General features: G+C 44.8%; 1 pseudogene; it reads right to left on the reverse strand.

Moving 5' to 3' along the window:
• Positions 1 to 12939: 12939 nt before the first annotated feature.
• LOC122935314 lies at positions 12940 to 41369 on the reverse strand (annotated as a pseudogene).
• Positions 41370 to 72089: the final 30720 nt, after the last annotated feature.

The following is a 72089-nucleotide window of genomic DNA, read 5'->3' on the forward strand; positions in this document are numbered from 1 at the left end:
TGCAGCAGGGCGTCATGGTCCTGGATTTAAAGGGGTTACCCAGGAATTTGTTACTGATGGCCTATCCTCAGAAAAGGCCATCATCAAATTGTCGGGGGTACCAGGAGTTGGATTAGCTGTTTGAAGAGGCTGCTGCACTCACCAGAGCTCCAGTGAGCGCCGCACCCTTCTCCCTGCTCACCAAGCACAGTGGTGTGCAAAGTATAGTGGCTGCACTTGGTACTGCAGTTCAGTTCCACTCGCTCAAATGGGGCTAGGCTCCACTTAGCCAGTGATGGCTATTGGCTAACCTCCGACACTCCAGCTGTGGTGAAACTACAACTCCCAGCATTCTCCATTCATTTATATGGAGTTCTGAGACCAGCCAAGCAAATGTGCATCTTGGGAGTTGTAGTTTTTCCACAGCTAGAGTGCCAGAGGTTAGCCATCACAGACCTAGGCCATGTGACAGATGTACGTGATTTCACTGGCCTAGGAAGAGGTCTAAGTGCTCACAAAGCCATGTGGCTTCTTCAAACAGCTGATCAGAGGGGGGCCCGGAAGTCTTGAGGATAGGGCAGTGGTCGGCAAAGTGCGGCTTGCGAGCCACAAGTGGCTCTTTAGAACCTTCAATGCGGCTATTTGGTGCGGGCTCAAGCTGCTTGCAAAATGTCCGTCATGCGCCTCCTGCCCCGTCTGTCTGCTCCTTCCACTTTATGAATGAAGCAGGCAGGTGGGGCAGGAGGCGCATGACGGAGGGTGAGATGTCACTCTGCGCACAGCAGCAGAAGGGCGGGCAGCGGCGCTCTAGTTCGGCTGCCCACTGCCGGCCATGTGAGGAGTGGTGGAGTGGTGAAGAGGCCGCCGCTCAGGAGACTTGGAGCGAAATGTCCTGCAGCAGAAAGGTAGGTGCTGCTCCCGGTGTGTGCACAGCGCCCCCGCCACAAGTGTCCCTGCCTCCTCCCTTCCCCCCACTAATACATTACTTTACTTACTAGAAGGCACTTATGGGGGATATCTGTGGAGGGCACTTATGGGGGATATCTGTGGATGACGCACTTAAGGGGGATATCTGTGGATGACGCACTTATGGGGGATATCTGTGGAGGGCACATATATAGCATCTCATGCTATATATGTGTCATCCACAGATATCCCCCATAAGTGCGTCATCCACAGATATCCCCCATAAGTGCGTCATCCACATTACATCCACATCTGCAGACAAGTTTAATAAAAGTAAAAAATGATAAAGATAAAATGAAATAATAATCAAGATCCAAATAAAAGAAAGTACATATCAAAGTATGTAAAAACACACTCTGGGCTCATGCCCACGAATGTAAGGGCACCGTGCCTGTGCTGCGGACCGCAAATAGTGGTCCACAATGCACGGACACAGACCATGGGGAAGCTGCATGAGGATCGCAGACCCATTCACTTGAATGGGGTTCGCGATCCGCATCCGACTGCCCGCACCACAAAAAAGTAGCGCATGCTGAAGTGAATGTAGTTTAACTTTGCCGTTTTACTGACGAAATGCAGGCCTTTTGTTGTACAGCAGGTGATAAACTTGTCTTTTGTTTCCTGCTTCCCGTCTGTCTTACTTACATAGTAACTCCTGTAAACATACATAACAATAAAGACACACCCATAGGAACACTTCTGCAGGCATGATAACACACCTGAGAGCACATACACCCATATTATCTTTCACCTCTGGTATTTCAAGAAACGCACTGCAAGCTGCCAGCACATTGATATAGATGGGATGACATAAAAAGTATCATGGTAATACATGTAAAGCCAATAGCTAAAGTGAATCTCCACCTCTTATCATTATGTGGTTTTTATGTCCAAAATTCTGTGCTGATTAGTAACATAAGTAACATAGTACATAAGGCCGAAAAAAGAAATCTGTCCATCCAGTTCGGCCAGTCATCCTACAAGTTGATCCAGAGGAAGGCAAAAAAAAACCTGTGAGGTAGAAACCAATTTTCCCCACGTAAGGCCTCTTGTACACAAACTTTTTTTGATCAAAGCTAGAACATGTCCTATTATTGTTCGCATAACGGACAAGGATAGTACTGTTGTTTCAGGGGCCAGCTGTTCCGTTCCGCAAGAAACTGAATGGGCACGGACGCTATCCGTATTTTTTGCGGATCTTTTTTTTTTGTGGACTGCAAAATACTGAAAAAGCCATACGATCGTGTACAAGAGGCCTAAGGGGAAACAAATTCCTTCCTGACTCCAATCAGGCAATCAGAATAACTCCCTGGATCAACGATCCCTCTCTAGTAGCTATAGCCTGTAATATTATCACACTCCAGAAATACATCCAGGCCCCTCTTGAATTCCTTTATTGTACTCACCATCACCACCTCCTCAGGCAGAGAGTTCCATAGTCTCACTGCTCTTACTATAAAGAATCCTCTTCTATGTTTTTGTACAAACCTTCTGTCCTCCAGACGCAGAGGATGTCCCCTTGTCACAATATTAATTCCGTAACATATCTTTATAGCTATCGGAGCTTTGTTTTTCACATACAGAGCTCCAAGTCAAGATGCTAGCTACCTGCTGCTAGTCCCACTAGAGGGACTATGAGAGCTTACTGCATGCTGTCTTATCATTGTGTTTAGTGTATAAAAGTATACAGATAGCAGCTTAGCTCCTCCTAGTGGTGACTGTAGGTATCCTGCGTAATATCTGTAAAACCCGTAGCACCCTCATGGTATGCTCCCAGTCTTGGCCTTTTCAGAACGTAGCTTATCACACAGGGGTGATGTAATAATCACATGGGCACGGGCCAAATATGAACTCCCAAGACTGGAAGGAAATCCTTTTTTATAATGTGTCAAACTGCACTTGTGAGGAGCGCAGCACCCTTACACCTACAGTACAGACCAAAAGTTTGGACACACCTTCTCATTCAAAGAGTTTTCTTTATTTTCATGACTATGAAATTTGTAGATTCACACTGAAGGCATCAAAACTATGAATTAACACATGTGGAATTATATACATAACAAAAAAGTGTGAAACAACTGAAAATATGTCATATTCTAGGTTCTTCAAAGTAGCCACCTTTTGCTTTGATTACTGCTTTGCACACTCTTGGCATTCTCTTGATGAGCTTCAAGAGGTAGTCACCTGAAATGGTTTTCACTTCACAAGTGTGCCCGGTCAGGTTTAATAAGAGGGATTTCTTGCCTTATAAATGGGGTTGGGACCATCAGTTGCGTTGTGGAGAAGTCAGGTGGATACACAGCTGATAGTCCTACTGAATAGACTGTTAGAATTTGTATTATGGCAAGAAAAAAGCAGCTAAGTAAAGAAAAACGAGTGGCCATCATTACTTTAAGAAATGAAGGTCAGTCAGTCCGGAAAATTGGGAAAACTTTGAAAGTGTCCCCAAGTGCAGTCACAAAAACCATCAAGCGCTACAAAGAAACTGGCTCACATGCGGACCGCCCCAGGAAAGGAAGACCAAGAGTCACCTCTGCTGCGGAGGATAAGTTCATCCGAGTCACCAGCCTCAGAAATCGCAGGTTAACAGCAGCTCAGATTAGAGACCAGGTCAATGCCACACAGAGTTCTAGCAGCAGACACATCTCTAGAACAACTGTTAGGAGGAGACTGTGTGAATCAGGCCTTCATGGTAGAATATCTGCTAGGAAACCACTGCTAAGGACAGGCAACAAGCAGAAGAGACTTGTTTGGGCTAAAGAACACAAGGAATGGACATTAGACCAGTGGAAATCTGTGCTTTGGTCTGATGAGTCCAAATCTGAGATCTTTGGTTCCAACCACCGTGTTTTTGTGCGACGCAGAAAAGATGAACGGATGGACTCTACATGCCTGGCTCCCACCGTGAAGCATGGAGGAGGAGGTGTGATGGTGTGGGGGTGCTTTGCTGGTGACACTGTTGGGGATTTATTCAAAATTGAAGGCATACTGAACCAGCATGGCTACCACAGCATCTTGCAGCGGCATGCTATTCCATCCGGTTTGCGTTTAGTTGGACCATCATTTATTTTTCAACAGGACAATGACCCCAAACACACCTCCAGGCTGTGTAAGGGCTATTTGACCATGAAGGAGAGTGATGGGGTGCTGCGCCAGATGACCTGGCCTACACAGTCACCGGACCTGAACCCAATCGAAATGGTTTGGGGTGAGCTAGACCGCAGAGTGAAGGCAAAAGGGCCAACAAGTGCTAAGCATCTCTGGGAACTCCTTCAAGACTGTTGGAAGACCATTTCAGGTGACTACCTCTTGAAGCTCATCAAGAGAATGCCAAGAGTGTGCAAAGCAGTAATCAAAGCAAAAGGTGGCTACTTTGAAGAACCTAGAATATGAAATATTTTCAGTTGTTTCACACTTTTTTGTTATGTATATAATTCCACATGTGTTAATTCATAGTTTTGATGCCTTCAGTGTGAATCTACAATTTTCATAGTCATGCAAATAAAGAAAACTCTTTGAATGAGAAGGTGTGTCCAAACTTTTGGCCTGTACTGTATATGCTGACAGACTAAGGAAGGCCACTGCTACTAGGTTGGCAGAGTACGCCCACATGGGATGTAACTTGTAGCAGAAAATCTGGGACAAATCTGCTGAAAAATCCACAAACGTTACATCTGCATCAAATTTTACATACTGCATATTTTATGTGCGGATTCATTACAGATGTTTTTTGCAGCGTGTGGATGAAATTTTTTAAAATCTCATCCACTTTGCCATTACTCTAAAATGCTGTGCATTTTCTGCTCAGAGATCAATTGTGAAAGATACACAGCATTTTAGCACCCTAAAAGGAAGAGTGCAGACAGCAATCCAGCAGCAGCTGTAACTGGTCTTTGGCTCTAGACCGGAAACAGAAGAAGAATTGCATCAGCACAATTAACATATGTGTATTACTGCATAAGCAAATACAATTAAAGGGGTTATTCAATACTTAAAGACTATGTACACCTTCAGTTGGCCTTTATTAAAAATATTGAGCCGTTCTGTCACAAAGGGTTAACTGTTTTTCTAACGGTGTGACTGGCACTTTCATTTTGTGCCAGTCATCTAATAAACCTTATCTCTAAACTACTAAGAGGTCATAAACCCTTATTTAAAGGGGTTGTCTCACTTCAGTAAGTTGCATTTATCATGTAGAGAAAGTTAATACAAGGTATTTACTAATGTATTGTTATTATTCATATTGCTTCCTTTGCTGTCTGGATTCTGTTTCCATCACATTATACACAGCTCATTTCCATGGTTACAGACCACCCTGCAATCCATCAGTGGTGCTCGTGCTTGCGCACACTATAGGAAAAAGCATCAGCCTCTCTGGTGGCCGGGACCATGGGAGCGCACATAGGCTAGTGCTTTTTCCTATATTGTGCAAGCACGAACACCACTGATGAATTGCAGGGTGGTCTGTAACCATGGAAACAAGCAGTATATAATGTGATACATACTGACGCAAGTGTGAAAGTACCCTTAGGCCAAAACTGATCCGTTTTGGACCGCTTCTAAGAGCCCTGAACGGATCTCGCAAACGGAAAGCCAAAACGCTGGTGTGAAAGTAGCCTTAGGCTACTTTCACACTTGTGGCAGGACGGATCCGACAGGCTGTTCACCATGTCGGATCCGTCCTGCGACTATTTCGCCGGACCGCTGCTCCGTCCCCATTGACTATAATGGGGACGGGGGCGGAGCTCCGGCGCAGCACGGCGTTGCACTGCAAAAGCCGCCGGACTAAAAAGCCTGACATGCAGTAATTTTAGTCCGGCGGCCTTATAGTCAATGGGGACGGAGCATCGGTCCAGCGGCACGGCGAAATAGCCGCAGGATGGATCCGACATGGTGAACAGCCTGTCGGATCCGTCCTGCCGCAAGTGTGAAAGTAGCCTTAGGCTTATTTCACAAGAGCAATACGGAAGGAGTCGGGGTCTGTTCAGGGAAAAACTGATGGTTTTGCACTTAAGTTTAATCAGTTTTGTCTGCTGTTGCATGCATTGCTTCAGTTTTTTCCATGGAAATCAGTTTTTAGGCACATGAACAAAAACTGAAGAATCAGGCCCCTTTCACACGGGCGTTGCGGGAAAATGTGCAGGTGCGTTGCGGGAACACCCGCGATTTTTCTGCGCGAGTGCAAAACATTGTAATGCGTTTTGCACTCGCGTGAAAAAAATTGCGCATGTTTGGTACCCAAACCCGAACTTCTTGTCACGACCATGTTTATGGCCGTGACTCCTTGGGAGCCGCATACAGTTGCCCGCGGTTTGGGTTGTAGTGTCAACCGCAACTGGAGGCATAATGTTGTTGGCCTCAAGTGCGGTTGCCGCGGACAACAGCTATGTGTGCGGTTCCCTTGCAGTTGTGTGCGCGTTGCGCCTGCGGCAACAGCCACAGTGTGTTCGTTGTTTGAACACTTCCCCTTTAAGTTGTGTTTTCCCTTACCTGGTGCTGGAAGGGTTAACTCCCTTCCCAGTGTGTGTGTGTCACTGGGTGTGTCCGACTGTGGGGTGTGGCTTCTTGGCCTATAAAGCCTCACTGTTAGCACAGGTCTGAGGGTTGCTTCAGCCATGTTTAGCTGGAGCAGCATCCTGTGTTTTCTACCTGCCAGTGAGAGCCACCCCTGTGGTCATAAAGATATTGTCACATTATGTTTATGTCATGTTGTGTGAGATGTCCATCTGATGTTTTGTTGGGACCTTCCTTTGTTGGTTTGTGCAGCTTATGGTTCTGGATTCCTGTGTGCACAGGGATCCAGTCAGCAAGGCTGTGGCAGGTTGGTGGAACTACTTAGTTCGCCTGCCTTTTCCGTAAGTCTGTTTGTGTTCCCCTTTTCCCAGCAGCTTGGCCATTGACCGGACGGAGGGTGAGTTAGGGATCCGAGGTTCCGGAGCATGGGTCCTCCTACCTTAAAGGTCGGCCAATGCAGCTAGGAGTTAGGGTCAGGTTAGGGACGCTTTAGGAGGTGACCTGCTCCCTAATCCTGTCGTCCTGGCCGAGCAGCCTAACACCTTCTGGCATCGCACGGCTGAGGGTTTTCCCCATCCTCAGCCGTGACACTTCTTCACAGAAGTTTGGGTCTGGGATCGGTGTTCTGTAGATTGTATTATTTTCTGATCTTTTGCCATGGTGATGGATCATGTGATGACCGGAGTGACATCATCACAGGTCCTATTCATGTAATTAATGCTCACCCCAGGTCCTGTTCAGCAAAGGAGACAGAAGGAGAAGCCGGGCTACGCGAACAAGTGGACTAAGGTGAGTTAAATAATTTTTTCCTTTTTTTTAACCCCTCCAGCGCTATTGTACTATGCATTCTGTATTCAGAATGCTATTATTTTCCCTTATAACCATGTTATAAGGGAAAATAATAATGATCGGGTCTCCATCCTGATCGTCTCCTAGCAACCGTGCGTGAAAATCGCACCGCATCCGCACTTGCTTGCGATTTTCACGCAACCCCATTCACTTCTATGGGGCCTGCGTTGCGTGGATTAACGCACCGCAACGCACAAAGAGGAGCATGCTGCGATTTTCACGCAACGCATAAGTGATGCGTGAAAATCACCGCTCATGTGAACAGCCCCATAGAAATTAATGGGTCGGTATTCAGTGCGGGTGCAATGCGTTCACCTCTCGCATTGCATCAGCGTGGAATACTCGCCTGTGTGAAAGAGGCCTAACACTCAACATCTCCAAGCTTCCATCAGTGAAAGATGCATTGCATTCAGATGCCTCCCGTTTTTCATGCAGCCACATTCATTTCTATGGGCCAGGGCTGCGTGCAAAATGCACAATATAGAACATGCTGCGATTTTTCCTGAATGCAAAGATGATCAGTGAAAAACAATCCTCAAGTGCACAAACCCATTGAAATTAATGGGTCAGGATTCCGTCCGGCTGCTATCCGCACACGACCGTACGGCTTTTTCAGTGTTTTGCGGTCCGTTTTTCACGGATCCGTTGTTCTGTTTTTTGTTTCCGTTGTGTTTCCTTTTCTGTTCCGTTTTTTCATATGGCATATACAGTATACAGTAATTACATAGATAAAATTGGGCTGGGCATAACATTTTCAATAGATGGTCCCGCAAAAAACGGAATGGAAGACATACGGATGCATTTCCGTATGTGTTCAGTTTTTTTGCGGACCCATTGACTTGAATGGAGCCATGGAACATGATTTGCGGGCAATAATAGGACATGTTCTATCTTTAAACGGAACGTAAACGGAATGCATACGGAGTACATTCAGTTTTTTTGCGGAACCGTTGAAATGAATGGTTCCGTATATGGAACGCAAAAAAACGGCCAGTAAACGGGGAAAAAAACGGTCGTGTGCAGGAGGCCTTACCTGAAGATCACTAAATTATGATTTCTGTAGGGACTCATGCACTCAACCATATATTTTTTCCGTGTCTGATTCGCACTTTTTTTGCAGTTCAGATGCGGATCCGTTCATTTTGATTGGGCTGCAAAAAGTGAACTGAGTGCTGTCTGCATCTATGTGGCCGTTCTGCAAATTATAGAAAATATATGCATTAACTTCTGTAACAGGGACTGAGCAAATTGCGTGATTCACACGGCCACAAAATATATACGGTCGTCAGCATGAGGCCTAAGGCTGTTATTATCAACTTGATAATCAGATTTGCCTCTTAAAAGAATTGTAGCAAGTTCTCAACAGGATAGGGGAGTGGTGGGGGTCAACTGCTGGGACCTTCAATGATCCCAAGAATAGGGGTCCCGTGCCACTGTGTGAATGTAGCGGCTGGTCGTGCATGCGCGCTGACAATCCATTTTTTCTCTATGGGACTGCTCAAATAGCGGAGTGCTGTACTTGACTATCTTCAGAAGTCCTATAGAGAACGTAGCTGCAGCTCAAACGCACAACCTGTTCCTCTGTTCATACAGAGACATGGGACCCCTTTCTTGGGTTCAGTAGAGTCCCAGTGGTCAGACTGCACCAGTTAATATCCCAATATCCCCAATCCTATATATAGGGGATACGTTAAAAACTTGGCACAACCACTTTAACAGTTTTTCTCTTCTTGCAGTACTGTGCTGAACCCATAAGCCAGGTTTCCAACATTTCTGGTGCTCTGTTGGATTGAAGGGATACATGCTGGAAGATACTTTGCTGCTCGCCAAGTTTCCATCTATAATTATCCAAACCGTCAATGCTGCGGGCATTCAGTAAAGGGGAAGTCTTCCCTTGAACCATGCAGACTTGTTTTCTCTACTGAAAACTATTTTTAGCTGGAAAAGAGGGTAAGGTCCCCCTACTGGAAGTGGCTGAGCATTACACCGATTACCTAGACACCAGATTAGTTGCTGCTCTTGTAACAGCATGGTCAGAAGTGCCTGCAGATGTGCCCTGGAACAGACCGCACACCTCATGGTACGTCATATAGTAATAGTAATACTGGATACCAGGCAGAGGGGTCTAAAAGAAGCAATGCTGGTGGCCGTTCACCTGTCTCTGATTGGTGGTGGTCTGACTTCTAGCACACCCGTCTTGATGAGCTGCTCGGGTCTGCAGTATCCTACATGCCATCAATATTAAAGTCTCAAATAAAAACTTTAATCCTTTAGGGTTAGTTCACACTAAGGTGGCCAGACGTCTGGTTTTAGCCCGGACAGTCCGGTTTTCTGGCTCCCTGTCCCCCGTTCGGCGCAGGGCCTGGATGGATACAGGGATGTCCACCCTTTCAGTAGCTCACGCTTAGACAGCAGCACTGCGCTGTCTGAGCGTGAGCTGCAGCAACTGACTGAGGCTTCTCTTACCCCCAGTCAGTCACTAGAGCAGCAGACATGGCTCCCTGCGGCTGACTGAGGGAGAGAGAAACATAGAATGTGTCGTTAGATAAGAACCATTTGGCCCATCTAGTCTGCCCAATAAGAAGCACCCTGGATGCCCCCAGCTCATCTTCCATTCAAGAAGTTCTTCCCTCTCCCTCCCTCTCCGGCATGGAGATGGGGTGTGGCTTCACAGAGGCGGGGGCGAGGCTTCACAGAGGGTGGGCGTGGTCCTGCTTTCTGGGGTGAAGCCAGTGGCCACCTTAGTTCACGCGTAGGTTTTACAGTTTTTTTGCGTGCACTTTTATGTTTTAGTGGGGTTTTTCTGCACCAGCAAAAACAGATGTTAGCTGTGAAATAACCGAAAGAGCACTTCTGGGTCAGGAACGGCTCCGCCATGCGGCGAATAGGGGAGCTGTTCTTTCGCTCTGAAGAGACCCAGCATATCAGAGTTGTAGTTCTTATGGAGGCCTGCAGATGGCAGAGCTCCAAAGGGTAACAACAAATGTGGCTTAGGCCTCCTGCACACGACCGTATGGCTTTTTCAGGGTTTTGCAGGCCAGATCCGTTTTTCCGTTCTTTGTTTCCGTTGCATTTCCATTTTGGTTCCGTTTTTCAGTCCTGTTTTTCCGTATGGCATATACAGTATACAGTAATGACATAGAAAATATTGGGCTGGGCATAACATTTTCAATAGATGGTTCCGCAAAAACGGAATGGATACGGAAGACATACGGATGCATTTCCATATGTGTTCCGTTTTTTGGGGCGGACCCATTGACTTGAATGGAGCCACGGAATGTGATTTGCGGGCAATAATAGGACATGTTCTATCTTTTAATGGAACAGGAATACGGAAACGGAATGCATACGGAGTACATTCCGTTTATTTGGCGGAACCATTGAAATGAATGTTTGCAGGAGGCCATAGATTGTAGTTCTATTACAGTACAGTGGACGCTAAAAGTGATCTGACGATCGAATATTCTAGCCACCTCGGTGAGTGGAACAGGGGCAAAAAAAATAAAAAATTTAAATCACCCCCCTTACCCCAGAATTAAAGGGCACCTGTCAGCAGATATGTACCTATGAAACTGGTTGACCTGTTACATGTGCGCTTGGCAGCTGAAGGCATTTGTGTTGGTCCCATGTTCATATGTGCCCGCATTGCTGAGAATGAAGTTTTAATATTTGCAAATGAGGTTCGAGGAGGTATGGGAACGTTGCCATTACACGTAGAGGCTCAGCTCTCTCTGCAACTGCCTAGCTGAAGTATTGATGACTTATCCCCAGTATAGGCCAGGGATCAGCAATCTCTGGCACTCCAGGTGTTCTGAAAATACAACTCCCAGAGTGCTCCATTCACTTCTATGGAAGTTAGAAGAACAGCCGAGCATGTTTAATAAATGACCCCTTAAATGTTTTTTTGTGGCAGGTCAGGGGATTAAGCAGGTTTAAAAGCTGTAGACACGTTCGGAACCATTTATTTTAAATATTGATTTTCATATATTTTGGGCTAAAACATTTTGGTAATTTTTTTTTTCTTTGTACTTGCGGCTTTTAGGTACATAGCAGCTGCAGAAAGCTATTCTGTGATAAATCTGTCAGACAACTTCCCTCATTTTCCTCTGTGACCTCTCCTAAATGATCTTCTAAACTGATTTATGCTTCAACTGTAATCCTGGAAGCCCCTTTCAGGCCTTGTTCACATTTCTGTCTGTTTGACATCAGTGGAAAATCCATTCATGAAGATGTTTGTGAAGAATCCGTGTTTCGTCCCTGTGTCCATTTTTGCCCTCCGTGGGTAATCCGTATTCCATGGACAATGCTCAGCTGAAAACTAATTTCCAGAGCATCTCCTACCAATGGTCTGTGAAATCCATGGACCAAACACGGATGCTATCTGTACTGTTTCAGTGCTTTTTCTTGGACCCACAGACTTCAATGGGTGTGTTTAGTCTGCATCACAAACCAAAATGGTGCATGTCTATGGTTTTTCCATTGACCCACGGTCTGTGAAAGATTATTAATGTGTCCATAAACAGATTAAAATCAATGGTTATGTGTGCTGTCTGTGGAGAACACAGACAGCATATGTCCGTAATTCACTGATGTGTCAATAAGGCCTTAAAGAGGACTTGGCGCCTCTCCTGACATATGTATAGGCCGATTCATTGGCCTGTATTTGTGGGAGGGGCTTGGCCACCTACTTCAACGGCCGGCGCCCTCCCACAAGCGTACGTAGTGCAGAGTCCTTTGGAAGCGCGCTCGTACCTGGCTGTTCCTTCGTGGATCGGGTAAGTGCAGGCGTGCGTGCAGTGGTCGGCCCTTTGGTGCGTAGGGGCCGCCATACGCTGCGCCTGATTTCATCCCTCCTGCCCGCTTCACTAGCGGCACCTTGTCATCCTCTGGAAGGGGGGGGGGATGGAGCCAACACGGCACCCCCCTCCTCCACTGCCCAGGCTCGCGCCCGGCACCGCTCTCCGGCAAGGGGGCGGAGCCAGTGGTCACATGACGGCCAAACCCCCCGCCCGCCTCCCCACCCCTCTTCTCGGCCGGCACACAGCCTGCGCCTGCCTCGCTCCCTCGCCGGGTCGGCAGCGCAACCAGCTGTGGGCCGGCAACCCTCACTCCCCAAAATTGCCAGGGGGCACATTTTCTCCCCACGCGGTGGAGGTGCCCAGCCGGCGGGGGGCGGCCCCTCGTCGAGTAGGGGGGCACCCCCGCACTGGGCACCCCATCAGGGAGTGGTGGCCCCCCACGTGGCACGTCCTACACAAGGGGGGAGGCATGCCTGATTAGGCCTCCCCCTATGCCAGGGGGCAGCTCCGTTTCCCCACGCGGTGGAGGTGCACAGCCGGCGGGAGGCGGCCCCCCGTGGAGTAGGGGGGGCACCCCCGCACTGGGCGCCCCATCAGGGACCGGTGAGGCCCCCCACGCGGCACGCTTTAGTCTCAGCAAGATGGGGCCCTCGTCGCCGGGGGCCCCCCTGGGCCGACCTCATGCCAGAGGGCTGCGCTGCTCCCCACGTGGCAGAAGTGCTCAGCCGGCGGACGGCGCCACCCAGGGACAGAGAGGGCCCCGCACTGAGCACCCTGTCAGGGACATGCGTCAGCTCTCCACGTGGCACTCGTCTCATGTTTGCGGGGATTGTCAGCCGTTGCCAATATCCATCCCCACGTGGTTCATGGTACCAGGGAACTCCGCGTTCCCCACGCGGTTACCATGGAGCACGGCGGTGCATGCAACGGCTCGCTCCTCGCCCACATTAAAGTCTGGCACGGGCCGCCGTGCCGCCTAGATAGGTAGGGGTTTCCATCATCAACGTCAGGCACTGGTCAAAAAAAAAAAAAAAAACACCCACTCCCACCAGTCACCATACCTCCCCTCACGAACACGTCCTAGTGTTGAGCCTCACGCATTGACTGGTTCTTTTGCATTTGTTCCGTTGTTATTTTCCAGGTTCTATACAGTGGTTAGTCTGAGAGAAGTTGGTGGGATCTCAATTGATTTTTCCTTGGCTACCAAGGTAGTGAGGTACACGTCGGGGGATGGGAAGTGGCTGCCTTCAGGCTGGGGTCTCATGGTTTTTTGTTAACGCACAGGTCATTTTCATTTCATTATACTTCCGTGGAAGTCAGTGCATAGGGATTCTCAGTTGGTAAGTACGTCAGGTCTCCTTGCATTGACTCCCGGGTGGCGGTTCCTGGCCATTCCTTCACGGCTCTTCTGGTTCAGTGTGCATACCTCACGGGAATTGTTCACTTTTCTGTACGTGGTTAGACAGCTGCACGGGTGCCAGCGACCATCAGGCTAGTCGGTCATGTTACGTTACTCTTTCCACAGCTTCGGACATTGTCGACGCGTCGGTGGACGAGGTCTTAGCACAGACGTCCGAGAGGGGCAGTACACCGTCCCTACGTGCTTGGACAATTCCTAGGCTGATGGCGGAGTTGACAAAGCGGGGCGTTCCCTAGGAAAGCAGAGCTATATCGGCTGTGGAGAGACTCCCTGGCACCCAGCGCCAATGATCCCCCCGCAACTACGATGCAAACATCGCTGACTCAGATACACGTCATGCTAAACAGTCTGACGTCGGCCGTCACATCCATGCAGGCGAGGTTGGAGTCCATCGAGGCTCGCAGCACAGTCGCACCAGTTCCCTCCCTCGAGGTTCCGGTCGCCTCCACCTCTGCCATAGCAGACATTCGTTCTGCCCAGTCCGTCCCTAACGTGACTCCCTCCCACTATGTCCCGCTCAACATCAGGAAGGACATCCTAGAGGGTAGGGATGTCAATCTTGCGTCTCTACTCATAGCCTCCAGGGACCTCTCTGACAACAAGGTTATAGCTTGTGGAGAAGTGTCAGTGGTACTAAGGAGCCGCGACCACCGGCTCAACCGCAAATTGTCCATCCCGGAATTCGTCATGGCATTTAGTCTTTTTAGGGATGTCATTTGCACTGCCAGGCCGGACAGGAGGGAGGAACTAGACCTTTATCTCTTCAGGGTCACAGAGTTGGGTCACAGGTATGGAGGAACCGCGTTCTACGACTACCACTGTTCATTTGCAGCTAAGGCGGCAGCGGCTCTCTCCCAGTTTCAACACGTCACTGACTGGTCCAACCTGGACACTGAGCTTTTCTGCAGACACTTTGCAGGTCTGAAGGCTCCCTCCTGTTCCGCCTGTCAATCTATCTTCCACTCGGTTGAGTGGTGCGATAAGTCCTACCCCTCCAGCTCGGCAGCTGGTCCTCTTGAGGTCTTCAGGCCCCCCAGCTCAGTAGACAAGCTGGGCCGGCCCATCATTCAGCTAGGAAGGGCACAGATATGCAACAACTTTAATTACGCCTCTTGTAATTTTGGGCAGTGCCGGTTGTTGCATATCTGTACCAATTGTTTTAGGGCCCACCCCCGAGTAGCATGCTCATTAAAATCTGTAAAAAGCTACATGAGTGTGGTCAATATCAGCCGTCTACAAGAATTCTTGCAAGGCCACCACAACCCTGGGTTTGTTCAGTTCCTGGTGACAGGATTTCACGAGGGCTTCCACACGGGACTGATCACGACTCCAGAGTCCACACACGAGTGCAAAAACCTTCAGCCGATAGAAATCCCGCCTCGGTAGACGCACTAATAGAAGCCGAGTTGAGCAAGGGGTTCCTAATCGGTCCCTTTGGTGTGCCCCCTTTTCAACGCTGGAGAGTCAGTCCCGTGGGGGTAGTCACAGGCAAGTTCAGTGGGAAGGAGAGACTCATTATCGACTTGTCGGCCCCACACGGCTCCCAGGTCCCCAGCCTCAACTCCCTCATTCCTTCGGAGGAAGTGGGCATGAGATATGCTTCGATAGACCAGGCTATCGCCATAATCATGAAAACGGGCCCAGGGTCCTGGTTATCCAAAGCCGACATATCGGATGCCTTCAAGCTGCTTCCCATCATGCCAGCCCTCTGGCAGTGGCACGGCATCAAGTGGAAAGGCCTGTACTATTTCTCCACTAAGCTCACCTTCGGTTCCAAGAGTAGCCCCTGGCTCTTCGATCAGTTGGCTCAGGCACTCCACTGGATCTTGGAACACGTAGTCCTCTGTGAGTTTGTCATCCACTACCTGGATGACTTCCTGCTGATTGAGAGGCCAGGGGCACTCCCCCTAGGGCTGGGCAAGTTACTCAGGTGCTTTTCCCAGTTAGATGTCCCGGTGTCCCCCAAGAAAGTAGAAGGCCCGGCCACAGTCATCACCTTTCTAGGCATCGAGTTAGACTCCCAGCGCATGCTAGCTAGATTGCCGGCGGACAAGTTAACAAGGATCAGAGGAGTCATTCACAGGTTCACAGTCACGACCGTGGTCACTAATGCGGACCTTCAGTCTCTACTGGGCATGTTGAACTTCGCCATGCGCATCATCCCACAGGGCAGAGCATTCATATCCCGCCTACTCGCGCTCTTGAGTTCCGCCCCAGAACAGGACAGCCCAGTGTGCTTGGACAGTCAAGCCCTAGCGGACCTCCACATGTGGGATCATTTCCTGAGCCAGTGGAACGGGGTCTCCTTATTTGTACCCGAGCTGTCGTGTCAGTCGCCTACAGTCTTTTCAGATGCAGCTGCGGGCTCAGGGTTTGCCGCCATTTTCGGCACCCACTGGGTGGCAGACGCATGGCCTGCCGAGGTGGGACAAATCCCGGGCTTCCTCCAGACCTCGGCGCTGTTCGAGCTGTGCCCCATTGTGGTGGCCGCCCACATTTGGGGCAAGTTTTGGGCACGTCAGTCTGTTCTGTTCGTGACTGACAACACAGCCGTAGTGGACATTCTCAATAGTGGGCTGTCGAAATCTAGCCAAGTCATGTGTTTTCTCAGACGGTTAGTGCAGCTCTCCCTACAACACCACTTTCATGTTTTTAGTGCGCATGTGCCAGGTGCGCAAAACGGGGCTGCTGACGCCTTGTCGAGGGCTAACTTCTCCCGTTTCTTCCAGATCATGCCAGAGGCAGATGCGACAGGCGCCACCATCCCTCCTCTCGAGTCCTTAAGGCTAGTGTAACCGACCACCTTGAGACGGCCCACGCTCTAATACGCCATTCCCTCTCGCCTAACACGACCAGGGCGTACAACACCGGGTGGAAGACGTTCTGCAGGTTTCGAGGAGAGTGTCCTCAGGAGGACTCCAGTTTTCCAGAGTACATCCTGGCGTTCATCGGGTATTGCCACTCTGTACGCAAGCTCTCCCACGCTACAGTGAGGTCATACCTGGCGGGAGTGCAACACTTCCTCTCTCTTAGCCACCCCGAGCTAGCATCAGTGTTCACCTTACACCCTGTCAAAGCCGCCCTCAAGGGTTTGAGCAAGTGCGGGCCTCAAAGCCAAGTACGCAGGCAGCCGGTCACCGGCCCTCTTTTCCGCAAACTGTCCGATGCCTTGGACGGTAATCCTTTCGGGGTTTTGGCCAGCCTGGTACTTAAATCCGCCATCTACTTAGCCTTCTACGGCTTCCTGAGACCTGGGGAGTTTACCTGTTCACCAGGCAGCAACAGTTTCCTCACGGTCAGCCAACTGGTCCAAGACTCCGACGGGTTCACATTGCTGCTCAAGACGTCTAAGACCTCCCAGTTGGGACCCCCTGTCCAGATATCCTACTTTCCCACAGCACATCAATGGTGTCCCGTCACGGTGCTTCGTCGGTTACGGTCCGCCTTGTCCGGGGCCGGACCGAACAGTCCTCTGTTACCCTTCGGGGTGGTTCCGCTCACCACCCAGCAGTTCATATCCCATGTTAGGTCACTAGTGGCCAGCACGGGCGGCGACCCTGCCACCATTTCGGGCCATTCGTTCCGCATAGGCGCGGCATCCGCGGCCTCCAAGAACCGAGTACCTGCGCATGTCATTCAGAAACTGGGGCGTTGGCACTCGTCTTGTTTCAGCCGTTACATACCACACCCCGAAACCGAGATGTCGGCAGCCTTTCAAACTTTAGCTTTGTAACGACTTTGCAATAAATTACTTCTGCCTACCCGTATGTCTTTTGCCCTCTTTCAGGCATCCCTCCACGACACGGTCACGGCACAACTCTGACCGCTTAGGGGTAGGGTAGCCCAGGTAGGACAGACACGTACTTGGTTGCCACGACCACAAGTGTAAAGGCCGATTCATTGGCCTGTATTTGTGGGAGGGGCTTGGCCACCTACTTCAACGGCCGGCGCCCTCCCACAAGCGTACGTAGTGCAGAGTCCTCCCTCCCACCCACCCCTTTCTCCTGTTACTCTCAAAGGGGGTGCCCTCTTTCAGGCGTCCCTCCACGACATGGTCACGGCACAACTCTGACCGCTTAGGGGTAGGGTAGCCCAGGTAGGACAGACACGTACTTGGTTGCCACGACCACAAGTCTTATTTAGTAACTACTTGCCTTCTCCACATAATAACAATTCTGAAGCATTCTTGTGCCATTCCTCTATTATTCCTGCTAGAAGTTTATGAATGATTTGGCAGCAGTCTGCAGTAAAAGTCCATCTGAGTAGGGATGGCACAGTCTAAGGGCTCTTTCACATGAGCGAGTTTTTCATCCGGATGCGATGCGAGTAATGAACACATAGCACCTGGACCCAATCCTGACCCATTCACTTCAATTGGTCTGTGTACATGCATTTTTCACACATCATCTTTGCGTTCAGGAAAAATTATAGCATGTTTTATATTGTAAATTTTTCACACAGTTCTGGCCCCATAGAAGTGAATAGGGCTTACATGAAAAATGGAAAGCATCCGGATGCGTTTTTCACTGGTGGATGCTAGGAGATGTAGATTGTTAGTCTTCATTTTTACTTTACACTCGTGAAAAACGCATCAAAACTGAAATACTGAACACAAAGGCCCCTTACACACAGGCGAGTTTTCCGCGCGGGTGCAATGCGTGAGTTGAACGCATTGCACCCGCACTGAATCCGGACCCATTCATTTCTATGGGGCTGTGCACATGAGCTGTGATTTTCATGCATCACTTGTGCGTTGCGTGAAAATTGCAGCAAGCTCTATTTTGTGCGTTTTTTACGGAATGCAGGCCCCATAGAAATGAATGGGATGGGGACCCGATCATTATTATTTTCCCTTATAACATGGTTATAAGGGAAAATAATAGCATACTTAATACAGAATGCATAGTACAATAGGGCTGGAGGGATTAAAAAAAAAAAAAAAAAAAAAAAAAATTTAACTCACCTTAATCCACTGCGATCATCACATGGTCTGTCACATGATCTATTACCATGGTGATGGATCATGTGATGAGCACAGTGACGTCATCAAAGGTCCTATTCCTCACAGATAAAGGCAGAAGAGATTTCGGTGGATTAAGAAGTGGATTAAGGTGAGTTAAATTATTTTAAAACATTTTTTAACCCCTCCAGCCCTATTGTACTATGCATTCTGTATTAAGAATGCTATTATTTTCCCTTATAACCATGTTATAAGGGGAAATAATACAATCTACACAACCTTGAACCCAAACCTGAACTTCTGTGAAGAAGTTCGGGTCTGGGTACCACATTCAGTTTTTTATCACGCGCGTGCAAGATGCATTGCAGCCACGCGATAAAAATTGAACAACGGAACGCAATTGCGTACCTACTTGTGCGGGTTTGCCGCAACGCATCCAGACCTTATCCGGATACGCTTATGTGAAAGAGGCCAAACACAGACAAAACTGATTGAACAGACAGGTCTTCACATGTCCGTAATGGCATCAGTGACCGGAACGTCAGAGGATTGTACGGGAAAGATCCGTTTTTTTTGGCCTCCTTGTGTCATCCATATTCCACGGACAATGCTCAGCTGAAAATAAATTTCAAGGTTACCTAGAAATGATCTGTGAAAAATGGATGCCATCCGTTTTGTCTCTGTTTTTTCACAAGCCCCTAGACTATAATGGCCCGAGGGATCCATGAACAAGGACAAAAACAGGGCATGCTTCCGTGAAGTATCCACAGCCCCACAGACCATAGGAATTCACAGATGTGTGAATAGACACATTAAAATCAATGGGTACATGTGCTGTTCATGGAGAACAAGGACAGCACATGTAATTCACGGACATGTGAATAAGGCCTTAAACTGGCAGCACTGATCGAATAGTGTCTGACTGCAAAGACACAGCCCCAACTGCAACTTTATTGCACTGTTCGCAACTTCTATCAGGAATAATAGAGGAAAGTTACAACGCACAGAATAAATACTCCAGGATTGTTATTTCTTGTGGAATACAATTATTAACAAACTTAATTAGTGGTGACAGTGACTTTTTTTTTATTGCATTGGCTGTAATACTCCGATCTGCAGGAGGTCAGAGGATTACATCCAGAATCCAGACTAGTAAATACAGGTATAATATGCTTGTGTGAATGAGAACATATATAGTGTCGTGTTTCTGGAGAGTCAGTGGAAATATACTGAATATTACACACTGAAGAGAATCTGTGGCTCATGAGATGACTCTTCACACCCCTCTGCTGCACATTTGCATTAGCGGAGTTCAATATGTTAGAAATCATTTGATACATACATTGCACATTGACATGGCCAAAATATTGAAATGTTGCTGCTTTTAAAAATACAAGTTATTTTTTTTCACAAGCCTTATCGAGTTCAACTAATATATATCAGTGTATATAACCAGTCCTTCAGTACTGACCCGTCCTCAGGATAGGTCATCAATATCAGATCAGCTGGGGTCCAACACTTGTATAGAAGCGATCTGTACCATTGAAATGAATGGGACGGCTTGGGTGTAATTACACCTGCTCACTGCTGCAGATGCAACGGTGAGCAGGTAAACAATGAAGAGGAGGCAGCTCTGGCACAGTGCGCGCCTTCTCTTTATACAGCTGATCGGCGGGGGTGCCAGGTGTCGGACCCCAGCTGATCTGATATTGATGACCTATCCTGTGGATAGGTCATCAATAAATATAACTTGGACAACCCCTTTAAATATTACTTTATTATAAATATATTCCCATGTACCTTAGGGAGCAAACATCAGGGGAAATAAAATGGCTGCTGTCCTATTAGTACACACAAAACCTGTCCTTATCACACAGGAGGACAACTTACTTCACAACACTGAGGTAAAGAGCTGCCTCATCCTCCTCTCTGCTCTGCTTGTCAGGGATTATAATCCTAAATACAGCTGATAAGATCTTCATCTGAATCTCTATAGGAATACAGCTCATGAAGAGACATGAAGTACAGAGAGGACGGACAGGACAGACTGTGGTAATGTGGGGCTGTGGTAATGGAGACTGCATACAAGTGCTGCTGCTCATTATCCACACCCTCCTCTCTGTACTTCATGTCTCCTGAGCTCCATTCCTACAGAGATTCAGCTGAAGATCATATTAAACTGTATTCAGAATCATAATCCCAGACAAGTAGGAGAGGAGGCTGAGGCAGATCTTTACCTCAATGTTGCGAAGTAACTTGTCCTCCTGTGTGGTTAGGACAGGTTCTGTGTGCACTAATAGGACAGCGGCCAATTCTTTTCTCCTAATGATTGCTCCCCAGACAAAACAAGCCATTATAACTAATGAAAGGTATTTGGAAATATATTTATAATAAAGTAATATTTAAGTATTTTTATTTTCTTAATTCCCAGAGAATCCCTTTAATTTTTTAACTATTATAATAAAAAATTGAATTTATCTATGTCTACCCAGAACACTAATATGAACACATCAGCAGCATTCAATATACTGTAAAATTTAAATTACAATACTCTGCACAAGCTTCTTCGGCACTGGATCAAAGCTCCTTATTTTACAGACTGTTTCCTGGACTTTTGGCAGTCATGCTGTACAGCGTGCAAGAATAGGTTAGCATTTTATAAGAAACAGAAATAAATCCGTAAATAAAAACCTGAATTTACTTATTTAGAAGCAATACATTTCAGCAGTGGCCCAAGGAAAAGACTGACCAACTGGATGTGTGAGGATGAGGTCCACATTGCAATTCCATAAAGTAACAGCAGAGGGTAGAAGTAGCCAGCAGAATGTCATTTGCCTTGTAAAACTGATGGACTTTAGGCCATTCCTTTGCTGTGGTTTATCGCATATATACATATGACTTGGAAAGTGCCAGGTCACCCACACCAACTAGGAAATATTGCTGCTGCTTTTGTCAAGATTCCTCTGCACCTTATAAAAGGAGCAATATCACGTAGAAACTGACATAAATTACAGTATTTGTTTACGAGAAGAAAGAATGATGATGGACAATTTTGAAGTAACGCAGGCATCAGCAACCTCTTCAGCTGTTCTGAAACTACAACTCCCAGAATCCTCCTGTCACTTCTATGGCAGTTACAAGAACAGCTGAGTAAGTGTGCATGCTGGAGGTTGTAGTTTCACAGCAGATGAAGTGCCGAAGGTTGCTGAGCCTGAAGTAACATTAGCTAATGTTTCCCTAAGTAAGGCCATGTTCACACCTGCGCCACTTACTTCAGTTGTTCTGCTCTGTTAGAGGTGCAGAACTACAAAAATAACGGCACATAACTGAGACCAACGGAGCCAAACAGACCCCGTTGAATATCACGGGCAGGGGCGGACATACCGCATGTGCAGTCGGTTCGTTGCACAGGGGCCCAGAGCAGGAGGGGGCCCCTTCTTACCGGCGGCAGGGGGAGATGAGTGCTTCCATTGTGGCTCAACTGGGGGCACTAAGAGAGTTTTTTGGGCACACAGTAGGAGGCATTGGCACACATTATGAGGGTACTATTGAGACATTGGCTCTACAGGGGGCACTAAGAGGAGGTATTTTTTATACTGCCACACAACAGGGCACTTTTATGTACTGGTGCACATTATAAGGGGGCATTTTTCTACTGTTACACAAAGAGTTATAAAGAGAATTATTACTACTGGGAGCATTATAGTAACATAGTACATAAGGCCGAAAAAAGACATTTGTCCATCCAGTTCGGCCTGTCATCCTGCAAGTTGATCCAGAGGAAGGCAAAAAAAACCCTGTGAGGTAGAAGCCAATTTTCCTCACTTTAGGGGAATAAAAATTCCTTCCCGACTCCAATCAGGCAATCAGAATAACTCCCTGGATCAACGATATCTCTCTAGTAGCTATAGCCCGTAATATTATTACGCTCCAGAAATACATCCAGGCCCCTCTTGAATTCCTTTATTGCACTCACCATCACCACCTCCTCAGGCAGAGAGTTTCATAGTCTCACTGCTCTTACCGTAAAGAATCCTCTTCTATGTTTGTGTACAAACCTTTCCTCCAGACGCAGAGGATGTCCCCTCGTCACAGTCACAGTCCTGGGGATGAATAGATGATGGGATAGATCTCTGTACTGACCCCTGATATATTTATACATATTAATTAGATCTCCTCTCAGTCGTCTTTTTTCTAAAGTGAATAACCCTAATTTTGATAATATTTCAGGGTACTGTAGTTGCCCCATTCCAGTTATTACTTTAGTTGCCCTCCTCTGGACCCTTTCCAGCTCTGCTATGTCTGCTTTGTTCACTGGAGCCCAGAACTGTACACAGTACTCCATGTGTGGTCTGACTAATGATTTGTAAAGTGGTAGGACTATGTTCTCATCACAGGCATCTATGCCCCTTCTGATGCAACCCATTATCTTATTGGCCTTGGCAGCAGCTGCCTGACACTGTTTTTTGCAGCTTAGTTTGCTGTTTATTAAAATTCCTAGATCCTTTTCCATGTCAGTGTTACCGAGTGTTTTACCATTTAATAAGTACGGGTGACTTGCATTATTCCTTCCCATGTGCATAACTTTACATTTGTCAGTGTTAAACCTCATCTGCCACTTATCTGCCCAAGATTGCAATCTATCCAGATCGCTCTGTATTATGGTGGGCTTTATTACAGTTGAGGAACTTGAATACTAGTATGAGCACTATTGGAGCATTATTACTTCTGGGAAACAGTGGGGACATTATTACTGTAGGGGCACTATTACTACTACGTGTTGTCTGGTAGATAATTATTTCTATTAGTGGGATTTTGGGGAGCAGTATTACTGTGGGGGCCACCCTGGCACGGTATCAGCTTAGCACAATTATTTTTGTGGAACATTATTTTTACACTATTAGTGTCAGGAACACTGGTTCCCGGGCGCAGTTATTTTTTAGGACACTATGTGCCAATAATTATTGAAGGGGAACTATCTGTGTGTAACTAGCAGGCACAATATTAGAGGAGTGTTGATTAGGTGGGAGGATGATGGAAAACTAGGAAACTAAGATGTCTGTCTGTCAAACCCTGCAGAGAGAAGAGATGGCTGGAAGAAATCATCATGGCGGTCTGGTCTGAAAGGAGAAGATGAGGACAGAGAACATCTACATCAAAGAAGACGTCACTGGATGTAACAGGTATGTGGACCTGTATTAGGCTACCTTCACATCTGAGTTAGTGATTCTGGCAGGCTCTTCCAGCAGAGAACAGCCTGCCGGAATGCTCCAGCACTGCTGAATGCAGACAGAATGTCCTCCGGCCCCATTAACTATAATTGGGTCTGGCAGAGATCCGGCCACAATCTGGCAAAAATGCAGAGAATCAGCGGGACTCAAACCGCTGCATGCCTGAGTTTGTGTCTGGCCAATTCCTTGCATTCTTTGCTGGATCAGGTGGCCGGAGCGTAGTGCTGCAGGTGTGAAAGTAGCCTTAACCTGTATGTTTTGTATTGCTATAAGTAATGTTAGGATGGAATTGGTTATGTTGAGAACTTGGCTTGGAGAGGAGGGGGCCCGGGCACATTCTTTGCACAGGGGTCCTCTGCTGTCTGTGTCCGCCCCTGATCACGGGGTCTGTTCGGTTTGCATTCAGGTCTCTGCTAATTTAGTGGAAAGAAGAGTCATGCATGCAGGACTTTTTCTCCACTTTTTTTGGCAGAACCTGTGACGGAGCCTCCAGCACAGATATGAACATAACCTAGGTCCTTGCCTACGGAACTGACCTGTTTGAGAATACCTAGGGACTGACAATAAGGACAAAAAACCTATGTAAAAGTTGGTTATTACTTCATAGTGTAAAGTCATCCTCTTTGTGTCTGTACTACTGGCATGCAGTTAGATTTTTTTGTTGCTATGTGAACACCTCCTTCCAGATATTTCCACAAGGATGCATTTCTCTCGACCAGTATGAAAATGGCATAGTTAGATTACGGCCCGATGCAGTTTGGATAGCCAAATTCAGAAGTAAAATTAAAAAAGAGGAGATGTCATATGTTCTTTATAGTTTCTCTCCTTTTATGATCTACTCTTGATTGTAAAGATACTTAGTTTAAAAAAAAAAAAAAAAATGAATTTTGCATCAAATTCTGGAACATCTTATCTTATAAAAGTTCTGTTCTGGTCCTGTTATTTCACTGTGAAATTTATGAATAAATTGACCATTGGGTGTTACTATTTGGAGTGTGACACTGACGCTGTCCAGTCAGTGCTGCCAGTGTTAGAATGTTTAAAGGGAACCTGTCACCAGTTTTATGGTGTCCTAACTAAGGGCAACATAAATAAGTGACTGATTCGCTTAGCAAAATGCTGGGTGACTTTCTTTAATTGACCCAGTCAATCTGCCAACATCTTGTACTGAAAAGCTCCAGCTGATAATGATGAGTCCTGAATATTCATGAGCTCCTGACTCTCCCCGCCCACCTGCTGCTGAATGACAGTTATTTTCCATATGAATCAGCAGCAGGTGGGCAGGGGATTGGCTATAGTTGTTAATTAAATATACGCTGGACTCACTGACATCACGCTGGACTCGAGTCAGCTCATTAGCATGCGGCATGTGGCATCTTTGTGTGTATATTATGAGGTAACCATCTGTCACACCAGTAAGTGAATACATCTAAGGTACTTTTTAGCAGTTAATGATTGTATATAATTAGTTAGATTATATTCAAATATCCACATGACAGGTTCCCTTTAAGGCCACACCAGTTTGAGACAGGGAACTGTAACACCCAGCTGTCAATTTATTTCTAAATATTCAGGAGGAGTAACAGAGGAACTGCATAAATTATGGTACTTTCACACTTGTGTCAAAGTTTTCCGGTATTGAGTTCCGTCCTAATGCATTCTGAATGGAAAGCAATCCGTTCGGGGCGCATCAGGATGTCTTCAGTTCAGTCCTTTTATGGTATTTGGACAGAGAAAAAAACGCAGCATGCTGAATTTTTCTCTGCAGCCAAAAATCCGGAGCACTTGCTGGAATGCCAGATCCAAGATTTATTTCAATTGGAATGTATTAGTGCCGGATACGGCATTAAAATTGCCGCATTGACGGATCCGGATGCCGCATTGAGAAAAATAAAATGTGGGACTAAAACCTGCATGTAAAAATTGCATGAATTTCATGGAGTGTCTTTCTGAAGCAAAAAACAAAACTAAAATAAAAACAAAAACAAAAAAACAAGTGTGGCAGAACCTTTGAAGTTTGTTTTGCAGATCGTTTTAAAGGGAACCTGTCACCAGGATGTTTTGTAAAGAGCTGAGGACATGGACTGCTAGATTGCCGCTAGCACATCCGTAATACCCAATCCCCATAGCTCTGTGTGCTTTTAGGGTCCATTCACACATCCGTAATTTGGGTCCGCATTCGTTCCGCAATTTGCGGACCCATTCACTTTCAATAGGGCTGGAACGGATGCGAATCCGCATTTCCAGGATCCGCATCTGTTTTTTCAGGATCTGTTATTTCAGGATCCACAATTCCGTTTCTGAAAAAAATAGAACATGTCCTATTCTTGTCTGCAATTGCGGTCCAGAAAAGGCATTTTCTATTATAGTGTCGCACATTGCAGGTGTCCGTGTTTTGCGGATCCGCAATTTGCGGATCCACAAAACACTTACGGACGCGTGAATGGACCCTAATTGTGTAAAAAAAAACGATTTGATAAATATGCAAATTAACCTGAGATGAGTCCTGTCCCTGACTCATCTCACATACAGGACTCATCTCAGGTTAATTTGCATATGTATCAAATCGTTTTTTTACACAATAAAAGCACACAGAGCTATGGGGACTGGGTATTGCGGATGTGCTAGCGGCGATCTAGCAACCCATGTCCTCAGCTCTATACCCAAAATCCAGGTGACAGGTTCCCTTTAATTTTTTTTTGTAAATGGGATTTACTTTTAGTTTGGTCCATAGTACAACCACTGAAAATTCAATCTGTGCATAACTTCTACATACCACACTATAGATGGAGCTCTTTCCTGATTACAAAATAGCACCTTCTTCATTCTGCATACATTGTTAAATGTCCATTTGACACTCTATAGTACAACAGGTCCCAGCTAGTAAACAGTACCTTATGGTCTCAAAATATTCAGAATACCTACATACCAAAAAGCTGTAATGAATGGCCCCCCTGAAGAAGCAGTCAGTTTTGGCCTTGTAATTTTTTCCGCTTTACTTTACATTTCAACAATCATACCTTTTTTTTAATATCAGGGAATGTTTTGTAGGATGACTTCAATTATTTAATAGCACCATTTGTTAGTGATTAATTTTTATACCTTTTTGTTGGTAGTAATGCAAAAAAAGTTATTCTGACATTTTGTTTTGCAATTTATTTTATGCCATTTACTGCACAGAATAAATAAATTCTACACAATGTTTATTGGTACAAAATATGTATTTTTTTTTAAATATTTTTATTTACTTCAACTTTTTTTGTCCCCCTAGACTTTTATCATGATTTTCACTTTCAAGAAATGCATTGGAACAGGTATACAACGTATGGGGCTGTGCTTCATAAGCCATGCAATGTACGGCTGCGGCACTGCTGCAAACAGTTTCTCAAACAGCTGATCGCCGGGGGTCCAAGTGTCGGACCCCCACCGATCAGATACTGATGACCTATCCCGAGAATAGGTCATCAGTATAAAAAAGCCAGAAAACACTTTTGAAACTGTTATACAGGTTATACTTCTGTTTTTTTGTGGACCCATTGAAATGAATGGTTCCGTATACGGTCCGCAAAAAAAAACAAAAAAACGGAACGGACACGGAAACAAAATACGTTTGCATGCATGAGGCCTTAGTCTGCTGCTATGTAAAGCACTGCAGACTAGGTGCTCATGAGCTGGGATTCATTGAGTAATATGACTAATTTTCACACATATGGAATAAATATGGTACCTGCACAGAATATTCTGTACAGAAACTTACAGACACTGGTATGTTACTAGGACTTCAGCGGTGCATCTGTCTAGAGCTAGAGGTGGACCAGAAGTTATGGTCCACCAGCAGGAGAGCTGAAAAAGAAAACAAGAAAAAAAACAAGATACAGAGTTCTATATATATAGTTATGGTGCTCTCACTATAGGACTATATACACTGACAAGCAAAAGGGTAACAATCTTTTGAACTTTTGACTTTCGGGCTCCATGTCTCACCATCCACTATAGCTTCGAACGTGAGACTACCATCATTTTATAGACAATCTCATACATAAATTGTACTTGCAACTACTTAGCATATGATTAGTTAAGCAGATTATTGTTGTGTAACTGCATTGTTACTGTTTTGCTCCTAAAATTCTGAATTAAAATTGTTATTATTTTGTTAGTATTTAGTAAATCCACCTTTGGCTTTTAACACTGCCTGAATCCTTCTGGGCATGCTCTTGATCAGATTCAAGCATGTCTCGACTGAAACCTTTCCCAGGTATCTTTTACACGTTCCCAATTTTGGTGCATACTGGTCGACTCACTTGGGTACGAATACATCAGCATGGTCTGCGTGCTAGATGACCTGCAAGGGTATCTGACCACACCACCAAGCACAGGTGTCTTCGTCTTGCATGGGCCAGGGAGCATCTATACTGGACAAGGGACCAGTGGAACTTAGTGCTGTTCACTGATAAATGTCGATTCACACTGAGCAAAAATTATGGCAGATGTTGGAGACATCAAGTACAACGCTATTGTCACGGCTGAGGATGGGGAAAACCCTCAGCCGTGCGATGCCAGAAGATGTTAGTCGTCACTTGGCCAGGAGCACAGGATCAGGGAGCAGGTCACCTCCTATAACGTCCCCAATCTGACCCTGACTCCTAGCTGTATGAACCGACCCTGATGGTGGGAGGGCTCATACACCGTAACCTTTAAGTCCCTACTGGCCCTCAGGGTGGCCCTTACTAGGAGCAGGGTAAGACGACCTGTTCCTCCTCGATACAGAGGAACGGGAGTCTCACTGGCCAAGCTGCAAGGAAGGGGAGACATATACAGACATATAGATATGGCAGGTGAACAACACTGGTTCCAAACTAACCTGCCACAGCCTTGCTGACTGGAACCCATGCACCAGGTATTGCTGTCCACACAAACACTAAGGGGACAGAACACACAAAACACACAGGAAACCAGGACATCTATAGCTGTAATAAACATGAAAAGAAAGGCAACATCAACTTAACATCACATAACAACATGTATGACCACAACGGTGGCCCTTACTGGCAGATGGTATACAAACCAGGAGGATGACTCCAGCAACATGCCTGGAGTACCCCTCAAACCACTGCTCTCAACTGAGGCTAAATAGCCCATGTAGCCACAGACACACCCAGTGTTCACACAAAGAGGGAGTTAACCCTTCCTACACCAGGCAAGGGATGGAAGCCACTTAAAGGGGAAAGTGCACACATAATTAAAACCCTGTGTACACCAGGCATACAAAAGACACCTAACAAAGACAGGTTGCCAGGTGCAACCGCATGCACATTGCAGCAAGCTGCCTAGCACGAGCTCAGGCTGCTATACTGCAGCACACAAAATAACAACTTGTTGCCCGCGGCAACCACAAGTGAGGCAACATACTAGCGGCCATCACCTGTGGTTGAACAACCAAACCAAACCACAGGCAACAGCCTGCGGTTCAGGAGTCATGACCATGGTCGTGACAGCTATGCATCAGCCACTGTTGTCACCAGACAAGCCTTTGGTGGTGGTGGTGTTACAGTGTGGGCAGGTATGTTTAGTCATAGATACAGAACTGCCCTACACTTTGTGAATGATACAGTGACAAGCCCATCCTATGACAAGCCCATACTACTTGAATAACATCATTAATCCAGTCATTGTGCCTCTGCATGAACAACACAGGCCTAATTTCATCTTTATGGACAACAATGCACCAGCTCATCAAGGTCGAATCATTAGGAAACGGCTGCTGGAGTACCTCAAATGAAGTGTCCTGCACTTTCTCCAGACCAGAGTACCATTGAAAACCTATGGGATCAGTTGAGTCACCATGTAGAGGCTCGTAACTCTGTACCCCAGAACCTCAATTACCTGAGGGCCGCCCTTCAAGAAGAGTGAAATGCAATGCCTCAGCAGACAATAAGTTGACTTCTGAACAACATGAGAAGTCGTTGTCAAGCTGTAATTGATGCTCAGGGCCACATGACAAGTTTTTGAGACATTGACATTTTTGTGGGTATATACACTTGTTGACTTTTGTTTCAATGAATTAAGATAAGGAAATCACCATTTGGTTATGGTGTTTAAGTGTACTACAGTTCATTGCTGGTAGATTTAAATGTGAAATGTAGGTGACAGATTCCCTTTAAAAACCATTAGGAATTTATATAGAAAGTATGTTGTACAACTTCCCATTATACAAAGATTTAAAGAAGCAGAGTGTACAAGGTTAATACTAAATGCACAATAGAATGCAGATCTCCAATATTGCAGTTTATTGTACGCGCGATCAAGCCATAGTAAAATGCTAAGAAAAGTTTATTCAAATATGTAAGCTGATAAAAAAACTAATATTAAAGAAAACCAAAACTTTTCCTAATTCAAAAGAAAAAAAAATTGTAAAATTAAACATAATTAGTATTGTCATGTAAATGTCAGAAATAGGGATGAGCAAATCGACTTCCAATGAAACATCCTCGATTCGCATAAAACTTTGTTCTAATATTGTACAGAGCAGGAGCTCTGTACAGTATTAGAATGTAGTGGCGTCGCTAGAGGGGGGCGAGGGGGGGCAATTGCCCCCCCTATGTTGTTCCTTGCCCCCCCAGGTGCCCCCCCGCTGATTCCCCCGAGTGAATACTAATGAGCGCTTCCATTAAGGAAGCGCTCATTAGTACAGAAGGACCAGGAAGTGGTGAACGCTCTGTACTCACCACTTCCTGGTCCTCGGCTGTCGGCTGTGCAGGGCTGCGCACAGCGTGAGGTCGCTCTGTGACCTCACGCTGTGCGCGCCAGTTTAGAGCACGCACAGTCGACTGAGGAGGGAGAAAATGGCAGGCGGAGTCCGTCCAGGAGCAGGAGAGGTAAGTGTTTTTTTTTTTTAATTTTATAAAAAATGTGGCTGCTGGGGGCATTATGGGGGCTAATAGGAGGCATATGGGGCTAATTGGAAGCATATTTGGGGGCTAATTGGAGGCATATTTGGGGGCTAATTGGAGATGTATGGGGGCATTTGGAGGCATATTTGGGGGCTAATTGGAGGCATATTTGGGGGCTAATAGGAGGCATATGGGGCTAATAGGAGGCATATGGGGCTAATAGGAGGCATATGGGGCTAATTGGAGGCATATGGGGGCTAATAGGCATATGGGGCTAATAGGCATATGGGGCTAATAGGCATATGGGGCTAATAGGAGGCATATGGGGGCTAATTGGAGGCATATGGGGGCTAATTGGAGGCATATGGGGTCTATGGGGCTAATTGGAGGCATATGGGGGCTAATTGGAGGCATATGGGGGCTAATTGGAGGCATATGGGGGCTAATTGGAGGCATATGGGGGCTAATTGGAGGCATATGGGGTCTATGGGGCTAATTGGAGGCATATGGGGTTAATTTGAGGCATATGGGGGCTAATTGGGGGCTAATAGGAGGCATATGGGGGCTAATTGGAGGCATATGGGGGCTAATTGGAGGCATATGGGGTCTATGGGGCTAATAGGAGGCATATGGGGCTAATAGGAGGCATATGGGGGCTAATTGGAGGCATATGGGGGCTAATTGGAGGCATATAGGGGCTAATTGGAGGCATATAGGGGCTAATTGGGGGCTAATAGGCGGCATATGGGGGCTAATTGGAGGCATATGGGGGCTAATTGGAGGCATATGGGGGCTAATTGGAGGCATATGGGGTCTATGGGGCTAATTGGAGGCATATGGGGTTAATTGGAGGCATATGGGGGCTAATTGGGGGCTAATAGGAGGCATATGGGGGCTAATAGGAGGCATATGGGGGCTAATAGGAGGCATATGGGGGCTAATTGAAGGCATATGGGGGCTAATTGGAGGCATATGGAGCTAATTGGAGGCATATGGGGGCTAATAAGAGGCATAATGGGGGCTAATTAGAGGCATAATGTGGGCTAATGAGGCATAATGGGGGCCAATGGGGCTAATAAGAAGAATAATGGGGGCTAATGAGGCATAAGGGCTTATATGGGGGCTGATATGGGAGTGATGAGAGGCATAATGAGGGCTAATGAGAGGCATAATGTGTCATCCACAGATCCCCCATAACAGTGTGTCTTCCACAGATCCACCATAACAGTGCGCCTGTGCACTGACGAGAGACAGAAAGAAGGGGAAAGAATCCGTGGAAGCAAGCAGAGGAGGCACAGCAGACGACTGAATAGCTTCTTTTGTAAGTAAATTGTTTTATTATAACTGTATCCCTGCAGACCGCAACTCTCTCGTATTTTGTAATCTTATTTTGTTTTTGCCCCCCCATTTTTGACTGTGGTATCTTTGTGCCCCCCCTATATATTGTTCCTAGAGTCGCCACTGTTAGAATGTATTGGCGTCGATGAGCCAAAGTTATTGCTTCATAAATTAATTTGTACTGTAAAACATTTCCTGAACTCGGCTACGGTTCCAAGGTACCACTTTTAACCCCACATTAAAACGAGCCTCACATAGCTCTGTCTGCAAAAAGGTTATGGGTCTCAAAATATAAAATGATAAAAAGTGGATATGCCACAGTTGTGTGTGATGGGAATAACCCTTTATATTAAATCCTTTGCAGTCAGAATCTGGATTCTTGTACCCTTATCTTGCGAGAGCAGTATATGCTGACGATGACTTTGGCTGTCACTGGGACGTATTTTCCTAATTTCATCAAAGTCTCACATCAGGTGCATGTGTCATTTACAAACTGGTGTAGACGGAGGCAGCAGATACCCCTTCTCTATAGCATAGGGGTGATTTACAGCCGCGTTCCTTCCAGCAGGGCTGGCATCGCATCTATATAAATATATACTGCACCTGTTTATGTTAATCTTGTCATCATACTCTGCACACATCTATCTTGGTTTAATCCAGACACAGTTGAAGGACATCATCAGGACTGATGATGTGATAACTTTCAGAGGACGCATCTTACAAATAGGTATTAGCACGGGCAGATTGAGTATTAAAGGGGTTATCTGACACTAACAAATGCTCCCCCATATGCCGGATCCCTCACACTGATTCTACTTACCTGGCTCCCCACGCTGCTATATACACTGTGGGGTCTCGCTCTGGTAGACAGGATTAGCGGACGCAGTATAGAGGCGACAACAAGTTCTTTGGATCAAACAGTTAAGTATTTTAGTCACACTTTATGCAAGTGACAAAGCAAACAGTCATATTCAAACAAAAAGTCACCTTGCTGTGTTGGTGGTGATCCACACCATGCGGCAATTCTGCCTCAAAGAGTCCATGCTGATAGCAGCACCAACCTGTTTTCATGCCAAACAGGTAGCAAGCCTTTATCCAGACACAAATCTCCCAGATCCCAACACAGAGACATGGCTTCTGAGCCCAGCTGCCTATTTAAGGACAGACAGGTGCTGCCAAAACCCAGACCGGCATTTAAAATCCGGTCTGGTATTTGACCTCACTTGGCTATAAATCAGCCCGGCAGCACATGCTGGGAGGAAAATACCTGTTTTCTCAGACCAAACATCTCACTGTATCACAACACACAAACACACACACACTGACAAGCAAACAATGTTTTGAACTTTTGACTTTCAGGCTCCATATCTCACCATCCACTACACCTTCAAACGTGAGACTACCATCATTTTATTAATAATCATTTTGGCTATCTCATACATAAAATAGACTTGCAGCTATTGAACATATATTTAGTTATGCAGATTCTTGTCATGTAACTGCATTCTTACTGTTTTGCTCCTGGTAGTGGAACAATCTTTTTCTCCTTGTATACTACAAATTACAACCTGTGTGTTATCAGGTTGATTCCCAAGTGAAAGGTCACTGGTTCGAATCCAGGAGCAGCCCTAAAGATTTCCCAAGAAAAGAGAAACAGCATCATCCAGCTCATCGAAGGCAAACTGCATCATGTAAGTGCATGACAGTTGGAAGAATATAAAGTCCCTCCATCCATTCCAAAGCCAAAAGGTGGACGTCCAGGCAAGCAAAATATCAGAGTCAACAAGTCAGCTTATTAAAAGGTCCATCAGTTCTGGTGCAACAAACACAGCAGTGCAGGTAGTTTGTATGCTTTGTAATAGTGAGATCACAGACATCCATGCAGGCACCCTGTGACGCACATTGCACAAGTGTGGAATGGTGGCCCGAAAAAAGGTGAAACAGCCTCGACTCAATATCGTCATAAGAAGCGTTGGCTCGAGATTGCAAAAAAGTACGAACAGTGGACAGTAGAAGATTGGAAAGGACGATTTGAAGCAATGATACGGAAGTCAATAGACTGTGCTCTGATGGGTGCAAATGGTCTAGAAGAAACAAAGGAAAAGGGGGCTAACAGATTGAGAAATTGAAGGAACTGTCATATTCAGTGGTGGACGCCTGATGATATGGGGTTGTTTCATAGCTAAAGACGTTGGATACTTGACCAGAATCGATGAGCTATATGTGAGTATCCTACAGTTACTTCATACACTCAAGTACTATGGGTATGAAAAGGACGACATAGTGTTTCAGCAGGACACGACCCAAAGTATATGTCGAGATAGGTGAAGAAATGGCTCAATGACAGTGATGGCCGCTAGTATGTTGCCTCACTTGTGGTTGCCGCGGGCAACAAGTTGTTATTTTGTGTGCTGCAGTATAGCAGCCTGAGCTCGTGCTAGGCAGCTTGCTGCAATGTGCATGCGGTTGCACCTGGCAACCTGTCTTTGTTAGGTGTCTTTTGTATGCCTGGTGTACACAGGGTTTTAATTATGTGTGCACTTTCCCCTTTAAGTGGCTTCCATCCCTTGCCTGGTGTAGGAAGGGTTAACTCCCTCTTTGTGTGAACACTGGGTGTGTCTGTGGCTACATGGGCTATTTAGCCTCAGTTGAGAGCAGTGGTTTGAGGGGTACTCCAGGCATGTTGCTGGAGTCATCCTCCTGGTTTGTATACCATCTGCCAGTAAGGGCCACCGTTGTGGTCATACATGTTGTTATGTGATGTTAAGTTGATGTTGCCTTTCTTTTCATGTTTATTACAGCTATAGATGTCCTGGTTTCCTGTGTGTTTTGTGTGTTCTGTCCCCTTAGTGTTTGTGTGGACAGCAATACCTGGTGCATGGGTTCCAGTCAGCAAGGCTGTGGCAGGTTAGTTTGGAACCAGTGTTGTTCACCTGCCATATCTATATGTCTGTATATGTCTCCCCTTCCTTGCAGCTTGGCCAGTGAGACTCCCGTTCCTCTGTATCGAGGAGGAACAGGTCGTCTTACCCTGCTCCTAGTAAGGGCCACCCTGAGGGCCAGTAGGGACTTAAAGGTTACGGTGTATGAGCCCTCCCACCATCAGGGTCGGTTCATACAGCTAGGAGTCAGGGTCAGATTGGGGACGTTATAGGAGGTGACCTGCTCCCTGATCCTGTGCTCCTGGCCAAGTGACGACTAACATCTTCTGGCATCGCACGGCTGAGGGTTTTCCCCATCCTCAGCCGTGACAATAGCGTTGTACTTGATGTCTCCAACATCTGCCATAATTTTTGCTCAGTGTGAATCGACATTTATCAGTGAACAGCACTAAGTTCCACTGGTCCCTTGTCCAGTATAGATGCTCCCTGGCCCATGCAAGACGAAGACACCTGTGCTTGGTGGTGTGGTCAGATACCCTTGCAGGTCATCTAGCACGCAGACCATGCTGATGTAAATGGTTTTGAATGGCTTGACTTAACACTTTGGTGCCTCTCACCTCTCTTAAATGTGCCTGGAGTTGTGTGGCATTCATCCTCTGGTTCAGCAGGGCATTGTTTACAATGAAACGGTCATCAGTGTGGGATATGGCCAAGGGATGTCCATTTCTATCCCTTTCTGTGACTCTTATAGTCTCTCTGTATCTTTGTTGAAACCTCCTGATGATAGCAAGCCCTCACACATCTCTGTCTACAAAAAAGTTATAGTATCTAAAAAATGATTAAAAAAAAATATATATTCCACAGTTGTGTGTGATGGGAATATCCCTTTACATTAAATCCTTTGCAGTCAGAATCTGGATTCCTCTACCTTCAGCTTGCGAGAGCAGTATATGCTGACGATGACTGTCACTAGGACATATTTTCCTAATTTCATCAGTGTACATCTCACATCAGGTGCATGTGTCATTTACAAACTGGTGTAGACGGAGGCAGCAGATGCCCTTTCTCTATGGCATACGGGTGTTTTAGAGCCACGTTCCTTCCAGCACGACTGGCATTGCATCTGCACACTTAGTAATAAGGGAGAAAAACAAAATATATTTTGTAATTTCTTCCTAAAATCAGGCAGGGGATCACACCCCAGTTTCTGATAAGTATGGGCATTATCAAGCATTTGCAGGTTCAAGCTCTTATACAGCCCAGCATCCAGTACAACAGTCATGTCCCCTTTGATTGCCTGACTAAATCCTCCATGTTACTGAGTGTTTTTACTGCATATATTTGTTGTTTAGTTAGATTATGTTTATTGGATTTAATATTCTAAGATAAAGTAACTAAATCACACTCGGCAAGGTTCTGGAAATGATCCAGTGCCACTGATCGCATAGCACAGGATAAAAATAAATAAAAATGAGGGGTTTCTAAGGGTACTTTCACACTAGCGTTTTTCTTTTCTGGCACTGAGTTCCGTCAAAAGGGCTCAATGCCGGAAAAGAACTGATCAGGTATATCCCCATGCATTCTGAATGGAGAATAACCGTGAATGCTGTGGACATGGTCTCCAAAGAGTAACAGTTTATGCCAGAGGAGGTTATTTACACTGCAAATTGCTTAATAAAGAAAAACAAAAAAGACCATAGGTGTCCAAATGGAAAATAGTGTCCACCCAATGTAGCCCCAAAGGACACTTGTAGTTGTGACTCGGTACTAGCTCCCGAGTGAAACAAGCGAAAAAACAAGAGAACGGAGCTCATAGTACCAATGATAAAAATATATTTTATTATAACATGATTAAGAATATATATGTAAAGAAAGGAATAAATAGTATGCCATGAAAAAAAGTGAATGGGAGCAGAAAAAGAGTGCCACCCTGGGATAGCACACGTATCAATTGTAAAAAGTATAATGATAAATGGAATAGAGAGTATATGGTACAATGACCAGCCAATGACCCAAAAAAATTACCTGAATACGGGGTGAGTCAACAGTCAAAAATAAACCTATACAGCAAGAAAACTACTGCAGCGGGGTTTGTATTGCAAGTGCAACATGAATGAAATAGGAAACAAACCACAGTAGAGACCAGGTATAAATATCCTGAGTCAAATGCCGGATAGGAAAAGAAAGAACAGAGACTCACCAAAAAAGACAGTGTGCTATATCACCCAGGATGACGCTAACCCAACGCGCGTTTCGGCGTGCCTTCGTCTGGGGGGGCGTTCAGACAGCATACATTATATAACATGCTTCATCCCAATGATTAAATAAATCTCCACTGATGCTGCCACCACTCTGAATTATGTACTCTTTAACTATAATTAGTAACATCACAATACGCTGTTCACTTGGAACGCCTTGAGTACCTCGATGTGCTTTTTGCGTACTACTCCATCAAGAGGTGGAGCTGGCAGTAACTTTTTCAGCGTTTTTTAGTAGACTAGTTCTTCTGTAGGGTTGGACCAGATGGGATAGCCATTGCTCCCCTTTACTGGTTTACAGCTTGTCCTTCCTTGAACCAGTTGTCTATCACAATTTGGCCCTTGTAAAAGCTGCTCCTAATTTGTTCCCATTTTCCTGTTTCCAACACTTAACTTTAAGAACTCAGTTGCTGCCTAGTACATCCCACTACCATTGTCATGAGATAATGTTATTTGTATTGTAAGTCATCGCTCTCTCTGGGAGTCGCAATCACAGACGTCTCGTCAGACAACAGATTTAGTCCAAATGATGCTTTATTTTCGCACAAGCTCAAACATAAACAGAATTAAATAAACTCTTGCCCGTCTGGGCTCTAACTAATACAAGTACTTTTCCTTGACTCACCTCTAAGCACAGCTTATACACAGGGTCTCGAGCTCCAACCCTTAGCAGATCTGCTCATCGAACACAAGTCCAGATAGGGAAGAGATACGGCTTCACACAGCCTCGTGGCCCCTCAGCCCTCCTGGCTGAGACCACCCAGAGTTTCTGTAAGCCTATGCTTCCAAGTCCTATCTTCTCAGACTGACACACAGAGGCTTGGTTTTATCCCTCCTTGATTACAGCAGGCCTCACCTGCGATCACCTCCGGCAAAAGACAACACACATACTGGAAGGGTGTGGACTGGCAGATCCCACTACCAAACCTATCCACCAGTCCAAATAAAATCCAGCCCAGAACAAAATGTAGACAAAACTATCTCAGAAAACTACACTTTGCTGAAACCCCTGCAGCTTTATGGATTTTATTTAGCTCACCCAGCTGAGGTATCTGGGTGGGATATACACACCTTCCAGCACAGTACACATTACCACATATCCCTTTCCTCGTCTTCAGACCGGAGGTCTGAGCATTTTTACACATTGCACTGTGTCCTCTGTAAGATGTGGCCGGTGTCACACTTTTTCCTTTATTCTGCCACACCCAGGCGAGCAGAGCTCGGTTTGTCGCAAACACTAACTTTCTACCCAGTAGATAATGCTTAAGGGACTCCGGTGCCCATCTAATGGCCAGATACTTTCTACTGTTTCACGAGGACGATGATGCGTTCTCGCACTCTTTGTCTCTCTATTTTATCAACAGATAGTATCTCTCTTTTTCCCTTACTCATAAACTAATATGTTTTTATACGATTGACAGGCTCTACCTTTGGATTCTTTGGCTCCCGAACATGCTCATGCCCTTTCGTGGACTGCTGCAGCTCTTGACTGAACTGTTCGCACAGTTGCTTCCAGCCATGGTCATGTCCAGACACTTTCTTCTTTGCTTTGTGGAGCATCTTCAGCAGAGCATGCTTGCCCTCGCTCGCTTCTTTTAAATTGATCTGATTCACTTTCTTGACAGTTTTTATAGCATTTCTGCTTCCAGATTTGCTACTTCTGGAACAATCAGAAGTTCAATTTCTACTCTCTTCCTTCTCTTCAGCAGTGGTTTTCTCAGATTTGGCGGAAGTGGCAGAGTCCTCTGCTTCTTCGGTGGCTTTTTCCACATCGGCAGACTCTACTTCAGCCTCTTCTTTGAGCTCTGCAGCATATTAGGATTTCTCCCACTCCAACTCATCAATCTTAGCTTCTTCAGCCTTTGTCTTTTTGGAGTCTCCATTCACTTTGTTAGCCTTCTCATCCTTCTCAGGCATGGTATCATATACCTGCACTCTTAATTCCTCCTTTTCTTTCTCATCGAGGTTGGAGGCACGTGGGATTATTGGGGTCCTTATCAGACTCTTCATATTCCTCTTCTGGCATTCCCTCCAGAGGGTCACCCAGGACATTGTTCTCCATTCGGGCAAGCTCCAGGAGAGCCATCACATAGTAGTAGACAGCATCTGCATACTGGTTGTCCATCTCCCCGTAATTTCTTCCTCAGAAGGCTGCTAGCTTCCGGAAAAGCGTCAGCAACAGAGCGGATGTCTTTCATGACCAGGTCCTGGCTACTCACTGCCATGAGTCTTTTGGCTTCTTCATCCATATCACCCCTTTCAACTTGTTCAGCAGAAACTTCTTCCATCTTCTCTGCCTCGGCCGGCACCGCAGCACTACCATCTTCAGAGCCATTCTCAACAGGTGCTGACTTGGATTTCTTAGCCTCTTCTACCTGGCGCTTCAATAGTTTTACATGAACATTATTTTTCTCTGCTAACTAAATGTAAAAACAGTCTCTCATACGTTGCCTGGACTTTCGGCGCTGCAGGTCCCAGAAGTGATGTGGGTCAATTCACACTATAGTTCGATGCGTTTATATATAGGACCGCGCTGCACGTTTTCTTGGAATCCTTTCCTCCTCCCAAGGCTTTCCTCAGTCCGTCTGGACATGAAAAACACACTATTTCCTCAGGTAATCTCCCCTCCTTCAACAGAAACATGCAGGATATCAAGGGGTCGCGCTGATAGTGAAGCACTATTTCCTCCGTCTTAAATAAAATTATTTATTGTACTCAATGACTTGTAAAAGGCATATCACAAATACAAATCCTCCAGTTGCCCAACCCGGGTTTCGCTCACACGCTTCATCAGTGGCGTCTGTCCTACCGCTTACAAGGCTGCCATTAATCCACAAATCAATCCCACCCTCCCCAAGTCCCACCCATACATCAACAAAAATACGGACAACACGGTATTAAAACCACATAAAACAACCTAAAAATGAATTAATAAAACAGGATCCATTCCACCAATATTCAATTAAGACATTTTTTTTTACTAATATTCCCCCTACAATCACTTCAAAAATACTCCCCATTATCATTCATAAAACTCTTACCCTACATCATAAGTCAGGTGATTTCTTCAGGGTTTACTAATCACTAGCCCAATTCCATCTGCCCAAGGTTATTTTTCTCTGCCTGGTTTTTATACTGTTCAGCATTGCGCCTTTCACCTTCCAGTTGTATTCAGCTTTTTCTCTGAGCGACGGACTTGTTTACTTGCAGCCTGTCTTTCTTTTGTTTCAGTATCAAGCTGTTCCTCCAGTTGTGCGATCTTTGCTTCTTGCTGTGATGGATGCATTGAATTTGGATTTAATAGAGCCTTCCAATTCTTGCAATTTTGTTTTTAACTCGTTTTGTTGATCCAATTGCTGACGGGCATTCTCATTCTTCTGAACATTACTAAATTTGGCATTCAGATCAGCATTCATCTGGTCAATTTGGAGAGTAGCCTTTCTCAGTCTGCCATTGGCCAATTCATCTCTTTCCTGTTGGGCTTGCCTTTTGGCACGCTCTGCCTCAGAAAGCTCCTCCTGCATATGGATCCTCTCCGCCTCCAAACTTTTAAGTTTCTTTTCATTTTTCTTAGACAGACTTAAAATATCATTCCTAGATGCTCTAGTGTATTCCAACTCTCTCTGGTAACCCTTCATTTGTGCCTGCAATTTACACAGTTGTTTGATGGCTTCTTCTCTAGTTTTGTTTGCAGAGTCAATTTGTCCCACTAAGTCTTTTAGATCCATCTCAAACTTCTTTCTAGCTACTACAGCCAATGAACATTGCTTCCTTTCATCTTGAAGCTCTGCTTCCATTTCTTTTACTTGTCTGACAAGTTGTATCTTCTTGTCTTCACTCTTCTCATCACATCCTTGCAGATCTCTCTGAAATTGTGCCCTCATAGCTTGCAGGTTAACTTCTAAGTGCAACTTGACATCCTTTGTGGCTTGTAATTCATTTTCTTCAACCCTGCACCTGAGCTCACTAACCATAGAACACTGTGGAGACTGGTTATCTGCACCTGGTACGTGTGGTACACCCTCTAACACTGCCACACTTCCCTGCACATTTCCCACAGTGGGTTCACTCCGCTGTGGGTTTTCAACACTAACCAGCATTTCTAAATCACATATATCTTTACCAGTAGGGGAAGCTTCTTCCTTGACCACAACCTGCAAAGGAAAGGGGGTGTCATCATCATAACCACATATTTCACATAACTCCACATTTTCATTATGCATTTCAGTTGGCTTGTCAGGTTCATTTGACACCTCATCTGCACCATTGTTTTCAATGGTCATTCACTTAAACCATTGTGTTCCATGTGCATCTCACTCACACCTTCATTTAAAGGGATAAGCACAAGTTCTGCAGAAGTTTCGTCACTTGCTGCAGAAGTGTCTCTATTTTCCCACAACTCTCAGAACAAGGCAAAGTCACGCACCAACATTACACCATGCATGAGCGTACTTGCAACTCCAAGTTCATAAGTCCCTGTCACGGCGGGGAGTGGGGGAAACCCCCTACCGTGCGGTGTCAAAGGGTAAAGGGGATCAACCTGGCCAAAAAGGAGTATTAAGGGAGCAGGTCACCTCCTACAACATCCCTAATCCTCTCCCTGACTCCTCACCGTATGAGCGGACCCTGATGGTGGGACGGCTCATACCCTGGATACCTAATATCCTGAGTCGCCCTGGAAATCCCTCACTTAGAAGCAGGGGAGAGACGACCTGTTTATCCCAGTCATGGAGGAACAGTAGTCTCTATCTGAGGCCAGGCTGCAAGGAGAGGGGGACACATACAGCTATTGAGATGGCAGGTAAGCGAAACCCATAACACACTTACCTGCCACAGACACACTGACTGGAACCCGTGCACTAGTGCTGCTGTCCACATCAACATTAGAGGACACAGCACACACCACACAGGGACCCAGGACACCCAAAGCTGCAATAAATGTGAGACAGGGGAATGTCTTACAAACATGCTGGACATCAAACACCACCAGACATGTAACACCAAAACTAGACATATCAACACCCTGAACATAACCCACTCCATACACATAGGGACAGGAAGGGAAGTAGACACCGGGAAAACATTGATGACCACAAGGGTGGCCCTCACTAGACAGATGGAATATGAAGACCAGGAGCCTAGCTCCAGCACACCCCATGGCTGGAGTACCACTGACTCCTGGCCTCTAGCCACAGGTAAGATGAAGCACCTATTGACCACACCCAGCAAGGAAGTTAACCCTTACTGCACCAGACAGGGGGAGGCTACAACTTAAAGGGGAAGCGCACACACAAGTATACAAAACCACCATAGGCCGTGACAGTCCCAGTTCCCACTGGAGTCTCACAGTCAATGAGGGCCACAGGATAGTTCTCACTATCACCATGAATGTCCAGCACACATAGCATTTTGTCCACATAGTCCCTATACCAAGCTGGCATGTACCAGGCTCACCTGGCTCCGTGTCCAACAATGCTCGAACTGGACTGCCATCCACCACAATTTCACACATTTTTGTAGCAGCCTTCAGTCCCGGTGTCTTAACACCTACCGACTCAGCACATAGTTCATGGCTTCTGAGGTACCAGGGCACTGCACGTGCTGTCACTTTGTCTACTATACAATCAATAACTGGAACGCTCTAACCCACTGACGTCACAGGCTCGGCACTCCTGGGAGATGAGGGTGTCTCATTGTATAAGCGATAGGATAGGTCTTGTCCTGGAGAATCAGTGATCAGGGCTAGGATCAATTCTTGAAAACCTTGGATGGGAAATATTGCTCTGCATTGATGCTACATGAGTGATCTTTCCCCCTTGTTGTGTACAGCCTCCTTCCCCTTTACTGCTGGTATCTGTAACACTGTTCTACTACTGGAGAAGGGAAGGATACAACGGAGACAGCAGTTGACCTCAGCCAGAGCCGATAGCAGCTAGGAGCAGTGTGCTGTCCGATCTATGTCAAAAGCAGCAGCACAACCCACCATATAAAAGAGTCATGCACAAACTGTGACCTTGGGGGCCACATGTGGGCTGCAGTCTCTCTTGCAATCAGACTTTAACTGGCATTTCCAGTGGAGGCCATTGATCATTTAACTCCTTTGCAACATTCACTGTACATGTATGCTATATATCAGGAGTTTAACCCCTTTAGGGCCCTGACATTTTTCACCTTAAGGACCAGGCCATTTTTTGCAAATCTTACATGTGTCACTTTATGTGGTGATAACTTTAAAACGCTTTTACTTATCCAAGCCATTCTGAGATTGTTTTCTCGTCACATATTGAACGTCACGACAGTGGTAAATTAGAGTCAAAATCTTTAATTTTTATTTATAAAAAAATACCAAATTTACTAAAAATGTTGAAAAATTAGCAAATTTCAATTTCTCTACTTTTATAATCGATAGTAATACCTAAAAAAATAGTTATTACTTTACATTCCCCATATGTCTACTTCGTGTTTGGATCATTTTGTTAATGTCATTTTTTTTGGGGGGGGGACGACGACGTTAGAATGCTTAGAAGTTTAGAAGCAAATCTTGAAGTATTCAGAACATTTCCAAAACCCACTTTTTAAGGACCAGTTCAGGTCTGAAGTCACTTTGTGAGGCTTACATAATAGAAACCACCCAAAAAGTACCCCATTTTAGAAACTACACCCCTCAAGGTATTCATAAATGATTTTTACAAACTTTGTTAAGCCTTTAGGTGTTCCACAAGAATTAATGGAAAATGGAGATTAAATTTAAGAATTTCACTTTTTGGGCAGATTTTCTATTTTAATCAATTTTTTCCAGTAACAAAGCAAGGGTTAACAGCCAAACAAAACTCAATATTTATTGCCCTGATTCTGTAGTTTACAGAAACACCCCATATGTGGTCGTAAACTGCTGTACAGGCACACGGCAGGGCGCAGAAGGAAAGGAATGCCATATGGTTTTTGAAAGGCAGATTTTGCTGGACTGTTTTTTTGACACCATGTCCCATTTAAAGCCCCCCTGATGCACCCCTAGAGTAGAAACTCCAAAAAAGTGACCCCATTTTGGAAACTACGGGATAAGGTGGCAGTTTTGTTTGGTACTATTTTAGGGTACATATGATTTTTGGTTGCTCTATATTACACTTTCTGTGAGGCAAGGTACCAAAAAAATATATTTTTGCACCGTTTTTTATTTACAACGTTCATCTGACAGGTTAAAGCATTTAAAAAAAAAAGAAAATGATTTTTTAGTGTCTCCACATTATGAAAACTGTATTTTTTTTTATTTTTTGGGCAACTGTTTTATGTACGGGCTAATTTTTTCGGTATGAGATGACTGTGTGATTGGTACTATTTTAGGGTGCATAGGCCTTTATGATCGCTTGGTATTACACTTTTTGTGATGTAAGGTGACAAAAAATTTCTTTTTTGACACACTTTTTTATTTTGGGGTTAGGTCATGTGATATTTTTATACAGCAGCCTACAGACGCGGCGATACCTAATATGTAAAGTTTTTTTATTTACTTAAGTTTTACACAATAACAGCATTTTTGAAACAAAAAATAGGGGCTCATTTTCTGCAGTATGAGGTGATGGTTAGATTGGTACTATTTTTTTGGGGGGGGGGGGGATATGCCTTTTTGATCGCTTGTTGTAGCACTTTTAGTGATGTAAGGTGACAAAAAAAATAATAATGTTGACGCTGTTCACATGAGAGGTTATGAGAGGTTAGGTCATGTGATATTTTTATAGATCAGGTTATTACAGACATGAGGTAAATACTAATCCCGTAGGACAGAGGGATAAAACTTAACATTTATTATTAGTACAATCTAAAAATGAATAGACACCAGAGGAGGAGACTCTACACCAAACGAAAATAACAAGACAGCCCGGCGGGCAAAAATGTACATGTATAAATAGTGTGACCAGATTGATGTAAATAACAGGAACGTTCTCACCCGATTGTAGATCAGGATGTCTCATGAAGAGGACTGGAGGTGGAAACGGTCCTTTGGTACTTGTTGTTCACACTGGAAGGATAAGTGAATATGCCCCTTCAAATTAGGTGGGTGACGGGGTGGTTGACCCTAGACAGCCCTGAATGGGGGGGCAGGGGCTAGTATGCCCTACCTATCTATACGGGGAACTTGCCCCGCAAGGAGCATCCCCGTCCGGATACCTGACCCTGTGGGGACAGATTCCCTAGTAGTCCCTAAAAAATGCTCCCTACGTGTCACGTTTCAGTTCGTCACAGAAAATCATCAGGGGAGATCAATGGTGGGCACAGGACTATGGATGGGGCCTGTGCGACCAAGGAGAAAGGATGGTACAAAAAAAGGGGGGTTGATATAGGTCAAAAGCCTAAGGATGTGTGTGGCCAGTCAGGCTAAGACACACAAGGCATGACCGCATCAAAAATTATATCATTAAATATAGATGCACCAGTGGGTGCCAGCTATGATACAACAATGAGGCCACAGGATAGTTAATCCGAGGGCAGGCTTTTGACCTATATCAACCCCCCTTTTTTTGTACCATCCTTTCTCCTTGGTCGCACAGGCCCCATCCATAGTCCTGTGCCCACCATTGATCTCCCTGATGATTTTCTGTGACGAACTGAAACGTGACACGTAGGGAGCATTTTTTAGGGACTACTAGGGAATCTGTCCCCACAGGGTCAGGTATCCGGACGGGGACGCTCCTTGCGGGGCAAGTTCCCCGTATAGATAGGTAGGGCATACTAGCCCCTGCCCCCCCATTCAGGGCTGTCTAGGGTCAACCACCCCGTCACCCACCTAATTTGAAGGGGCATATTCACCTATCCTTCCAGTGTGAACAACAAGTACCAAAGGACCGTTTCCACCTCCAGTCCTCTTCATGAGACATCCTGATCTACAATCGGGTGAGAACGTTCCTGTTATTTACATCAATCTGGTCACACTATTTATACATGTACATTTTTGCCCGCCAGGCTGTCTTGTTATTTTCGTTTGGTGTAGAGGCTCCTCCTCTGGTGTCTATTCATTTTTATTCATTTTTAGATTGTACTAATAATAAATGTTAAGTTTTATCCCTCTGTCCTACGGGATTAGTACTTACGCTATCTAATTTTGGGATTAAGTGGGCCTGGTCGACATATCTGGCCTTTTCGTTAATTTATTACAGACATGACAATACCTAATATGTATACTTTCAGTTTTACACAATTATTTCATTTTTGAGAGCCATAGTTTTTTTATGTTTTGGGCGATTGTCTTAAGTAGGGTATCATTTTTGCGGGATGAGATGGCGGTTTGATTGGCACTATTTTGGGGTGCATATGACTTTTTAATCGCTTGTTATTACACTTTTTCTGATGTAAGGTGACAAAAAATTGCTTTTTTGGTGTTCATCTGAGGGGTTAGGTCATGTGGTATTTTTATAAAGCAGGTTGTTACGGACATGGAGATACCTAATATGTCTACTTTTTTTTTATTTTTACATTTAACACAATAAAAGCATTTTTGAAACCAAAAAAATCATGTTTTACTGTCTCCATAGTCTGAGAGCCATAGTTTTTATATTTTTGGGGCGATTGTCTAATTTTTTGCAGGATGAGGTGACGGTTAGATTAGTATGATTTTAGGGAGCATACGCCTTTTTGATCGCCTGATGTTGCACTTTTAGTGATGTAAGGTGACAAAAAAAAATTTTATAGAGCCTGTCGATGCGGACACGGCGATAGCTAATTTGTCTACTTTTCTTATTTCTCTATTTTGGAAAAAGGACGCTTTTTTTTCTTTACTTGAAACTTTAATTTTTTTTATTTATTTTTTACACTTCATTTTTTGTCCCACTCTGGGACTTCAACTTTTGGGGGTCTGATCCCCTTTACAATGCATCACAATACTTCTGTATTGTGATGCATTGGCTGTAAGTGTATTACACATTGTAATACACTTACAGCCTGCTTCCTGTGAGATCCATCGGGCTGTCTTCCCTGTCACAGCAGCACGGGGACCCGATGGAAGCTTTAACCCATTAAGGACATGTCGGCGATCGCAGCAAACCGCAGGTCAATTCAGACCTGCGGTTTGTTGTGCTTTTTGCAGTTTCTGATCCCCGCGGTCCCTGAGTGCCTAAAATCAAGATTTTGCACCCCCCCTGCACGATTTGATGCCGGCGGGTGGTGCAGGGGGGGTGTCGCAGGCGGTGGGGGCGTTGCGGGAGGCGGGCGGTGCGGCAGGCGGGATCACAATTCCCCGCCCGCCTCCCCTTGAAAATTCGTTGGCTTCTAGTGGGTTATACCAGGGGGCCAGCACATTGCTGACACCCTGGTATAAACGGCTGACATCTGTGCAGATGTCAGCCGTTTAACCCTTTCCATACCGCGGTCCGTATGGACCGCGGTATGGAAAAGGTTAACTGTCAGGGTCAAGGGGCTCCCTCCTCTCCCATTGGCGGGCTGCTGTGCCTTTGCAGCCCCCCGATGGAGAGGGAGAGAGCCCCCCGACAGCCCCCCGCTTACCCTTCCCCGTCTGCGAAGTTGTGGCAGACGGGGAAGGTTCCCATGGCAACAGGACGCCTGCTCAGGCGTCCTGCTGTCCATGGTGCTGAACAGATCTATGCTAATAGCATAGATCTGTTCAGTGTAAGTAAAATACAGTACAGAACCCTATATAGTGTTCTGTACTGTATTATTCAGACATCAGACCCACTGGATCTTCAAGAACCAAGTGGGTCTGGGTCAAAAAAATGTAAAAAAAAGTGAAAAAAGTTAAGATAAAAAAAAAACATTTATCACTGAATAAAAATTAAAAAAATACATATTAGGTATCGCCGTGTCCATAATGACCTGATCTATAAAACGGTCATGTTACTTTCCCCGCATGATGAACACCATAAAAATAAAAAAATAAAAACTATGAGAAAATAGAAATTTTGCCCACCTTACTTCCCAAAAAACGTAATAAAAGTGATCAAAAAAGTCGCATATATGCCAAAATAGTACCAATCAAACCGTCATCTCATCCCGCTAAAAATGAGACCCTACTCAAGATAATCGCCCAAAAACTGAAAAAACTATGGCTCTTAGACTATGGAAACACTAAAACATGATTTTTTTTTTGTTTCAAAAATGAAATCATTGTGTAAAACTTACATAAATAAAAATAAAATATACATATTAGGTATCGCCGCGTCCGTATCGACCGGCTCTATAAAAATATCACATGACCTAACCCCTCAGATGACCACCGTAAAAAAAAAAAGGTGTAAAAAAAGCCATTTCTTGCCATCTTACGTCACAAAAAGTGTAATAGCAAGCGATCAAAAAGTCATATGCACCCTAAAATAGTGCCAATCAAACCGTCATCTCATCCCGCAAAAAATGAGACCCTACTCAAGATAATCGCCCAAAAACTGAAAAAAATATGGCTCTTAGACTATGGAGACACTAAAACATTTTGGGGGTTTTTAAAAATGAAGTTATTGTATAAAACTTACATAAATAAAAAAAATTGTATACATATTAGGTATCGCCGCGTCCATGACAACCTGCTCTATAAAATTACCACATGATCTAATCTGTCAGATGAATGTTGTAAATAACAACAAAAAAAACGTGCCAAAAAAGCTATTTCTTGTTACCTTGCCGCACAAAAAGTGTAATATAGAGCAACCAAAAATCATATGTACCCTAAACTAGTACCAACCATACTGCCACCCTATTCCGTACTTTCTAAAATGGGGTCACTTTTTTGGAGTTTCTACTTTAGGGGTGCATCAGGGGGGCTTCAAATGGGACATGGTGTCAAAAAAAACAGTCCAGCAAAATCTGCCTTCCAAAAACGTATGGCATTCCTTTTCTTCTGCGCCCTGCCGTGTGCCCGTACAGCAGTTTACGACCACATATGGGGTGTTTCTGTAAACTACAGAATCAGGGCCATAAATAATGAGTTTTGTTTGGCTGTTAACCCTTGCTTTGTAACTGGAAAAAAAATATTAAAATGGAAAATCTGCCCAAAAAGTGAAATTTTGAAATTGTATCTCTATTTTCCATTAAATCTTGTGCAACACCTAAAGGGTTAACAAAGTTTGTAAAATCAGTTTTGAATACCTTGGGGGGTGTAGTTTCTTAGATGGGGGTCACTTTTATGGAGTTTCTACTCTAGGGGCGCATCAGGGGGCTTCAAATGGGACATGGTGTCAAAAAAACAGTCCAGCAAAATCTGGCTTCCAAAAACCATACGGCGCACCTTTCACTCTACGCCCCGCTGTGTGGCCGTACAGTAGTTTATGGCCACATATGGAGTGTTTCTGTAAACGGCAGTCAGGACAATAAAGATACAGTCTTGTTTGGCTGTTAACCCTTGCTTTGTTAGTGAAAAAAATGGGTTAAAATTGGAAATTAGGCAAAAAAAATGAAATTCTCAAATTTCATCCCCATTTGCCAATAACTCTTGTGCAACACCTAAAGGGTTAACGAAGTTTGTAAAATCAGTTTTGAATACCTTGAGGGGTGTAGTTTATAGAATGGGCGGTTTCTATTATGTAAGCCTCGCAAAGTGACTTCAGACCTGTAGTGGTCCCTAAAGATTGGGTTTTTGTAAATTTCTGAAAAATTTCAAGATTTGCTTCTAAACTTCTAAGCCTTGTAACTAGGGGTGCACCGAAATGAAAATTCTGGTCCGAAACCGAAACCGAAAATTCAGGATACCCCTTGACCGAAACTTCCTTTTTGCCCAAATACTTTTAAAAGACCCCCCACCCCATAACAGTGCCATCCACAGACCCCCCCACCTCATAACAGTGCCATCCACAGACCCCCCCACCCACCCCATAACAGTGCCATCCACAGACCCCCACCCACCCCATAACAGTGCCATCCACAGACCCCCACCCACCCCATAACAGTGCCATCCACAGACCCCCACCCACCCCATAACAGTGCCATCCACAGACCCCCACCCACCCCATAACAGTGCCATCCACAGACCCCCCCACCTCATAACAGTGCCATCCACAGACCCCCACCCACCCCATAACAGTGCCATCCACAGACCCCCCCCATAACAGTGCCATCCACAGACCCCCCCCCCCATAACAGTGCCATCCACAGACCCCCCCCATAACAGTGCCATCCACAGACCACCCCAATTGTACAATTAATAGAAAATAGCGGGGAGGGACTGGGAGGAGGAGCTGGGGGCCGGTGCGTTCACTGTGCTCCGGCCCCCAGCTCCAGTAGTTATAAAAAGTGTGCAATTAATACGGATTCTATTCATTCAGAAAGTAGGCCGGGCACATGACGTCAGTCGTGACGCTGCCGCTCGTCTGCCCGGCCGGCCAGCATTAAGATAACAGCCCTGTGAGTAGGATGTAGAGGGGGCCTCATGAATAGAATCCGTATTAATTACACACTTTTTATAACTACTGGAGCTGGGGGCCGGAGCACAGTGAACGCACCGGCCCCCAGCTCCTCCTCCCAGTCCCTCCCCGCTATTTTCTGCCGATATGTACAAACATCGGCCGAAATGGATTAGGTGCATTTTCGGCTGCCGGAATTTCGGTGCACCCCTACTTGTAACATCCCCAAAAAATAAAATACCATTCCCAAAAGAATTCAAACATGAAGTAGACATATGGGGAATGTTAAGTCATCACAATTTTTGGGGGTATTACTATGTATTACAGAAGTAGAGAAACTGAAACCTTGAAATTTGCTAATTTTTCCCATTTTTTGGTAAAATAGATATTTTTTAATGCAAAAAATTAACTTTTTTGACCCAATTTTAGCAGTGTCATGAAGTACAATATGTGACGAAAAAACTATCTCAGAATGGCCTGGATAAGTCAAAGTGTTTTAAAGTTATCACCACTTAAAGTGACACTGGTCAGATTTGCAAAAAATTGCCTGGTCCTTAAGGTGAAATAAGGCTGTGTCCTTAAGGGGTTAATCCCTGCACGGAGATTTCAATGATGTCGGCGCATGCAGCAGGGGTCCGGCTATCAGTGACTACTGGACCCCTGACGCTGATCGGGCAGGCGCGTCTCCTGCACCCGCCCAAACACAGCGGCGTACATGTACGGTGCTGGTCCTTATATGATGCGAACCCATTCATTTCAATAGATCTGCAAAAAATGCGTACAACACACCGTCTGCTGTCCAGATCTGTATGTCCGTTCTGTAGCCCGCAAAAAAGATAGGTGTCCTATTCTTGTCATTTTTTATCTGCAGTTATGGGTGTCCAAATATGACGACACAAAGCTAGTGTTTTGTAATTGCACTAAAAACAAACCCCACCCCCCAAAAAAAGGCAGTATAGTGTTTTTTTTCCTTTCAGTTTCATCCTCACATTGAATTTTGTCCCATTTTTAAAAAGGGCCTTTCACCGGTTTTGAGATTACATTTTTAATACCTGGCACTGTAGGGCATGTTTAGGAAATGTCATATCTCTATCTTTTTTTTCAGCTTCGCTGCTCCATTTTAGCGCTGTGCCTCCCATCTCTTTTGGCGCACTTTATCCTAACCAATAGCATCGGGACAGGGAGGAGGAGATGGCCGGGTTTCTCAGGGGGCGTCTCCTTCTCCATGGCTGTGAGCTGTCCAATCGCAGCAGAGAGCATCACAGCCAGGGGAGAAGGTGAGCTTTTTTTTCTCAATGGCTGTGACTGGACATCTCACAGCTAGGGAGAAGGAGACGCCCCCGACAAACGCGACCATCTCCTCCTCCCTGTACTGACGCTATTAGTATATTGGGCGCCAAAAGAGACGGAGGGCCTCTGCTGTAAGCAATATATCCGACATAACTACTATTGAGTGTAGAACATGTAACTCTGCCTGGTATCTGCCATATAAACTGGATGAGATTATATCAAATGGATCTTTCTTCTTCCAGCCCTACAGAAACAGGCAAAAACAAAAAAAATGTTTCTAACTTTTATTTCCCTTACAGGAAAGCTACTAAATGTACAATTACCAAATATTACCTTTATACAATATTAAAGAGGATCTGTTACCGCTCCTGACATGCCATGTGATAACAATTCTGGAGCATTCTTATGACTTTCTGTTGTGTCATTCCTCTATTATTTCTCCTCGAAGTTATGAATGAATTGCTAGTAGTCTGCGTTAAGGGTACAGATGGGTGGTAAATAGGGATGAGCGAATCAAATTCGGATGAAACATCCGAAGTCGATTTGCATAAAACTTTGTTCTAATACTGTATGGAGCAGGAGCTCCGTACAGTATTAGAATGCATTGGCTGCGATGAGCCGAAGTTATCGAAGGTACCACTTGGAACCGAACACGAGTTCGGAAAATGTTTTTTTACAGTACAAATTAATTTATTAAGCAATAACTTCGGCTCATAGGAGCCAATACATTATTATACTGTACGGAGCGCCTGCTCCATACAGTATTAGAACAACGTTTTATGCGAATTGACTTCGGATGTTTCATCTAAAGTTGATTCGCTCATCCCTAGTGGTAACTAGTTGTGGGTGTGTCCCTGCATAGTCTCACTTTATCTAATCAGTGCTGCCATTGTCAGTCTGTGCAGGTACACCCGCGCAACTGGTTACCACCCCTCTGTACCCTTACTGCAGACTGCTAGCAATTTATTCATAATGGCTAGTAGAAATAATAAAGGAAAGGCACAACATAGAGACATAAGAATAGTTTCCCCAGAATTGTTACTACATGGGGAATGCATGAAACAATTAAAACAGACATGTCAGGAGTGGTGAAAGGTCCTCTTTAACCCTTTTTATGAGTAGGGTGTCTTGGTGATGGGAACAACATTTTATGTTTTAGAATGATGAGGGTCTACACTTTTCTTTTCTTGCAAAACACAAAGGGCTTATCTCCTCGTGGGTGGGTGAGCGTTATCCTACAGCGTTGGAAGCCCTGCCATGAGAGGCAACAGGATGTCATGCACATATCGCTGATAGTATTCTTTATATCACTACTAAGGGTGACCGCCTGTTGTATGTGATGGCTTCCCAGATCATCACACCAGCAGTTGGGGCAGTGTGTCACTCCACAGCAAAGAAAGGATTGAAGCACTCACCATGAGGCCTCCATAATGAAACTTGACCATTGCTGGATACCAAACAGAACCTGGATTTGTCGCTAAAGATGATACAGTTCCAGTCCGCAGCAGTCCAGGTTTCTCGCTGACAAAACCACTGGGTGGCTGTCAATGGCAGGACATGGAATCGGCACGTGACACAAATTTTTCTTCTGCTAAGCACCTGGAAATGGTCCGGGCAGAGACAGGGGTGTGTAATGAAGGTGCCACCTGTGTTTTGGATTGTGGACAATAAAACTGTGGGAGCTGCTCATGCTCACTGGTGAATTAAACAATCCTCTCTACTGGTTGTCTGTCTGGAGTATCTGTGTGTGCCCTAATGTAATCAGTGCTCCCAACACCTCCTAACAGTTAGGTCACAACGGCCTAGATGGTGGGCAATTCATCAAAACAACCATCCTGGGTCTTTCAGTCCAATGATGTGGCTCCTCTCAAAGTCTTTCAGCTGGGCAAACTGTCTTCGGGTGTCTAGCAGTCAACAATCTTTCACCAAGAGGTACACTACCCAATAATAGCCTCTTTATAGGGCAGCGGGGGAAGCACTTTTACAGAGTTTGTGGAAATCTCTGTGTCTAACCAGACCATACCTGTACTCATTTACATATCTGCCCAATACATAACTGCATGCCTGTACACACATGACCTGTACATGAGGGTAATTACACAAGTACAGAATGAAAAAAATAATAATCATGAACACTGTGTTCCTATTTTTAGTGACACAGAATTGATTATTTCAGTTCACTATCACACAGTGAAGGATACAGCTGGGAGTCCATATCAGAAGGGAAGGGGTGAAACATCCATGATATTGCAAAGCTATGTGCACGGAGCCTGTATTGAAGGCATACTATGTTCCTAATGCTCAGTACTACAGAGTTTTAGGAACTCTGTATGTCACCTTATACTGTCTCGGTACAGCACCTTATTACAGAAGAAGGAAAAACAACGAGAAGGCAAATTCAGCCATTTTTCATATACCACAATCATAAAGAATAAAACAGAAAAACCTCTGTATAGGATTTGGAAGCACACTGGAGGTACAGTAGGGACCCAAATACAACTGGTTAATTGTACATAGTCATAACACGGTTGCGGGCATGAAGCCAAATGCTCACAAGCATGATACAACAATACTCCTGTCACGGTTCCCCTAAGTGCCGCTGGGTGACCAGGGCTACCGAGAGGGCCCTTCTGACATCAGAGCCCCGGGCCAATAAGGTGGCATGCTGGGGCTCAAGAGCGTGCAGTGACACTGGTGTGAGCTGCTTCCTCCTCAGTATAAAAGGCTGGTGCCTGCATGTGCAGGTGCTGGTGAATTTCTTGTCCTCTGGCTCCCCCTGCTGTTCCCTTGTGGCACTGAAGACTCCTTTGGCTTCTGGATTGGTATTGTGACTACATTTTTTGGCTTCTGGCAATTTGGTATTGTATTGATCTCCTGGTTCTGACTTTTTGGCGTATTTGGTTTTCTTGTTTGCCTCTGGCATTTTTGTATTTCACTGTCCAACTTACATTTGACCCTTTTCCATACAACTGTTTGTTTATCTTTCTTTGTGTGTTTCCCTCACACATTTCAGTATAAGAACCATCACCCAGTTGTGGGGTCACTGCCTAGGGTGACCGTACAAGTAGGCAGGTATAGAGGGTCCGGGAAGTTTTAGGGTTGCACTATCCCTGTTTGTATGTGACGGTAGTCACTTTAGGATACTTTCACATATGCAATATCAAAACCTGACCAAAACGGTTCTGTTTTGATTACACATCAGTATGCACCCGTTCCGTTAGGATGCAGTTGTGTGAAATAGAAACAGAACAAACTACTGAAAGTCAATGGGTGACGGATCAATTATTTTAGGATCCTGAAAAAACTGATCCGTCACCATTGACTTACATTATTTTTAGAGAGGGATGCAGTTTGGTCCTTGTCGATGACTGTACACAAAACCGCAGCTTGCAGCGGTTTTGTTTCGGGTCACAAAACGGAATGCTGACCGAACGGAAGGCATTGTGAACAGATCTCTTTCCATTCTGAATGCATGGAGATAAAATGGAACCGTTTTGGCCTGGTTTTCAGATCCTCCGCCGGATCTCAAAACTGGAATGCCAAAATGTTTATGTGAAAGTAGCCTAACCCTGACAACTCTTGTGTATAGAAGGAGGAATAAACTGAAGGGCATTCATGCGGATATGCCTGAATATATGACCGAGGAGGGTTTGCACCTATGTCAAAAACAATGGTCCAAGCCCATTCAATGAAGTAAATTGAGAAAGTCAAGTGCGGCCAACTCTCCATCTGAATGTGGGGACTGCTGGACAAGAGGTGGGATCTGCATCTATTTACAGTACATATACACAATGATATAGAGCAGTGGTCTCCAACCTTTTTTGCACCAAGGACCAGTTTCATGCAAGACAATTTTCCCAAGGGCCGGGTGGGGTGTTGGGGTTCTGGGGCAGGGCTTAGGGGGTGTTGGTTAGCGCTGACTCATTCATAACAAAACACAAGGTGCATATTAAAATATATAACACTATATACCGATTACATTTATTATTTAACATAATGAACATTGGGCAACATGGGGTTAATGTGTGGGTTGGTGTTGGGTACTACAGTATGATAAGGTTACTGGCTATTAATGTGAGGCACATAAATTTGATGAAACCATGTGCCACATATTAATAGCAACCTTGTCAAGTACCCCGCTTAACATAATGGACAACATGGGGTTATTGGCATCAGGCACATTGTTTTATCAATTTGGAGCTGCATGTGCCTCACATTAATAGTAAGTAACGTCATCATGTGTACCTCACATTAATGGTTAACCCAATGTTGCCCATTATTTAATGAGGTGCTTGGGGCCACTTACTTTTAATGTGAGGTACATGGGGGTACTAATGTAATAGCACCATGTACCTCAGATTAATAAATGGTGACCCCCATCTTCTCAAATTATTATGGCTACTGGCAACATTGCGGTTAATGAGTCACATTAACCCCAAATCTTGCTGGCTGCCTGATACGTTTTTTGCCCGATTTATTTTGAGGCCGGCTAATAATCTCGCTGTGTGTGGGACAGGTACCTGCGCCGGCTGCTTTTCAGAGCACTAATGGCTGGGGACTGGAGAACACAAGACTCAGGAGGAGGAGGCTGCCGCCGTTCGCCGAGCACACTAGCTGAGACGGCGCAGCGGTAAACCCTCCCCCATCCTACTTTAATATTAGCCACACATTCATTGGTGGCAGTGGTGCGGGCAGCATCAGAGCCTGCTTATTTTACTGGGCTCTGCAGCAGCAGCTCCTTCTCCACTGACTCTGGCCACTCTGATGTGCGCGTCGGGCACGCATCCGCCTCGCTGCATTGCCGCTGCCTGGCAAACAATCTTCCAGGGCCCGGTCCTGGGCCGCAGCCCGGTGGTTGGGGACCGCTGATATAGAGCTATAGAAATACTATATATAATGTTTTACTCCTAGCTGTAAGAACCCGTGGCTTTACACAGTATACCTCTGGGCGTGATAAGAGTAGCTCTCCTCAACTTTTGTTTTAATAGTTATATTTTGTATATTTTGGAAAATAAATATTTTTGATGGCTATTGTATTTAGGGTGCCTTCATACATTGCAAATTTTGTCAGCTCCATTAATCTGTATAAAGCTGTTTTGGCGGCAACCATGTGAATTTCTGCAACCCTCATTCAGATGAATGGAACTGATTTTCTGCCCTTTGTGAAGGCAGCGTGATAGGTCCTTATTCAACACGCAAAATGTTGCATGCTGCAGCGTGCTGTATACAGAACACGTACATGCTTAGTCTGGACTGTATGATGCTGGTAATATCTGTACCTGGCTCATACAATTCTGCTGTTCAGTCCCGATCTGCTTTTTGAATGTCATGAACTCTACAATCCATCCTAACTTTCCTGCCCAGTTAATTCACTTCTTTGTTTGTTTCTCCTCAGTAAAGGCGTATTTACACTGCGCTGACTAGCAGGCAATTATCGGGAAGGAAGTGAACCTTCCCGACAATTGGCTGCCCGTCAGTGGAGGTGAAGAGATGCACTTACAGCAATGGCTTCTGCTATCACTCACCTTCATCATTTCCAGGCAGTAGATTGCCATATACCCAGCACGACCTGCAGCCAAGAAACGAAAGATCATTTCATCCAATGAACAAGCATTTTGCTCGTTCATCTGTTGATCTGCGGCACCATAACACGGGCAGATAATTGAAAACTAGCATTCTTAAGAATGTTTGTTCCCGATAATTGGGCAGTGTAAATGCCCCTCTGCCAGTCCCTTCACCATTCCACAGCAAATTCAAAATACTAACAATAACATACAAGGCCGTCCCCACTCATTCTCCTCCATATATCTCTGACCTTATCTCCCGAAACATCTGCACATGTAACCTCCAATCCTCCTTCTTGCTCACCTCTTGTCTACTTCTCACACAATCGTCTACATTTCTCACATGCATCTCCCATACTCCAGAACTTACTACCCTGGCACATCCAACTCTCCTCCACCATCCAAACGTTCAAAAGTAACCTAAAACCTGCCCTCTTGAGGAAAGTTTACAGACTACAATAAGCCCAGCTGTCACTACAAAGTCATATAAGCAGTTTCAACCTTCACCTTACTGTCTCCTGCTCTTGTAGGGTCCTCCTCTCCCCTCTGTACCAGTGTGTCACTAAATGAGTTCATGTTTTTTGTACTTGTATTATGCATGTAAACCATTTTCTTATGTACAGTGCCCCCTAGAGGTAATTGCACTTTCCAATAAAAGATAATGATAACAAACTCCAGATGTAATGATGTATTTGCACTTAGGCACCGTTCATACTGCGTTCTCAGCTCGGCATATATTTTGAAAAAAATCTAGCCATACATTTGAAAACGTCTGCTAGTGACTCTCATTATAAAAAAAAGTTCCTAGCAGGATTCCTTTGTGCCGAAATGCGCAGTTGACAACGCATAAGGACACTTTTTAGAAATATGTCAGGTCTATAGAAGTTTATGGATAGACTCAGCAAAGAGAACATAGCCTCACCTTCTACCTTGCAGTTGAGTTGGAAAAAACATCTGACTAGGCGTGGATTTTTAAAATTTTATCTCTGGCTTTGCCTCCAGAATGTCTATGTACGATTTCCCCGAGGTTGGTTTGTCTAGTTTAACTGCTTTCAGCGGTTGGGTTATGAAATAGCCGAGTAGGAGGATCAAGAGCTACTGAATCACTGAGAGAAAACTGCACTTCCTTCTAGTTTCTCAGTGAGGGCTGTAATGTTCGACAAGTATCAGCCAGGTGATCTTTTCTGCAATGCAAGAGTTTTAGCTTGATATTAATTACTGCAGCTTAGAACGTACCGTAAGTACAAATGTACCCCTGTAAACACAATATTAGTTTTATGCCACAATTAGCATAAAACTGCAAAACTTAACGCGGATTTACACTGCCCCAGACAATTTGCCCATCTAAATGTCCTGCCAAACACCTGATGAACGAGCGAAACGTTGGTCCATCGGGTGATCCTCTCGTTTGTGCAGGCACACCAATTAACGTTTCTGGGGAGCAGATCGTGCCATGATTCTGTATGGGGACGAGTGATCACAATAGCAATCCCTCGTCCTGAAGGAGATCGCATCATGTTAATGCAGCGGTCTCCTTCACTGAGCATGCAGCCAACTGTCAGGAAGGAACGCTTCCTTCCCGACAATCGGCTGTAACATCGTGCGGTGTAAACCTGCCTTTATAGGGAATCTGTCACCAGCAATCTCCCTATCCAACTGTTTGCATAGACGCATAGCTGTGGTTCACCTGATTAAAACACTGTATTTCTTTTGTTGATCCAAGTCATATTTTTACTTATGCAATAAGGGCTTCACCATTGCTCTTGTAGCATCCAAGCTCCACTGCTTTCTGCGGCCAGCCCCTCCCTGGATGCTTTGATTGAAGGGGCTAGGCAGTGGCAAAGCAGTGAGAGAGGGGCGTAATCTAATATATAAAGCTAAGTGAATGTATGTCCACTAAAGGAATCCGCACCGTCGCATTTACAATCATGAAATTTGGCACACTGGTACAGCAGGTGTCTGGGAAGGTTTTAGACGAGGTCTCAGCTCTCTAGGGCGTACCGTTCCTGATATATTCCCAAAAAATGCATTAGCCAATAGAAGCCTTGGTCACATGACCCTTATCAGCCAATAGAAGCTCGCAGGTCGTCCAGCCTCCACATACACAGTTTTACTCCAGGTTTTCATAACAACCCAGCCATTTATCTTTACTGCTGTAGGAGAGCTTTAAAATAAATCTGTCACTATTGAAGTAAAGCCATGACCTAATAGCACTTCGTACCTTATTTCCAGATGTGCCTTTGTTCCAGCAATAGATGTTTATATCCTCTGAAAATCCTGTTTATTTGGTATGCAGATGAGCCAGTAAGGTGCCCAGAGGGGCGTCACTCTTGCAGGAAGCAACCCAGACACGCCCCCTGCCACAATGTGTCCACCCTCAAAAGACTTAAAACCCTGCCCCCATGTCCCGCTAAGCCACGCACCTTATCTGGCTAGGCCACGCCCGCTCCCACTCCTGAGCCGACAGGGATTGAAAAAAATGAAGGTAAAAATCCACTTCTGTCAGCTGCAGGGCTGGAAGGGAGGGTGACTTTCTCCCTGCAGCTCACACTCAGACAGTACAGTGCTGCTGTCTTAGAGTGAGCTGTTCAAAAGGACACGCCCCTGATCCGGTTAGGCCATGCCCCCTCCCATTCCTCAGCCGACTGAGATTGAAAACATGAAGTTAAAAATCCACTTTAGGTCCCGCTAAGCCATGCCCAGATCTGGTTAGGCCACACCCCCTCCAACTCCAGCCAACGGGGATTGAAAAATTGAAGGTAAAAATCAACTTCTGTCAGCTGCAGGGATGGGAGGGACAGCGACTTTCTCCCTGCAGCTTACACTCAGACACACAGTGCTGCTGTCTTAGAGTGAGCTGTTCAAAAGGACACACCCTAGATCCAGTAAAGGCCACTTTTAAGGGGGCGGGCCCCTGTGGAGGTCACTGTCAAGGGGGTGGTATGCTGTGAAAGTCACTGTTAAAGGGGAAGTCTGCTGTAAAAGTCAAAGTTAAGGGGGTGGGCTGCTGTGGAGGTCCAATTTTAAGGGACGGGACACTGTGGGGGGGTCTGTGTTAAGGGGTGGGGGGCTGTGGAGGTGACTGTTTTGGGGGCGGGGTGCTGTAGATGTCGCTGTTATAGTGGATACTGTTGATATCTTTTAACGACACACACAAACATTAAATTAAATAGATTAAATATACCCGAGCGAAGCCGGGTCCTTCTGCTAATTTAATGATAAATGGCAGTAAGTATCCACAAAGTCTATGAACTCCAATTATGTTCACTTATTCACACACCATAGTGTCATGTTGAAAGCAGAGTCTGATGTACTGTATATTACAGTAACTGTCCTTGTTTCTTGCAAGATAAGATAAGTTACTGGAAATAAAGAAAATTATATTCCAATTACAGTATACTGACTGCAGGCAGTTAATTAATGACAGTTCAGGGGTTTTCTGAGATTTTTATACTGATGACCTATCCCATTGAAAGGCCATCAGTATCTTATCGATGGGGGTCTGACACCTGGGACCACTGCCCATCAGCTGTTTGAGAAGGCACTGGCGACCCTGTGAGCGCTGGTGTCTTCTCTCTGCTTTTTCTAGGCTGAGAGACGTCACGTTCACGTAGCCTAGGCACAGCTCAGCCGTATTGAAGTGAATGGAGCTGAGAGCGATACTAAGCACAGCCGCTATACAATGTATGGTGTCGGACCCCATCGAACAGATATTAATGGTCTATCCAGGGGATAGGTCATTAGTGATGGACGAACATCTGCCGGGACGGTTTGCAAACGCGATCAAATGTTCGCGAACCGCAAGTTCGCGGCGGGTCCCATTCATTTTAATGGCAGGCGAACCTGAAAAACCTTCAGCTCATATTTGCAGCCAAGAAATAATTACTAGAAGTGCACAAATAGTCCCACAACATGGACAGTGACATACCAGATGTATTATTCGAATTTGCGATCTCCATTATTTTTTTCAATGTGAAATATCAGCAATATAATTTTTGCATACTGCACTATACGGTACCCAAATGCACTATAAATAAAGTATATTGGAATATAACACCCCGCTTCAATCTGTTTTTTGGGGGGATGACTGGTATATCACACCAGTAGAAATTATTTGTTCCAATAACGCTTGTCCATCTATACACAGTACAGACCAAAAGTTTGGACACACCTCTTTCATCCGGTTTGCGTTTAGTTGGACCATCATTTATTTTTCAACAGGACAATGACCCCAAACACACCTCCAGGCTGTGTAAGGGCTATTTGACCATGAAGGAGAGTGATGGGGTGCTGTGCCAGATGACCTGGCCTCCACAGTCACCGGACCTGAACCCAATCAAGATGGTTTGGGGTGAGCTGGACCGCAGAGTGAAGGCAAAAGGGCCAACAAGTGCTAAGCATCTCTGGGAACTCCTTCAAGACTGTTGGAAGACTCACCAAGAGAATGCCAAGAGTGTGCAAAGCAGTAATAAAAGCAAAAGGTGGCTACTTTGAAGAACCTAGAATATGACATATTTTCAGTTGTTTCACACTTTTTTGTTATGTATATAATTCCACATGTGTTAATTCATAGTTTTGATGCCTTCAGTGTGAATCTACAATTTTCATAGTCATGAAAATAAAGAAAACTCTTTGAATGAGGTGTGTCCAAACTTTTAGCAGTGGTCTCCTAGCAGATATTCTACCATGAAGGCCTGATTCACACAGTCTCCTCTTAACAGTTGTTCTAGAGATGTGTCTGCTGCTAGAACTCTGTGTGGCATTGACCTGGTCTCTAATCTGAGCTGCGATTTCTGAGGCTGGTGACTCGGATGAACTTATCCTCCGCAGCAGAGGTGACTCTTGGTCTTCCTTTCCTGGGGCGGTCCGCATGTGAGCCAGTTTCTTTGTAGCGCTTGATGGTTTTTGTGACTGCACTTGGGGACACTTTCATAGTTTTCCCAATTTTTCGGACTGACTGACCTTCATTTCTTAAAGTAACTATGGCCACTAGTTTTTCTTTACTTAGCTGCATTTTTCTTGTCATAATACAAATTCTAACAGTCTATTCAGTAGGACTATCAGCTGTGTATCCACCTGACTTCTCCACAACGCAACTGATGGTCCCAACCCCATTTATAAGGCAAGAAATCCCACTCATTAAACCTGACAGGGCACACCTGTGAAGTGAAAACCATTTCAGGTGACTACCTCTTGAAGCTCATCAAGAGAATGCCAAGAGTGTGCAAAGCAGTAATCAAAGCAAAAGGTGGCTACTTTGAAGAACCTAGAATATGACATATTTTCAGTTGTTTCACACTTTTTTGTTATGTATATAATTCCACATGTGTTAATTCATAGTTTTGATGCCTTCAGTGTGAATCTACAATTTTCATAGTCATGAAAATAAAGAAAACTCTTTGAATGAGAAGGTGTGTCCAAACTTTTGGTGTGTACTGTACCTGCAGTATCGCAGCAGAACCGCACACAACTGCCGTACAATACAAATGCACTATAATATACTAACATAGAAAGTATATTATAACATTGTACAAGGAAGGCAATCCATTAGAATATACATAAAGATAAAACGTAACCTTTAATAATTTTACTATGAGGGTCCATTTACACATCCGTAAGTGTTTTGCGGATCAGCAAAACACGGACACCGGCAATGTGCATTCCGCAATTTGTGGACCTCACATGGCCACTATAATAGAAAATGCCTAATCTTGTCTGCAATTGCGGACAAGAATAGGAAATGTTCTATTTTTTTGCAGAAACGGAAGCACAGATGCGGAAGTGCGGATCCGCAAATGCGGATGTGGATCCACAAATGCGGATGCGGACAGCACATTCCGGCCCCATTGAAAATTAATGGGTCTGCACCCGTTCCGCAAAATTGCGGAACGGATGCGGACCCATTTTTTGCGGATGTGTGAATGGAAAAGATATCCCTCAAAATGAAAATAAATAAAATTATTAAAGTTAAGCAAAAAGCATAGATGTGGTAGGCAATAACAAGTGCTTGGCGGCACTAAATCAGAACCCATATGTCCTACCACAATCCGGTTGGTTCCAGTGCACATCCATGAATCCCCGAGGGAAAGCAAAAAAACATCCATCCCTGGGCTAGATGATGATGTGGTATTGAAGGACAGGGTGGGCAAAGAACTGTCCCTCATATTGCCCAGATAAGAGCGACCCCGTCCGGAACCTTACCCTATATAAAAATGGCCCTAGTAAGCCCCTAGCCCAGTGATGGGGAACCTTTTAGAGACCGAGTGCCCAAACTGCAACCCAAAACCCACTTATTTATCGCAAAGTTCCAACACGGCAATTTACCCTGAATACTACAGTCCAATATAGAATATCTTCCATATACTTTATTATTTAGCTATAAAAGCCTGCCTACATGCAATGCGCTGTCTGTGCAGTTCATAGTGCTCCCTGCGCTGATGAATGGCAGGAAAAGTCTAAGGCATATAAAAAAAAATCCAGTGTGCGGGTGCCCACAGAGAGGACTCTGAGTGCCGCCTTTGGCACTCGTGCCATAGGTTCGCCATCACTGCCCTAGCCCCTAGGCCCCTGACTTCCAGGTGATCACTATATAGATCTATGTGTTTTTGACTCATTATAAAAGTATATTATAAGTATATCGCACCCCTCTGTGTATCACACATATCGATAGCACACCTATACCAGTCCTTAAAAGTACTTTTGTGGCCCTATTAGCTAGCGTTTGGTGCCCCTAACAGCCTGTCCCTGCTCCACACAGCAACCTCTCCCTACACTGGCAAAACACTGAATGTAAAATGGCGGCCAGATCGGGTTTATTTATAAGGTAGGGGGTGTGTCCATGTGCTGAAACGTCTCAATTGGCTGTCCTGTACCACCTGATAGATGTGTCATGGGTCAAAGTTCTTCACAATGTAAAAGAATATGACGGGCGTGAATTTATCCATATGTTCGCATGTTCAGCGAATCGCATGTTCAGCGAATCGAATGCTCGTTCACTGACTGAAAGTATTGATGATGCTGTTAGGGTGTTGGCACACAGTGCAGTTCTGGCGCACAGATGCAGTTTTCAATGTAGCCGGTTTAGAAGCCAGTTCTGCATAGTGGGAATGATTTAAAGGGAGTCTGTCACCAACCTGACCGGTTTTAAACCGATCACATAGTTCAGTGGGACACACAGACATGACACAGATGTTACTTTTGTTTTGTTTTTCAGATCATCCAAATTGCCTAAAAAGTAGTTTTTATGATATGCTAATGAGCTGTCGCAAGTGCCCAGGGGCGGAGAGTTTGCTGGAAATGCCCAAGTTCCCCTGCCTCACTCGCGCCTAACTCCGCCCAGCCCTGTGACATCATATATTCCTCGGTCTCTAAAAGGTTTGCGCATCGCTGCCGGGCCCAGGCATGTGCAGTGTTCTGCCCACAGTGGGAAGAGGCACAGAGATATGCAGTGCGCATGCGCCAGTTACTGGCGTAAAATCGGCGCATGCGCACTGCATATCTCTGTGCCTCTGCGATGCATGAACGGCCTATAGGGAAATATGATGTCACAGAGCCACAGGGCTGGCCTGAGCTTACTGAGGGGCGGAGTTAGGCGCGAGTGAGGCGGGGGAACTTGGGCACTTTCAGCAAACTCTCCGCCCCTGGGCACTTGCGACGACTCATTAGCATATCATAAAAACTACTTTTTGGGCAATTTGGATGATCTAAAAAACAAAACAAAGGTAACATCTGTGTCATGTCTGTGTGTCCCACTAAACTATGAAAACCGGTCAGGTTGGTGACAGACTGCCTTTAATTAATTTCAGCTAGCTACAATAAAAAACTGCATGCTAAATGCATGTCAGAACTGCACTGTGTGCCAGCACCCTTACCCAAAAGCCCATTTATATGGGCCAACTGTGCGGGCAATTATGGGGAAGAAATTCTTCATTCCTGAAAATTACCTGCTCATCAGAGGAGGTGAGAGCTGCATTTACATGTGTTTGTTACAGAGATCTCTAGTCCCCATATAGTTTCAACGTTTCTGAGCAGCAGATAGCGGTTTACACAGGACAACCTATAATAACAATAATTTAGGTGTCCGCATCAAAAATGCTTTCACCCCATGAACAAGTGTTGGCTCATTCATCAGTAGGGATGAGCGAACTTGTGTTTTCAAGTTCGGCATCCAAGGTTCGGGTTATCTAAGAATTCCGTTATGGATTCCGCTACCACGGACCATAAGTTATAGTCAGTGGTAGCGGAATCCATAACTTAATTCTTAGATAACCCGGACCTTGGACATCGAACTTGAAAACACAAGTTCGATCAACATTATTCATCAGGTGATTGGCAGCAGCCTTCTTATACAGGCTGATTATTGGTTCGTCCTTGATAATCATATTGTGTAAAGGCACCTTAAATCACTGCTTCTGGGCAGAAGATTGGACTGTTTAAACAGAGATCTGCTGCCCAGAAACAATGAATCTGTATGGGCATGCGATCACAGTAGTGATTGCTTATCCCCATACACTGGAGGTGATTACTGCAGATATTATCGGGAATGATAACTGCCTGTTCAGTCAGCCCTTGTAAATGAGCCTGTAGGCTAGGACTGCATGGCGTCATGTGTCACGCAACTTCTTGTTGCTGAAAAGTCACGCAACATTTTTTATAACTATGGAAGGATTTTTCTGTGACTGTCGCATCGCAGTATGTCACTCGTTGGAGTTTGACACCATTGACTTACATTACAAAGAATGTCACGGGACATTGGTGTGACTTCAATGTCGCAGTGTAGTCGTTCCCATTAGAGTAATGGGCACCCGGAAATACAGTTCGTTCCAATGTCATAGTTCCTGGAGCCTCTTAGTTTATAGTATTGTTGTCATATGATAAGGATTGTGCTAAATGCCAAATCTTGCAGGGTTAAATTATTGTGGCTAAATTACTGTTAATTATGAACTAATAGATTCCGCTGATGATTTTGTGCACATACTCACCCACTAAGGCCTCTTTCACACAAGCAATATGGATTGTGTCAAGATCTGTTCAGGGAAAAACTGATGGTTTTACATAAACGTTCAATTCGTTTTTTTGATGATTGTGTTCAGTGTGTGTGTTTTTCCATCCGGATTGCATACATTTTTCACATGTGTGGAGAAAAACAATCTCCTAGCAACCATCAGTGAAAAAAAAAATTGCATCCGGATGCCTTCCGTTTTTTACGTAAGCTCCAGTCACTTATATGGGGACAAGGCTGCAAGAAAAACGCACAATATTGAGCATGCTATTTTTCCTGAACGCAAAGATGTGTGAAAAACTATGCTCATGTGCACAGATATGCATTTGCTACTAGTGTTGAGCGAACTTGTGTTTTAAGTTCACCGTCTAAAGTTCGGGTTATCGAAGAATCGCGTTATGGGTTCTAAATTCTATTATGGTCCGTGGTAGTGGAATCCATAACGCGATTCTTCGATAACCTGAACCCGAACTTTAGACGCCGAACTTAAAACACAAGTTCGCTCAACACTATTTGCTACACATTTCACATCTGGACAGAAAACTCGCTCGTTTGAAATAACCCTAAATGGCAGAAAAATTTGAATATTCTCTCAGGTTCAAGAATACAAAGTAAAAAGCTAAAGGGCTGAAAGGGGTTTTCTGATACTTTATAACTGATGACCTATCCTCTGTACCGATCATCTGTATATGATCGGTGGGGATCCGACACCCGGGACCCCTGCTGTTCAGCAAGGGAGTGGCGCTCGCAGTAACGCTGAGGCCATCTCACAGCTTTTCCTAGGCGAGGGATGAAACGTTCATCAGTCACATGACCTACTGTAGGAGCAGCTCAGCCGCATTGAAGTGAATAGGGTTAAGTGCAATACCAAGCACAGCTGCTGTACAATGTACGGCACTATGCTTGGTAAGAATGGAGAAGGCCTCGCCGGTGCTTTCTCAAACAGCTGATCGGCGGGAGTCCTGGGGTGTAAGACCCCACCGGTCAGATACTGATGACCTATCCAGAGCATAGGTCATCGGTATCAAAATTTTGGAGAACCCTTTGAAGTCTGAAAGGTGTTGTCGGGTACTGCAGCTAAGGAGTCTGCAAGATCATGATATCATTACCCAAGTGGATTCACGTTCTGACGAAGGAAGGAGGAACATCCAAGGCACATAAAAGTATGAAGAAATGTCTGAAATGTGGAGATAAATACGGACACGGAATACAGATTGTTTGGCCTGCATTTAGCACTGGATCTCTTACGTATGCTTCTAAACTTTTTGCTGCCTAAGAAAAAAAGAGAAACGGCAGATGTAAAATATGGTAATAGTACAGAGAAATGCAGAACCTGCTGTGTGAATAGCTGCCATGATTAAACATTAGGTCCATATACACAACTTACAGTGAATTGAAATAAACTTGTGTGAATGAGCCCTCAGCAGATGAAGTGAATTCTTCCTCCGCAACACATTCCTGAAGAAAACTGACAAATCCCACAAGGTATTCTACAGCCTGTCAGTCTGTCTACAGCCACTGATATCAAAATGTTTACTCTGGATATACAAGAACCAAATATGGTTGTCTGTAACACATTTTATAACCTTAAAGGGGTTTTGCCATCACATACAATGGGGGCATATCGCTAGGATTTGCCCCCACTGTCTGATAGGTGCGGGTCCCACCTCTGGGACCCGCACCTACAACCAGAACGGAATGGGGAAATGAATGGGAAGGGGGAACGGCGCATACACAGCCGCCCTCCATTTATTTCATCGGGGCCGCCCAAAACAGCCGATCACTGGCTCGGCTATTTCCATCGGCACCATTGAAATGAATGAAAGCAGGGGCTGCGAGTTTGCGGTGCGCTCCCATTCCCTTGTATGTATGGGAGCAGCGCTTGTTGGTGGACAGACCCCAGGGTCCTCCAGCCACAACTCTCCCCGCTCTGTTCTCATTGTACGTGCGGGTCCCAGAGGTAAGACCCGAACCTATCAGACAATGGGGGCATATCCTAGCGATATGCCCCCATTGTATGTGATGGGAATACCCCTTTAAAGCACAAAGCACAGCTCAAGACAGCTCCTTACATGAAAAGTTACTTCCGCTTTAATCCCTAATTGCTGTGCAACCAAGGTTCTAATCTTCTTACATAAAATCTGATTCTTTTCTAAAGTCTTTTGCCAGGTGACTACTGCATCAGTTCACAGGGGCTGACCTTCTGAACCACAGCAGTTAATTCTCAGTGGTGGCTTATTCTAGTGATGAACATGAAAAAGGAAGCGCTAATGGGAATTTGATAGTAGCATATTGTGTAATGTGTACATTACATTTACATTAATGTTGCACTTTCAGTTTTGGGATTTCTATAGTTTAAAAACACTGATCTAAATGGATGCATGAATACTACTTTACACTTAGGAGGCCTTAGGCTTTTTTTAATGTTGTTGTCTTTATGGAAAGGCGTGGGGTGGTGGGGGTGCGGCATGTTAGTCATAGCTGTGAAAATACCTATAAGGAGAATGTTTTATTAGTAAAATGAGCTTCATAATGTTCAGCTGCATTTACTGGTATGCAGCTGAACAGGAAGACTAGGGACCACATCCAGTAAGGGCCCATAGCCTGTGTGAGTGCAGTGGTGGAGATGGCGGCAGGTACGTTTTAACCAAACCACAGGGCAGAAGAAAGGACAGGTTTTATAAAAAGTGTCTGCTCCTTCCCATTGAAATGAATGGGACGGAGGAGCTGCAATTACACCTGCTCGCCACTGCGATGTCGAGGGCAAGCAGGTAAACAATGAAGAGAACACGGCGCTCGTATGAGCGCTGCGGTCTCTTCAAACAGCTGATTGTCAGGGATGTCGGGAGTTGGACTCCGGTCAATCTGATATTGATGATCTATCCTGAGGATAGATCATTAATATAGGAAACCGGCCAACCTCTTTAAGTTTTTCATTCTGCCTACCACCATGTCCACAGAAATGCACATATGCAAGAAAAATGACTCACCTTCCCCATACTTCATATATTAAATGTAAACTTTGCTAAGTAGGCAAATGCTTATTATTACTATTATCAAAAAGAAAACAAAAAGAAAAAAAGCTGAATGAAACCATTAAATAGGGATTCCCAGCTTTGTGGACATTTTTATCTTTCTCTAGCAGCATGTTCTACTCAGCAAAAAACATGATAGCCCCCTGATTCCCACCGATCCATTTCAGCTTCATTCAGCAGTCTTCCAGTCCCCGTCCTGTAAATTTCCAGCTGGACAAAGTCACAAGCTGCTGCTGCCAAAGACTGGCCTCAGTAATGGTGTGTCCCCAAGTGGCATGTCACTGCTGAGTCACATGTCACCACATTTTTCAATCTTTATACTTGTAAAAAAAATTATATATACATTCTAAAATCTGAACATACAAAAAAAATTGCTAAAGTTATTGAAATTATTTAGCCTGTATGGTGAACACTGTAAAAATTGTTTTTACATCTTCTACACTTGCTGTTTTGTCCATTCCACCTCCAGAAGAACATGATATCAAGTTATCAGAAAGTTACATATACCCCAAAAAGGCACCAATGAAAACGACAATTCGTTTCACAAAAACACAAGCTGCCACACAGCTCTACTGATGGAAAAATAAAAAAGTTATGGGTTGTGAAACAGTTTTCATTGTGTAAAAGTAGAAAAAATAAAATAAAATACCCTTTCTACCCCAGGCCAGTTTTCGACATGTTACTTTATGTTGTAATGACTTTGGAACACTTTTACTTATCCAAGCCATTCTGAGACTGTTCTCTCGTGACACACTGTAATTCACGATAGTGCTAAATTTGAGTCAATATATTTTTCCTTTATTTATAAAAAAAAATCCCAAATTTACCCAAAAATGTAAAATTCACAATTTGATTTTCTCAACTTTTAAGATAGATAGTAAGGCTCCTTTCACACTAGCGTTCGTCGGTCCGCTCGTGAGCTCCGTTTGAAGGAGCTCACGAGCGGACCCGAACGCCTCCGTCCGGCCCTGATGCAGTCTGAATGGAGCGGATCCACTCAGACTGCATCAGTCTGGCGGCGTTCAGCCTCCGCTCCGCTCGCCTCCGCACGGACAGGCGGACAGCTGAACGCTGCTTGCAGCGTTCAGCTGTCCGCCTGGCCGTGCGGAGGCGAGCGGATCCGTTCAGACTTACAATGTAAGTCAATGGGAACGGATCCGCTTGAAGATGTCACCATATGGCTCAATCTTCAAGCGGATCTGTCCCCCATTGACTTTACATTGAAAGTCTGAACGGATCCGCTCAGGCTACTTTCACACTTAGAATTTTTTCTAAGTTATTAATGCAGACGGATCCGTACTGAACGGAGCCTCCGTCTGCATTATTATGATCGGATCCGTTCAGAACGGATCCGATCGAACGCTAGTGTGAAAGTAGCCTAATGCCTCATAAAATAGTTATCATTCCCCATATGTTGCCATAATTTTGTAAATGTAAATTTTGTTTTAGGACGTTAGAAGGCTCAGAAGTTTAGAAGCCATTTTTCAAATTTTCAACAAAATTTCCAAAACCATTTTTTTAAGCACCAATTTAGTTATAAAGTGATTTTGAGGGGCTTACATAATGGAAACCACCCATAAATGACCCTAGTTTAGAAACCACACCCCTCAAATTATTCAAAACTGATGTTACAAACTTTGTTAACCCTTTAGGTGTATCCTCAAGAATTAATGGAAAATGGAGGCGAAATTTCAAAATTTCATTTTTTATGCAGATTTTTCATGTTAATCAAATTTTTCTTGCAACACAGCAAGGGTCAACAGCAAACTAAACCTCAATATGCATTACTACGATTCTGCAGTGTACAGAAATACCCCAATATGTCGTGGTAAAATGCTCTATGGGCACGTGGCAGTGGTGAGAAGGAAAGGAGCGCCTTATGGATTTTGGAGGCAGATTTTACTAGAATGGTTTTTGGGCACCATTTTGTATTTGAAGAGACCCTGACGTACCCCTACAGTGAAAACCCTCAAAAAATGACCCTATTTTGGAAACTACTCCCTTCAAAAAATATACTAAGGGGGGTACTGAGCACTTTGACCCCCTAGGCATTTAACAGAATTTCAAAACACTTGGCTGTGAAAATTAAGTTTCATTTTTTCCAATAAAATGTTGCTTTAGACCCAAATTTTTCATTTTCACAAGGGGTAACAGGAAAAAAAGCACCCCAAATTATTCCCCATTTTCTCCTGAATATAGCAACACCCCATATGTGGTGGTAAACTGTTGGGGGGGGGGGGGCACATGGCAGGACTCAGAAATGCCATATGGCTTTTGCAGCGCAGATTTTGATGGATTGGATTATGGGTGCCATTGGTTTTTATTTTTTGAGTGATTGCCTTATGTGGGGGCTCATTTTTTGTGGGATGAGGTGACCTTTTCATTGGTACCATTTTAGGATACATAAGCATAGGACTTTTTGATCGCTTGGTATTACACTTTTTGTGAGGCCAGGAGAAAAAAAAGAGGGCACACTTGAGGGGGCATATAATGTGATATTTTTATGGAGCAGATTTTTACGGACGCGGCGATAACAAAAATAAATATAATAGACGTATTGGGTATCGCCGCGTCTGTAACAATCTACTCTATAAAAATATCACATGAGATGCCCCCTCAGGTGAATGCTGTGAAAAAAACATTTTTTAAAACTATGCCAAAGCCATTTTTTGTCATTTTGTCTCACAAAAAAGTGCAATATCAAGCGATCAAAAAGTCTTATGTACCCCAAAATGGTACCAATCAAGCCACCATCTCATCCCACAAAACATGAGACCCT

This window comes from Bufo gargarizans, chromosome 4 (genome assembly GCF_014858855.1).
Source record: "Bufo gargarizans isolate SCDJY-AF-19 chromosome 4, ASM1485885v1, whole genome shotgun sequence".
In the NCBI taxonomy this organism is placed as follows: Eukaryota; Metazoa; Chordata; class Amphibia; order Anura; family Bufonidae; genus Bufo; species Bufo gargarizans.